At 42.8% G+C, this 60948-nt stretch overlaps 1 pseudogene; it reads left to right on the top strand.

The window, feature by feature from the left end:
- Window positions 1-33445: 33445 nt before the first annotated feature.
- On the top strand, window positions 33446-45526 carry LOC144326220 (uncharacterized; annotated as a pseudogene).
- Window positions 45527-60948: the final 15422 nt, after the last annotated feature.

The following is a 60948-nucleotide window of genomic DNA, read 5'->3' on the forward strand; positions in this document are numbered from 1 at the left end:
TTCTTTAAAAAAATGGTGGACTTCTGTGCAAAGCCAACAATGGGTGAAAAAATAGAAAAATGTCACTCAACTCAAATAAATATCCTTGGAATACGATAGCAAATATGGTCACAGAGCACATTTCCTTAATTGAAAATTCAAATGATGGGTCAAGACTAGTTTTCAATGAAACATTCAGCAATGCTGAGTGAAAAATCAATAGCTGTTTTATTATAGATTTCTTCCTCCAAGCCCCAGGCAAACACTCATTTTCCCCATCATAAGGTTTTTATATCCTTAACTCTAATGGTGAATCAGCTCTTCCGTCTTTATGCCATTCTGCACAATAGGGGTAAGATGAATGGTGTGAGACTGTGCCCTATTTAGAAAGGCTGCTGATTATATCTCTGAAAATTGTAGCTCAAAATTAAGGTTGTGCCTCAGGCCATCACACATTGAAAGGCATCCTCGCCTAGGGATGTAAGAAGGCAGTGATTTCTGTTCAAACCTGTACTTGTCATAATTAGTGCTGTTTCCATTCTGCTGCAATTCATTTCCCACCAAATACTACAATACTTGTCTAGCCGTCTGCTATTTAACATAAACATGAGCTACATAACATGAGCTACATAAGTTACTTAACCATTTGCATAACTTAACAATCATTTCAAGATAAAGGAAATGTCAAAACCACTTTTTAAAAGTCATTCATTATGTATCATATGTGGGCTTCAAAAAGCACAATAGTGATATTAATGAATACTGGTTGTATTTGATCGACTGATTTCCATTCCTGACCACAGATGAGTATTTGAATTGCAACAATTTCTAGTTCCTTTTCCATTTTGTAGGAATTCTTTGACATTCTTCCCCTCTCCACAAAGCAACAACACTTATAAGGCCAAATTGCAAATGTGCAAAAGTAATATGTAATTGAAGTAGATCAGAATGATGGCAAACATTCATAGCACATTAACCATATGCTAATATAAAATGATGGCAAAAATCTGATATGACATTAACAAATCAAAGCAATGTCGTAGTCAGTATATAGAAAATAAGCATAAATGCGCATTTTTAAAAAACCACATAATTCTGCATGAACTCTTGGTACATATGGTAATTCACATGGCCTATTTCAATTATACACAACCTCTGCACAATTGCAATGTAGCCTTGTAAGTTTCCTTTTCATGTTTGTTCATAAGTGAACTCTCATTCTTTTCTGTCCTTACATTTTAGATTTCCCTCTAGCTTTCTGAAAGACAGAGGTGACCTGAACTGTCACTTTTTAAAGTGAAGGAGTATGCTGCATTTAACTGACAAGGCGTAGTGTAGTTGATTAGTTTCATGCATGCAAAAGAAGGGTAGACCCACACTCAGCAGGGCCTTCAAGTGTTTTTGCACTAAAAATGCCATCATCCCTGACCACTGGTCCTAGTAGCTAAAGATGATGGGAGTCGTAGTTGAACAATAGCTGCAGACCCAAGTGTGGGGAACCCCTACACTGACTTGCAGCAGCTATCCAGGGTTTCAGCCAAAGACCCTTTCCCAGCCTGATATGCTAGAGACTGAATCAGAGACCTACAAGAACACACTATAGAATAAACAATATGTTCTGCTGAGTTTATTTTAGGTTTTAAATCGGCAATTATGAAATGTATGAGCTCTCACACACTTTCTCAACGCCCCCCCCCCTTCAGATATTAAGATTATCAGTAAATTCTTATACATTGTGGGGAATATCCTACATTTTTTAAATATACACACACACATAATCTGGGTATTGTCGCTGTATGAAAAACAGTGGGGCCTAATTTGATCAGTAGAATGTTTGGTATCTGGTGGGCGGGGCTTGTGCGTTTTCCTCTGGAATCAGCCCCTCCCTCAAGTGTGTTTTCCTTTATGCTCAGTTAAGATTGCCAGTTATGAGGGACCAACTGCTTCGTATTGTTTCTTGCCTCAGACTTGTCTCATGTTGTTGTATTTAGTTTTTCTCATTATGTTGCTTTGTTACAGTGTTATTATTATGTGAGCCACTTAATCATCATAACCCCCGATAATAGAATCAGATTTTAAAAGTAAGCTAAACTAATTTTCTTCAAAATATAAGTAAAAACAGCAGGTTGTTTTTTTAATAGGCATTATAAAATAGAATTCAATGTTAAAAATAAAATTACATGTTAGCAATACATGTCGATATCTGGGTAGTAGGGTTGCCTAAACATTTGTAGCATGCACCAAAAAATGATATTGCAAAGTTAAAGGTAAAGGACCCCTGGCAGTTAAGTCCAGTCGCGAACGATTTTGGGGTAGCGAGTTCATCTCGCTTTACTGGCTGCGGGAGCCGACGTTTGTCCGCAGACAGTTTTTCCGGGTTATGTGGCCAGCACGACTATGCCGCTTCTGGCAAAACCAGAGCAGTGCACGGGAACACCGTTTACCTTCCCGCCAGAGCGGTACCTATTTATCTACTTGCACTTTGACGTGCTTTCGAACTGCTAGGTTGGCAGGAGCAAGGACCGAGCAACGGGAGCTCACTCCATCTCAGGGATTCGAACCGCCGACCTTCTGATCGGCAAGCCCTAGGCTCAGTGGTTTAGACCACAGAGCCACCTGCGTCCCTGATATTGCAAAAGCCCCTTCCTAATATCAATGGGCAGCAAGTTCCAGACCATACATGCTGCCACACTGAAGGACTGATTCCTTGATGGTGCCACTTATAAGTATCAGTTCCACAGATCAAAGCATTCAAACAACTGTATATGGGGTAGGCATGTATGATGAGCTGCATGCATAGAACAATAGAATCATAGAATTCTATAGTTGGAAAGGACCCCAAGTGTCATCTGGTTTAACCCCCTGAAATGCAGGAATATGCAGGTAGGACTGAACCCGTGACTTCAGCATTATCAGCACCATGCTCTAATCATCTGAGCTAAGATGGAGGTAGGTCCCGTGGGTGCTACCCAAACCAGCATCAAAAATCTAGATTCGAGAGGGTGGAAAACCACAGAAAAGAAGGATGTGTAACATTCGCCAATGTATGCATTCTTCACAAGCCTACAATCCCCCCCCCCAAAAAAAATACTGTGAAATATATCCTACTGAAATCAATGGGCCTTACTTCCAAGTAAACATGATTAGGAACAGACTGTTAGTCTATAATCCTGACATTCCACAGCAGTCAACGAGATTTAGGTGCCCATACCCAACTGTTGGCACAAGAATTAATCTGAACACATTTTTTCTCCTGCTGGTCTGGCTGCTGTCTGGCTCAAAAAGCTTCAGGTTGATAATGTATATATTAAAAGTAAAGAGACTGTCACACACATTCAGGCATGCAGCCACAATGAGTTTGTAATTATATCCAGGAAATCCCTCTGAAGGCAGCTGGATGGTGCACTTTTTTCTTTTTTTCTTTTTTTTAAAGGAAAGGAGAAATTGGCCCACTTGAAATTAAATCACTACATTCTGAATATGTCCAAGAAAATATAATACAACGTCCCTGTAAGCCTTCCTCTCATATTAAATTTGCTGCTACTGGTGCCAACTGGATCAAACAAAAATTTGGAAAGGTGTACTCTAAAAGTAGCCAAATCCCATTCTCTCTTAATTACGAGGCTTGCGTGTTGGGATGCTGTACTAAATCATTCTCGCCCAGATGTACTATAATTATACTGGTGAATTAGCCTTATGCTGAGTAACATCATGTACCATAGGTAATAATCAGTCCCCTGAGCTCATCCATTCTACTCATTTTGCTCCCTTATGTTCATGAGAAAGGGCTATCTTTGGATTGTTAATTATTTTTTTCTTTTTTTAGGAAACTCCTGGTTCTCTTACAGGAAAACACACAGAATTCTTTTCAGAGCTGAGAAAAAGGTAGCCAGGAGCTGTGAACATGGAGCTAGAAGTCACTGCCAATGAAGATTAGTATTTCTGGGGCAAGTTGCAACCTGAATAGGATACATCGAAACCCTTCTAGCTGAGGATAGCCAATGGTCTGTCTGGGTGGAGGAAGTCATTCTGTGATGCAGCAACCCATTACCACCAATGACTCACCACACATGGCACCTGCACAGAGAAACAGTTCCCTAGCAGCTCAAGACATTTCCCCATTTCCAACATTCTGTGAAACCTTCCCAAGATTACATCACACTCACATATGACCAAGAAATGGAGCTGGGGATGGAGCTATGCAGACAACAGAACATGAAAAATCAAGCACTATATTTGAGGATAGCATTGATACTGGGTGATGTGTCCTAACATCAAGCAAAATTCTACTGGGCACAGTGGGGCACCAAGATATGCGGGCCAGGTTTGTGGCACCTTGGAGTATTCCAAATGACCAACTTTCTCTGAAGAAACTGGAGGTTGACTGGCTGCCCACTTTTCATAACATGAACCGGGCACATTTTTAGAAGGATGGCTGCAGTAGATTTGCCACACAGACAGGGTGCACCCATTTCTCCCACCTACTCCATTCACTATTGAAAAATGGCAAAGTGGGTGAAATTTGCAGGCCTCTCCACAGTGGATAAAACCTGCTAAATGGCTAGCCTAGAGTTTTGTGGGTATTTGACCTGCAAACTGTAAACATAAGAGAAGTGCCTTTAAGTAAAACAAGAACAACTTTCAAACTGCAGACAAATAGGACCAGGGCCATATATCCTAGTCACATTTAAATATGTTTTTGGGTGGGAATAACCACAAAGGGATGAACTTCATGGGTTAAATAATTTCCTCTGATTACAAGCTAGACCTGTAACTTGTGAAATGGTGCCCCATTCTAGTATCTTCCCAAAGCACAGAGACATAAATTTCACTCTTGCAAATCTTTTATTCTCCTCCCCATCCGCCCACAAGTGCTGGGATTGGAAAATACTGGTAAATGATGTCCCTATGATTACAAGCTGGGACGCGGGTGGCGATGTGGGTAAAACCTCAGCGCCTAGGACTTGCCGATCGCATGGTCGGCGGTTCAAATCCCCGCGGCGGGGTGCGCTCCCGTTGCTCGGTCCCAGCGCCTGCCAACCTAGCAGTTCGAAAGCACCCCTGGGTGCAAGTAGATAAATAGGGACCGCTTACTAGTGGGAAGGTAAACGCCGTTTCCGTGTGCTGCTCTGGCTCGCCAGAGCAGCTTCGTCATGTTGGCCACGTGACCCGGAAGTGTCTGCGGACAGCGCTGGCTCCCGGCCTATAGAGTGAGATGAGCGTACAACCCTAGAGTCTGTCAAGACTGGCCCGTACGGGCAGGGGTACCTTTACCTTTACCTTTTACAAGCTAGACCTGTTAGTCACAAAGGAGTCTCTCCCCTCACCCCGCAATCCTTGCATTTACCTTTAGAGGGAGACTTGAGTTTCAAACTTAAATTATCTGAATCTAACTAATACCCTTACTATTTTTATCTAGTATACAGGGGGAAACCAATTGGTTTCATTCTGAAAAAGTGTAACAAAACTGTAGCACACAGACACACCTCAAATTGGGCAGAATGTGACAGTCCTCAGACCAACTCCCCCCCCCCCCCTAAGTCTTTAGGGCTCATTGGCACAAATTCCAATTACAGTATTTTGAATAGAACTGTAAACACACATGAATGATAAACAGATATGCTTACCCTATGGAAATATATGGAGCAGCCCACACATGGTATAGTGCTACTGCATGGCTGAGAAAAACACCTGTGGCATCTCTGAACTAGGTCATTTATATGTGTGTGGGTGCACCCCTAATTTCACGTCTTTGTGTATGTTTTTTATAAAGAAAATATATATTGCTCCTAGCAAAAGAGATATAGACATATATTAAAACAGTCTGACATTCATCTTCTAAGCCTTTAGAATATCTCAGGGTTTCTGACACAGCACCTGTCAGAATATAAATATCAAAACTAGTGATCAAAAATTGCTTCTTCTTTTTTCAACAGAGCATTAACAATATATCATAATGGGAGGAACCTGTTCCCACACACTTTTATAATCAAGCATCATATTCAATTCAGGTGCTTTTTCTGCTACAGTGTCAGGAGCTGGAGTCAGGTGTAGGTCAGCAATAAAACACCCGAAGCCAGTGAAGTTAATGCTTTATTCAACGAAACAAAACAGCTCAGTCCTAGTGGTCACAGCAACCCTTCTCAGTAGGTTTTGCCCCAATGAAGCAGCTGCGAGGACTGAAGTTCCCTGCCTTCCCACCACTTTCTAAGGCTCCTCCCCAGGTTCCTTCCCCAGCAGCCTAAAGCTCATTCTCGTTGCTCTGCCACCTTCATTTCTTTGCATGTTCTGGAAGACTGGGGGGAGGGAGCTGGTCACAGCTGGAGGGGGAGACTCCCTGAATTCTTCAGCAGCCTGCCTCCACTCTGTCTCCTGGCCCCACTCCTCTCCTGTCTCTGAGTCTGCACTGCTCTCTGCCACAGCCTCTTCCTGCTCACTAAACCCTGTTACCGCTTCAGTTTCTGACACCTCCTCCTGCCAGTCTTTTGCCTCTTCTCCATCTGACACCCCTCCCCATTGTTGTCCCACCACCAATCCCCTGGCTCTGAACCTTCTTCCCCTGTGGGTTCCCCAGCTGGTGCCTCTCACCTCTCCTCTGTATCCTTACCTCTCTATCTCTATCTCTATCTCTATCTCTATCTCTATCTCTATCTCTCTCTCTCTCTCTCTCTCTCTCTCTCTCTCTCTCTCTATCTCTATCTCTATCTCTATCTCTATCATCTCTATCTCTATCTATATCTATATATCTATATCTATATCTATATATCTATAACTATAACTATAACTATAACTATCTCTATCTCTATATCTCTATCTCTATCTCTATCATCTCTATCTCTATCTCTATCTCTATCTCTATCTCTATCTCTATACAGATACAGATACAGATACAGATACAGATACAGATACAGATACAGATACATTATTCTTTGGAGTTCATATTTAATTAAATAAGAGGCAATGAGTTTCTGACTTGTTACAGCTTTACTAAATATAATGTCCCCGTGAAGTTTTATTTTATTTTTGCTTTAGCAATGAACAACCCTCAGAAAGGATGATGATAACCTTCCCCTCCATATTCCATGAAGTTCAATATTTGATCAGATGTCCTCAAGTGGCCCCAACTAATCACTTGGCTACGTTCTCCACTTGAGCTTTTATTCTCATTTCCCGCTAGTCTGCATTATTGAAAGAATTTGAACATAACCAAGAAATTACAACTCTCACTACTTCAGTTGTCCCCAACTATCATCTAAGTTGTATAAATATTCCATGACAAAATGATATGATAAACTCACTATGAGAAAACTCAAGATTCTTCCAAAATTCTCATTCATATTGGTTCCCAAAGTTTGGCATTAATCATTTGCTGACCTTCATGCTGCACTGCAACCAGTATAGTGGATATGGTCTATTGTTCCATATTATCTTCCAAATTTTGTCCAGAGCTCTGTGCTAGAGTAGTTTGCAACTACTACCAGTTATTTTAGTTTATTGTTGTCTTTTCACCACCAACACCACAAACTGACCTTCTGATGTTCCAAGGGCACTGATAAAGCACTGCAAAGAAAGCAGTGTTTTTCAAGAGGAGCAAAGATACAGAGACTAATATGAGCTATAATTGACCACAACCCTTATTAATTTTAGCTTACCAGAGTTTGGGGACCATGGGACAGAAATCCAATCATTAGACTGTCTGCTGGCCAATACTGCCCCCAGCCCTTATGCTGTGCAACCTTTAGGGAGTTGCCCGATTCTTAGGTCCACCATGAAATGGCAGACCCTCCAAGTGTCCCTATTTTCCAGGGACATCTCTGATTTAGAGAAGTCATCTCGGTTTCTGATTTGATCCCGGAATGCCCCACATTTCCTTGGGATGTCCCTGTTTTCACTAGAGAAATTTTTGAGGGTATGGAATGGCTACTCCTGTGGGCCTTGCAAGCAACCTGGGTGTGTGGTGGCTGATACCAGCCTTTTACACTGGGGCTGAGGACATACTGTGGCACTCCCAAGAGCCCCCAGTGGGGTTCCTCCAATGAAGTATGGCTTCTGCCCAACACCTGCAGCATCATACCTGGAAGAACTTTGTCAGGGATGCTAGTTTCCAAGGCAATGGCTTTTCCCCTTAAAGGCTTCCATTTTACAACAAAGAGGAGGAACGTTTGCATGGCCCTAAAAGCACAAAAGCCTTCAGCTACTTCTCAGATTTTAGTTCCTTACTTGGATCTTTTCTGCCTTGCTCTATCCTGCCATGGGCAGGGTAGAATGTAGCAGTCTTTTGACCAGAATGCTCAAATAAATTGAAGATCACAGCAAAATGTGCATGTTCCAATTCAAGAATGAATTTTAGAAATCTTCCTTGTTAAACGAGAATTCAAGAGGAGTGAATACAAGGCACAGGGAGCCCAGGGAACAAAGAAGAATAGCAAGGAGAAAATCCATTCATCCCCACACAAAACACATTAAATGTGAAATTTAGTTTATCAAACTGAACAAAGGCAAACTTGCCACAAATCTGTCAGCTATGAGCATGCCATCTGGGTTACTGCTGTGGCATTGATCCCAGCACTGTCCTGCATGTGGAGGTGATGACTTAACTTCAATATTCAGCCTTTGCTTTCAAGAGGAGATAGATTCAGATTTATCCTCAGTTAACAAGAAATCTACCCAATAAGCCTGTAAAGTCTGCATCAGCCCTTTCAGCCAGCACTGACAATCGTAAATCCATATAGATAATCTCTACTATCAATCAATCAAATGTGAACTAATGTTAGATATGACAGAACTGGATTTTCAGTGAGCCTGTTGGCTTTGAGCAAGATTCAGTGGAGTAACTTAACTGGCATTGATACAATTTTGTCCTGAAGGTCAAGGCTGGTGGCCAATCTTTGCTATTTGTCCATGTCCTCAGTTGGAAACAGGTAGTAAAGACTGATTGACAGGTACAAAATCTTACCAAAAGCACGCTCATAAGCCTGTAAACCTTACATCAGCTCTTTTAGCTAGCAATTGTGACACAGGACCATGGTATCCTAGTCCCACCATTTTTCTAAGCCAGACTGACCAACTGACTCATTGGTAACATAGAGGCAGAAGACTTGCCATCCAGCAACAGGAGGCAAAAAGGGCTGAGCTGTCCTCGCAGCTTTGTTTCATGCTAGGGATCCAGGCATAGTCTTCCAAACCACCAAGACTCTGATTCTCCTCATGGCCTACTTGCCTACTCAGCCTATGTGTAAACTGATCCAGAACACTGCGGTCTATTATGCATTCTGTTAGACCCATTGCCTTCTTTCCCCTGATATTTTATTTGTAATAAAAGTTTCACAACTAGTCGAGTCAATGTGTGATTGCCACCCTCAGAATTCAGGAATCCCAACATGCCCAGATCACATTGGGATCCATGCTATTGGAAATCTAAGACCATTGTCAGTCTTAGTCAGAAATTTGCCCTGTTTTTGGGGAGAAGCAAGGGACTGGAGAGTTGGCTAAAGCTCTGTGTAAACGGCAAGGGGTTAGCTGGTGACCTGAAGCACTCTGGTCCACGATCCCAGGATTAAAAAAATTATTTGGATATCCCCAGTTTCCCTCCCCCTTGTTTCTAGGTGGCTAAAAGTGGGGTGGGGTGGCAGCAACTATTGTTGGTTTAATTTGTATTTGGTTAAAAGGAAAAATACATATAGCAAAATAAAAAGGAGAATTCCCTGGATGCCTAGAATCAGGTTTCAGGCAACTACTCTTTAGTGAGTGAGCCCCAGCAGAGATGTAAAATTGCAAAGCATGAAGCAAAGTAAAGCATGGGAATATAGGCTGTTAGACCTTTAAAATACAGTGGTACCTCGGGTTACAGACTCTTCAGGTTACAGACGCTTCAGGTTACAGAATCCGCTAACCCAGAAATAGTACTTTGGGTTAAGAACTTTGCTTCAGGATGAGAACAGAAATCGCGCAGCGGGGGCGGCACAGTGGCAGCAGGAGGCCCCATTAATTAAAGTGGTACCTCAGGTTAAGAACAGATTCAGGTTAAGAACGGACCTCTGGAACGAATTAAGTTCTTAACCCAAGATACCACTGTATATCCTTCTAAGCTGCTTCCAAAGTTTCCCACTTCACACCCCCTCTGAGTGGGTTTCCTAAACACCCTTAGCAAACTAAAGTTCCCAGGATTCTTTGATAGGGGAGGCCACTGTGTCAGTTGCTACTAGCCATGACACCTCTTCTCTTCTTCCAATGTTGGAGGCAGCAATGCTTCTTAATATTAGTTGCTGGAAACTGCAGAGGGATGAGTGCTCTTGTATGGGTTACTCACAGGCATTTGGTTGGCCACTGTGAGAACAGGATGCTTGATTGGATGGGCTATTGGCCTGATCCAGGATCTTATTATGTTCTTATGACTGTGTACAGTGGTATGAGAGTGCTTTCAAATGTATGGTGTGGATGTGAACGAAGGAACTCCCTTACACTATGTTGTTGTTGTTGTTGTTTAGTCGTTTAGTCGTGTCCGACTCTTTGTGACCGCATGGACCAGAGCACACCAGGCACTCTTGTCTTCCACTGCCTCCCGCAGTTTGGTCAAACGCATGCTGGTAGCTTCGAGAAGACTGTCCAACCATCTCGTCCTCTGCCGTCCCCTTCTCCTTGTGCCCTCCATCTTTCCCAACATCAGGGTCTTTTCCAGGGAGTCTTCTCTTCTCATGAGGTGGCCAAAGTATTGGAGCCTCAGCTTCAGGATCTGTCCTTCCAGTGAGCACTCAGGGCTGATTTCCTTAAGAATGGAGAGGTTTGATCTTCTTGCAGTCCATGGGACTCTCAAGAGTCTCCTCCAGTACCATAATTCAAAAGCATCAATTCTTCAGTGATCAGCCTTCTTTATGGTCCACCTCTCACTTCCATACATCACTACTGGGAAAATCATAGCTTTAACTATACGGACCTTTGTTGGCAAGGTGATGTCTCTGCTTTTTAAGATGTTGTCTAGGTTTGTCATTGCTTTTCTTCCAAAAAGCAGGTGTCTTTCAATTTCGTGACTGCTGTCACCATCTGCAGTGATCATGGAGCCCAAGAAAGTAAAATCTCTCACTGCCTTCATTTCTTCCCCTTCTATTTGCCAGGAGGTCCTGGGACCAGTGGCCATGATCTTCATTTTTTTGATGTTGAGCTTCAGACCATATTTTGCGCTCCCCTCTTTCACCCTCATTAAAAGGTTCTTTAATTCCTCCTCACTTTCGGCCATCAAGGTTGTGTCATCTGCATATCTGAGGTTGTTGATATTTCTTCCGGCAATCTTAATTCCGGCTTGGGATTCATCCAGCCCAACCTTTCGCATGATGAATTCTGCATATAAGTTAAATAAGCTATACACTATAGTTTCAAATAATCAGCTGTTCTAGCCAGCCTCTGGCATAAGTTCTGTCTATCTTAGCTAGCTGATATATTTTAACTCAAGACTGAAATTTGAAATGTGCTTTCCCTCACAGATTGAGAAACTCCTGTAAGGAGTGATGGAGATTGACCCCTTCCTTAACTGTCTTTGACCAAACATCTTTACCTAGGATGCTTTACTATTATTATTGTGTTAATTTTCTATGCTAAAGGTAAAGGTAAAGGTACCCCTGCCCATACGGGCCAGTCTTGACAGACTCTGGGGTTGTGCGCTCATCTCACTCTAGAGGCCAGGAGCCAGCGCTGTCCGCAGACACTTCCGGGTCACGTGGCCAGCGTGACAAAGCTGCTCTGGCGAGCCAGAGCCGCACACGGAAACGCCGTTTACGTTTTTAATTTTACGTTTACGTTTACATTTTTTTAATTTTCTATGCTAAAGGGCCTTATATTAGAGGGTAAACACCTAAATATGGGGTTACTACTATAAACATAGAATCATAGAATTGTAGAGTTGGAGCAGGCACCAGGGGTCATCTAATCCAACCCCCTTGAATGCAGGAATTACAACTAAAGTATTCATGACAAATGTGTAGAGATCTGATAACAGAATATGTATTGTCACTCCAAGTCAACAACAAATTATCTCAAGTATGCACGTTAGTTTGGCTAACTGTGAAAATGTTATACAATTGGTCTATAGACCATCAACATATTAAAAAGTGGGACTGTAAACACACACAAACGCACACTTATTTTTCTCTGTCTTTAAAGCTGAGTTGGTGGCCTTAATTTTAGTTTTCCATTTCACTGCTAGTTTTAATGTTTGCACGAGTTATCCTCTGGGGGCCATTTGAGTCAAAGGTTGGGGGTAAAAATATTGAGATAAATAAGTAAACCAACAGGGGAGCTGACACACGTGCAAACCATGCGAACCGTTATTAAACTATGGGTCCCACTTTTTTGTTCAGCAGTTTCTGGTTCAAGTCCTATAACCCCTGGCAAATGGTGCATAGGTTGCATTGGGAAATATGGGTGGGTTTTTGCTTGTTTGTTTAAATAAAGTCATTGTACTTTGGCCCAGAAAGCAAGTTCTGCGGGATTAAAGGAGAAAGCCTTCCGATGCTTTGTCTACAAAGAGCACTGTCTAAAAACCTCTGATCTGCTGACATAATAGCATCCTTTGGCTATAACTCATTATATCAAACCCCTTGAACCAGCAGGGTGTAAGCCACTTGACTGAGACATCAGGCCAATGATATCACCAGCTGACTTTCCTTGTGGGTATTACAAAAAGAGACAGGACTCACAAGGGACCTGTTAAAGGTACAACCCACTCTATGTAAGAAGCATATCTAAGACTGTAAAATTGATCTATGATTCACTCATGCATACACACACACACACACACACACACACGGACACACACTTTTTTCTTTTTTTAAAGAGCACTTTGAGTAATATTTCTGCAAAGGCCAAAATGAACTCCCACAGGAATCAGTGATGGCCACTAACTTTGATGGCTTTAAAAGAGGAATAGACAAATACACAGAAGAAGGGGCTATCAGCAGCTACTAGCCATGATGGCTATGCTCTACCTCCACAGCATTCCTCTGAATACCAGTTACTGGGAAACAAATGTGGGCAGAGTGCTATAGTGCTCATGTCCTGCTTCCCACAGGAATCTGGTGACACCTGAGAGAATAGGATTGGTCTTTGGCTAGATCCAGCAGGCTCTTCTTTTGTTGTTATGCAAATGTGAACTGTGAATCAAGTCAGTTTGCCTGAAAAGGTGGACTGAACAAAATCCTCAAGCATCCCTACTCTCTGCTAGAGTCAATGCTAGTACTTGGGGATCAGCCATTGAAACTGATTAGCAGTAGATTCAGGACTCACAAAAGAGATTCCTTGTTTCATTAAACAGCACACAATTCATTCACATAATTTACTGCCACATGGTGCACCAGTAGGGGAAGCACCTCAGAGCTTCGTTTCACTGTTCATGAAGCTCAGAAGCATAGCTAGGCTTGCTCACCACTCCCTAAAACCTCAACAAAAAATCCTTTGGATTGAAGAACTTTGAAAGAGACCTGCTGGATCAGACCCAAAGCCCCATCTAATCCAGAATTTGGTCTTCACCATCGCCACCACATGCCTATGGGAAGTCAATAAGCAGGGTCAATGTTCAGGCTCTCAGCCCCTGTGCATACGTAAGTGTGTATAGCAATTAAGGGCAACAAAGTCAGTGTGAACAGTAACATGCTCTGTGACTTTGGGACCTTCTGCATGCAGATACAGTGCTCTACCACTGAGCAATTCCCTTTAGTGGAAAACTTTCTTAATCCAAAGGGAGCATAGATAACATCTGGAAACCCACAGCACAGTGAATGGGGAGACCAGAGGCAAAAGCAGAAGAAGGCTGCAGAGGAAAAATGTGGTCAGAGCCAGAGGGAATAAATGGGCAGAACAATGGTTGTGACTCTTACCTCTGTAAAGTAGGCTACATTCCAGCCACACAAGCCAAATACTATAGGGGACACACACACACGCGCGCGCACACAATCTTCCCATCCAGGCAAGCAAGATTCATTGTCACAATTCAAGGATACATCCCAGCAAGGTAAAAGCACTCAAGAAAACTACAGAACAACCCATGAAGGTCTAGGGAGAGTTGGAGAGAGACACCAGTGAGCTATATTTGGTCCCTAGTCCTGAGGTTCCCCAGCCCTGATCTACAGTGTCAGTGGACCAGAAAGTACCTATTAAACTCTCAGCTTTGGTAGCTGAAATGCCTTTAACAAGCTTTTTCACTATGCCTGCCATAGTCAGCTGTTACTAATTAGGGCACTGCCATGTTGCAAGGCTCTGTGGTGTTCACAGCAAAAAGTCAGCTTGGAACTTTTCTTCCCTGGAGCCTCTCTGTCTATTCTTTCAATCATATCTAAATCGAGACGTTCAAGTCTGAAATCATAGTTGGTGTGATTTATTATTTACCATTGTGACACTGGAAAAAAATGTGCTTGAAAAATGCCCATGGCAAATTGCAATCGATTTGCACAATATCACAAATAAAAAGGTTTAGTGAGTTGCCGTTCCAAGTGAGGTGATGCATATTAACATCTCCAAGATGTTTGCTTCTTTATAACTGTCAACAATTCATTAATCACCTCCTTACAAAATGGCAGAAGAAGAATTTGGGGGCTCTAAGAAAGTGCTGATTGCAGGTTCCAACATGTTTCTTACTCAGTGCTAGCTGCTTACATTAGATGTACAGATGGAACCTAAATTCCACATTCTTTTGTGGCACTACAAACATGACTGGGAACATGAGGTTTGTGTAGTTCCAGTTCAGTTCATTGTCTAGAAAGCCACACTGTTGACAGATGCTCTGGGGATAGTGGAGAAGTACATGATAGCAAATACACACACACACACACATATATATACAGATACATTTCTTTCTCGCACCTCCATTCTAAAGAGATGCAGAGTTGTGAGAGAGCATAGTGTCATCTTGTGACACTTCAGCTATTAATAAATAAATAATAAGGTACCTAGGCACAGGCCTGGATTTAGTATTTGCATTACAGTTATAATATTGTAGTTCTGTAGTTTTGTAGTTTAGGTTCTGAAGGAGTTAAAACCTTTTCCCGTCTAGTCAGCACTATTGTAGTGAACATTCAGCACCTGTGATTGACAACTGATTATCTCTAAGAGATCGTCTCTTTGATCCTTCCTTTTATCAAGGAGTACTCCCTATGACTTGTGACCCACATGGGCATGAGTAATACACCATGCAGTTTATTCAGCAAGATACAGCCTGCAAATATGAGAGCTGGGAACACTGTCAGAGAGAACCCAACATAGAGCAGAAGTTTCTGGTGTGGTGCTGTGCATCAGTGAGCACCAGCTATGGAGGCATACTTCTGCTATCATTTGTAAGGGTTCACTGACAGCAGAAGGAACATAAGACAAATCAGTCTGGAAAGGGTTTTATTCTACTTGTGCTTAAATGCTCAGTAGTGTGCTTTACTTAGTACAATGAGGTTCTGTGTAAGTTTATGGTTCATTATTACAACCAATACTTGCTGTGCAACTAATAAAGCTGGTAGCCTTCACCCATTGGTGTGCATATTGTCTCTGAATCCACCAAGAACTGTTGCCCTTGGCAGAACTGGATGACCACCAACAGTGGCTACCATGAGGATCATGGTGATCAGGTGGGGATATAAAAGTTTATTGGTCCTTGAGGTATCCAGGACCCAAGTTGTTAAGGGTCTTGTAAATTAATGCAATAGGGATGCGGGTGGTGCTGTTGTCTAAACCACAGAGCCTAGGGCTTGCCGATCAGAAGGTCGGCGGTTCGAATCCCCGCAACGGGATGAGCTCCCGATGCTCGGTCCCTGCTCCTGCCAACCTAGCAGTTCGAAAGCATGTCAAAGTGCAAGTAGATAAATAGGAACTGTTCCAGCAGGAAGGTAAACGGTGTTTCCATGCGCTGCTCTGGTTCGCCAGAAGCGGCTTTGTCATGCTGGCCACATGACCCGGAAGCTGTACACCGGCTCCCTCAGTCTATAAAGCGAGATGAGCGCGCAACCCCAGAGTCGTCCACAACTTTTCAAAAAAAGAAACATTACAAGAACATATGCTATGGGACCAATTCAGTGCTATGCAAAAAAAAACCCAAAAAAACCAAAAAAAAAACCCAGTGTGGTAAACAGAAAGCCAAAATAATAAAGCTGTTCTTAACTGCCATGCTCTTTGAGGGCTCCAACAGATTGTTAACAAAGCTACTTGTGAGGTCACAGAACTCCAAAGATCAGTAAGAAATTATTTCTTCTAAAACTACATTCCAGGTTTCCTCATTCATTTGCATGTGCATCATGAGTGCAACTCTGCCAGCAATGTTAATTGATTCTGCAGCTTGACCACAGATACTGTAAATCAAGGAAATAGGAAGACATATGTACTCACGAGATTGTCATAATTTTTTTGTGTGCTCAATGGATGTCATCTCCCTCTGTGCCAGATGGAGAGCTAGCATCGATTTTAGATGCTGTGTTAGCTTCCAGATACTTCCTATGGCTAAAAACAAAACAAAACAAACAAAAAACTCCACACACAACAACAACTTTGCTGAAGTTTCAGCTAAAGTTTTGCCAGTTTGAAATGTTGCTGCTGAATTATGGTGTTTTGAAAGAATAGAAGCGTCCATCAGAATCCTCCTCCTTTTCTTCTCTCCAGAGCAAATGACAAATCTGGATAGGTGCCATGTTTGAGTTTTACTGCAGACATTTGTTTTATATCCCTTCACAAGTTTGTTAATCTCAGTAGGCATGTTTAATATAGCAATTTTCTTGCTGTGTGGTTTTTTTTTACTACCAGAAATACGAATTTTATCCATGAAATCTCATATCTGAGTATCAATCTGACAAACTGCCTGGCCTGGCTCCACACAGCGACAGGTCTCAGCTGAAGAAAATGTTTCTTCTGTCATAAGAACTGAGGATGAGAGGGTCAGACTGAGGGCCAAGATTCAGAGAAACTGAAGAGGAATTCGGAAGAGCCAAAGTTAGGATAGGGACAGCATTACAGACCCTCCAAGTGTCTCTATTTTCCAGAGACAGCCCCAGATTTACAGAAGCCATTCCAGTTGCTGATTTGATCTCAGAATGTCCCAATTTCCCTTAGGATGCCACTATTTTTATTGGAGAAATGTTCATGAGTATGGTAGGCTGTCCCTATTTTCATTGGGGCAATGTTCTGAGGGCCATGTGGCAGTAGAAGACACGGCTAGAGCCAAAAGTGAGAAAAGGAAGAAATGCAAATGTTAGCATTGTACTGTAGGCTAGTTTCTACACAAACTGTGTCATTGAACTCTGGCAATGCCTTTTGCTTGCCTGGATATCGGATAAGATAGGGTGGGTATGGAAAAAGCATACTGTACAAAGATAAAATTTACATACATTGCTCTGTCCACTTTTGCCTCTGGTCTGGCCCAGCACTTGCATGTGGCCCCCAGAATGTTGCTCAGATGGGAACATGGACCTTAGGCTGTAAAGGTTTCCCCACCTCGGCATTATGATTAAGCAGTGTATGGGTCCTGACATGAGTCTTTGGCAGACTCCCATGAATTTTTGTGCCATAAAACTATTTAGCTAGACACCAGCAAATTTGTGAGATTATTGTGAAGTGCCACCCCACTTGGAATGTCAGCAGTCAAATTTATCATGCCCATTACAGCCTTGATATTGCATGGAAAATAATCCTCTACCTAAAGTGGAGTTCTCCCTTCAAAACATTGTTTCTGTCTAATATCCACGGCCACACAATTTGAACTATTTAAAATTACTGATATTGATTAAACCTAAACCTTGTACAGTTGAGCAGTGGTGCATGTTTCGCAAACTGTAATGAACACTACCAAATAAGCGGTGCCTTGTGGGAAACACCTTGAGATGATCAACTTTAATTTCCCTGAGGAAGGTTTACAGCTATCCAGGCAAACATAATTTTTTTTGATGCACTAAGATTTAATCTGCAATTTCATAGCTCTCCATCAATTCCTACCACACAGTTTAGATTTGTCTACACATCTTTCCTCTCCACAGTGAAAGATGCATTTATATTATCTGGATATTTAACCTGTCATTTCCTGAGCTTCAGATCAGAAAGCAACATTTAATATCCCCACCCCCACCCACACACACAATCCAGAGCACCATAAGAAAACACTGGCCAAACGGTGACTTTAAGGTTGGGTGCATCTCTAAGTCCAATTTCATGTGGGTGGCAGGGAAGAAGGAGGAGTGGAGAGTGAGAGAAAATAAGGTGGCAGAAAGGAGATGACTGAAAGAGGGAGAAGGGGTGGATTCACCCATTGTTGACTCTGGCTCTACACATCACTGTTAAGTGAGAGCAAAATACGCATGTGGGAATGTGGTCCTCTATATTGAAATAATGCAGCCCTCCCTTGCCATACATCCAGTGGAGACAAGAAAGAAGACAGAACAGGCTAATGCAGCCTAGTTGTGAGTTCCATGGTGGTGTCATGGAGGGGGTGGTTGGATCCTGAAGAGGAGTGGGAGGAACTCAGAGAATTAGAACTGGATGGCCGTGAGGAGAGCCCTCAGGGATGGAGGAGGTAAGATCAGAACCCCAAGAAGTGTCTGAGTCCATAGAGTAGGTCAGTAGTTTAGACAGTGAAGAGCTGGTTCCAAGTGAGGGACCAAGTGGATTAACACAGGAGTGTTCTGATCATGAGTCATTGGGCAACCCTAGTCAGGTAGCTCCTGTTTGTTTACCCATGCCCATGACCTTGTGGTCACACAGATATGTATGTTTTCACTTGTAGTACACTCAGTGCTAACATTCCGCTGCATCCTGAAAGCATACCTGTCAGACAATGACTGTTCCCCACATCAAATGGGGGGCGCCTTTTGCACGGTGATGCGCAGCCCCCCTGATCCAATGCGGCTCCCGCCAGTACAGCCTAGATTCCCCCCCCCCAAGGTTGGATACCTGGAGGTAGCTAGTTACCCAATCCCAGCTGGGGAGGCATTGCCAGGAGAGAGTTGGCCAGGTAAGGGGAAGGATCGCCCTGCCCACACAATAGTGCGTGGAACTTACCTAGGAGTTCTCAGTCAGCTTCAGAACTTCTCCCACCCTGCCCTCCCTCAGTTAAGCCTTCTTTTGCAAGTTAACCTCTTCTTCACAGGTACGCGGGCGCTGCTATGTTATGGTCACTGTTGAAGGGCCGGAAAGGAATTTCCCTGCATTGGCAGGTTTTGCCTTCCCCATAGCAAAATGTTACACCTTTGGTGGTTTCAGGCCTTGGGTGGAATCCTTTAGTCTATCTTCCTAAATAGGGGCAGGGCATGAAGTGGTGACCCATGCCCACCCCTGCGGCGGCAATCCCAGGGTTCCCCGTTAAAGGGGTTGTCTTGAGGGGAGGCATTGGCCATATGCCGTTAGGTTGCCATTGCTCTCCCCTGCGATGGCGGCGAAATGGGGGGAGGGCTCTGTGCTTGAACAGACATTCTCCAGAGCCAGCCCAATCCCCACACATTCTGGATAACCCTGATGTTCCCCAGATCCCTGGCCGGGGACCGGGAGGGATAAATGCCCAATGCCTAAGCCAAGGTCTCCCTACATCTGAAGCTTTAATAAAGTTGTGGCCAATTTTAATCCCATAACACATTGTCTTGAGTCATTATTCCACTCAGGTGTTGCCTGGGGTTGCGGGGTCTCCGCCTGTCCACACAAACATTTCCCTGAATTGAACTTGTGGTTTTATTGCTTTAACTTTAAAAAAAAGCTTTAATCCTCATGCTTCTTAATTTTATTCTATAATGTTATTGTGTATTTTATTTATGAATTGATTTTATGGTTAGAAACGACTTGTTGTCAGTGGCAGCTTGCCTCTGAATACCAGTTGCTGGTGATTGCAAATCGGGGCAGTGATGTTGCACTCAGGTTTTGATATGCAGGCTTAAGCACACAAAAACATAAGGACATAAGAAGAATTTGCCGGAGCAGGCCGGTAGGCCACCTGGTCCAGCATTCTCTTCTCACAGCGCTCAGCCAGATGCCTTTGTGAAATCCGCAAACTGTATTTGAGCACAAGAGCACTCTCCCCTCCTGTGGTTTCTAGCAACTGGTGCTCAGAAGCATTACAGCATCCAGTTGTGGAGGCAGAGCATAGCCCTCTTCTCCATGAACTTGCCTAATCCACTTTTAAAGCCATCTAGGCTGGTGTCCATCACTGTCTCCTCTGGGAGCGAATTCCATTGTTTAACTACAGTGGTACCTCGGGTTAAGTACTTAATTCGTTCCGGAGGTCCATGCTTAACCTGAAACTGTTCTTAACCTGAGGTACCACTTTAGCTAATGGGGCCTTCTGCTGCCGCCACACGATTTCTGTTCTCATCCTGAAACAAAGTTCTTAACCCGAGGTACTATTTCTGGGTTAACGGAGTCTGTAACCTGAAGCGTATTTAACCTGAAGTGTATGTAACCCGGGGTACCACTGTATAGGCCTTTTATTCTGTCCTGAATCTTCCAACATTCAGCTTCCTTTGGATGTCCACAAGTTCTAGCATTGTGTGTGTGAGAAGAAGAAAAAAGCTTTTCTCTGCCCACTCTCTCCATGCCATGCATAATTTTGTAAACTTCTATCATATTACCTGTGGCCTTTTCTCTAAACTAAAAAGTCCCCAATGCTGCAATCACTTTGGTTGCCCTTTTCTTAACCCTCTCCCCACCACCACCACAACTCTCTTCCCTTTTGAGGCTTCCCAAAGGCATTTGATAGGCCAGCATGTGAACGAGATGTTGGACTGAATGGACCTTCAGCCTAATCCACATCTTCCAAGGGCCCATGCCAGGAGACCCACTGACAAGACCCCATTGCACTTAAATCTCCCCTTTTCCCTTGCAAACTGCTGGTTCACCTTCCTCTCACTCTTGCAAAAATAAAAATAAAAATCAGCAGTAGTTAGAAGAATGGGCAGCCATTGCATGCTTGGTCATTGCCTCTGTCTCCCAAGCAAGCAAACAGGATGAAGCACTTATGAAGCAGAGCAGAAAACAATGGCAGTGGCGGAGGTAGATTGCTAAGAGATGAGTGACTCTTTGACAGGGCTGTGTCTACGGTCCCAAAGTAAACCTGGAGCTGGCTCTTAATCCATAGAACAATAAATGGATGGAACAGGAAAGGTCCACTCATCCCTAGTTATGTCAATCAAGTAAGCACCCTGTGATCTTCAGATGAAGGGCAGTATATAAATTTAAGAAATAAAATAAACCAAAAAACAAAAACTCAGCAAGTCTCCTGGGAGGTCTTTTTAAAAACAACAACACTCTGGAATGCACAGTTGCAACAAGAAGCTGATGCTGACTAGTATTTATGTAGATCTAACAATTTAAGTCCTTCCTGTAATAATGGATGACCTTTAATCCAGACTATATTGAGCTGCCTAATCTCTCAGATTGTAATTGAGTGACGAAGATGTAAGGATTTTCAAAAGAAAGGCAGATCACAAGAAGATAATGATTTTTTGTGTAAATCATGATTTTCCAATTACTCCTCTCAGCTGGGACAAAAAGCCATCTAATTGGCAGTGTGTTCTGATCCAAAATTTAATCCTTTCACAAATGTTGCTTATTTTGATGAAAGCATTGCAATTTCCCTTTTGTTCTTTTTTCACTCGGCAAAATGTTCTGAGGCCGTAGTTGTCCTCCACTTGGATTTTTTTGTGTGTATGATGATTATTTCATCTTTGTTCTACAGTCCTGTAGAACAGCAGTAATCTGTGTTTTGATAAAAGTCATTGTTAGTTAAAGCCTCAGGGAAGGCTATTAAAATAATAGCCTAAATTATTTGAAGTCTACAACCCTATGCACACTTCCTCTTGGCATATGCCCTACTGAACTCAACAGGACTTACTTCTGAGGCGGCATGTATAGGATTGTGCTGTGAGCGATTTTGCTTTGTATTATTGGGTAAGGTTATGGGGAATGAGTTTTATTTTTTAATGTCATTCCTTGAAGTAAGCAAGGGTTGGATTCAAACTAAGTTAGCTGCACTTATGTCCCATTGAAATCAATGTGAATTATGTTCCATTGAATTTATTTCAGTGGAACATAAATGCAATTAACTGGGGCAGAATCCAATGTATTTTTTTATATAAAAAAAGGTTTTGCTCGCGTACCCAGAAAAAGCCTCGAGAGACAGAAAGCTTGGAGCTGAAGCTTTATTTATTAATAAAACATGAAGATGTGCAGCCGATCATTCTATATACAAAGTGCAGGTGAGTGGACTAATGTCAGTCAAGAAGAAGAGCTTCATTTATTTCACCCTGGGCAAAACCACCCCAGGTGAACTTCATAATCACTAGCAAGTTATGGGAGGCAAAATTCCTTCTACCAGCATGGTGTATTGGTTAAGAGCGGTGGACTTGTAATCTGGTGAACCGGGTTCGCTTCCCCGCTCCTCCACATGCAGCTGCTGGGTGACCTTGGGCCAGCCACACTTCTCTGAAGTCTCTCAGCCTCACTCACCTCACAGAGTGTTTGTTGTGGGGAAGGAAGGGAAAGGAGATTGTATACCGCTTTGAGACTCCTTAAGGGGAGTGAAAGGTGTTAGATATGGGATGGGTGGGGTCCCAGTCAATGTTTATTAATTAATAAATATTATGTGGATGATGAAGGTAAAGAATGAGTAGTAGTACTTTGCAAGGGTAAACATCTTTCCAATCTAATGAGTAGCTTTCTTTGCATTTCTGTACAGAAAATGAAAACTGATATTGTCTTGAAAATTGTAATTTCAATAATTTATGAGTTAGGGCAATTTTTACACACACTGAGTGGTTTGATTTCTATTTTCTGTTTGTTTGAAACATTGGGATGGACAAGTCAGAGCAGAGGCCTGCTGCTGTAAAGGGGTAACAGTGCAACTGAATTACAGAAGGACTGCCTGCTCCTATACTAATAACTGCCAGGTGCTAAAACTGATTAGAGGTCTCCCGTCAGGTGCCTAAGCTTTTTAATGAACAGCTGAATCGTAAGATAGGCTGCCCCATCTGCAGTTATATACTGTGCTATTGGTTATTTTATCTGCTATTTAAATGGCTGTTTTATTGTTTTAAGCTGTTTTTGTTTTCTTTGCTTTTTAAAAAAGCTGGCTGCAGCTGTTTCATGTTTAGTTATTGTTGTACTTTAAATATTGTGGCTTTGACATAATCTTATACGCCACTTTGAACACTTTTTGAACTAAAAAGGCATTTCATAGTTTTAAGATTGTATTCATGACAACAGTGATAATAAATGTTTAGAATAAATTAAAGCATTGTGAGTGCTGTACGCTTTGTTAATTTTATAATATAACTTTTTGTGGTTGTGCTCTTTGGCCTATTTTTAAACCTGTTTTGTTAATAGCATTTTATAGAAGGTGGCTGTTTTACTGGTGATTTGTTGATTATGTAATATGATTTATGTTGTGGTTGTGTTGTTCCACTATGTTATTATTTATGGTATGCAAGCTGCTTAGTGATTCACATGAGTGAAAAGCAGCATAGAAATTGAACAAACAAACAAACAAGCATGTTGCAAATTTAATACTGAGCATTTTTCTGTCTTTTTTTGTATTTAGGAAGATTCAGTCCAGGGCTGCAAGGGACAAAATGGTACCCCTGCCCATTTTGCAGAAGTCAGGGTTGGCAACTGAATTGTGAGATATTGTCCTCCCCCAAACCTGGGGCAACAGGCTATTTATGGGGCTGCTGAACACGGCATGTGGTACACACAGCCCTGCCCTCCATCAGAAGCATAGTTAGGAAACTAAAAAAAGCACAGCAACCAGGTAACCTCCCTGTCCCGCAGCATCTACTGCCTGAGGCAGTTGTCTCACTCTGCCTAACAGTAGGGCTCCCCCTGTTTCCTCATGTGTGCTCCTTAGTAATTGTTTATAGCCAAAATTCCTATTAATGCTATTTAATGTTTCCTATGAGAGCTGGAACTGGACTGGTTCCAGAGGTGTGGTGAACCGGTTACCCAAACCTTTATTACCTTCAACCAGATTGTCAGTCCCTGACGAACTAGCATCGACCCAAATATTTAATGGATTGACTCCCTTTGCAGAATGAGCAAGATGAGCCATCTGGATGTGCCCGTGTAAGAGCAGCTGGCAGGGAAAGTGCAGTTCACAAATATTAAGCAAGGGCATGAATTTTCAATGTCACTTAAATGAATATATATATATATATATGTACGCCCGTTCAAGGATTTGGGTCTCTAAGCACTTGAGGTATGTTTAAGCTTCTAAAGTGGTGCTCAGCACAGTTATATTAGCAAATTAATCCCTTGAGTAGGTGGTTGTTCAACAGACCCAGTGTGGCACCAAACATGAGTTGTCCTGTTGTTGTCATCAGGCTGCTTTAACCTCCTGTCAATGCCTAAAGGTCCATCACTATTGCCCTTTCGTTACATGTACGATAAGCCGAACATCCCAAGGTATTCAATTGGTTAATTAAATATCAAGTAATTGCTAAAGCTACTAAGTGACATTTAATTAGTATGTTAATTGATATCAAATTTGCTCACGCTATCTTGTTTTATGTTAATAAAATCCCTAAACATTTATCCCAAGTAGATTAGGAAACAATATGCTCCGAACGCATTAACACTGAGTTGCCTTAAGCAGAGATTGCTGCCTCCAGCACAGGCTTAGGGCTTACATTAATCCTTTTCCTCAACTCTTCATAATTTTCAGACTTGCTATCTTGGTGAGGGGGGCATAAATAGCAGCTTTCCAGAGAGCACCAGTATATTTCAGTCAATGTCAGATTGTTTATTAGTCATACCCATAATAGTTGGGTGCTTTTAAAATTGTTTATACCCAGTTTCTTCCATTTCTTTTCATTTGTCCTGTGTTATTTTTGTCATCAGTATGAGCATTACAGACTCTCATCACTGACCACCTGCCAAAGTCTATGCACCACTAGACTACCACCAATCTTGTGAATATGATGCTGCTCCTCATCCTATTGTTTTCCATTTCCACGTCCTCTTTTTCCAGGACACACCCTCTTTTACATGATGAGAGTCGCCATAGTTAAAAGCAGAAGATGGCAAATGTGTCCTCTCTTTTTTTGCTCTTCAAAATATGACAACCCTTCCTGCATCAGGCCAGTAGCCAATGAGATGCCTATGGGCATGGAAGCCAACTCTTAGGGGCCAAAGTCCCGCCAGTCCCCCCAATAAAACATTTGAGGGGGCTGCCCCCAAAAAAGTTGATGGGCATTGCCATTCAGATTGGGGGGTGTGTGTGTGCCATGACTTGTGATCAATCATGCAGCTCCCTAGGGTTTCAGCCTTTCCCAGTCCTAACTGGAGATGGCAAGGATTGAAACGGAGACATTCCGCATGCAAAGCATAGACTCTACCAGTGAGCTGCAGCCCTTCCTCAAGATAATAGTCAGTGCCTCAGATAGGAATATTGGAAGTTGCCTTATACTGAATGAGGGCTTTGGTCCATCCAGCTCAGTAGAATCTACACTGACCAGGAGCAACTCCCCATGGTTTCAGAAAGGGGTCTCTCCTAGCCTGATCTGGAGAAACGGGGGATTGAACTAAGGACGTTTTTTTGTGGGCAAGGCAAATGCTGTACTGCTGAGCTGCAACCCCAGTGACATATACTTTCCAGTGTGTTAAGCCTAAGAACCATAGAGCATTTTATTCACACTAAAGGTGGAATGTAAACAAACAATATTCACTGAAGCATGTGGAAAGCCACGTTTCAGTACATGAATTCAGGGATGTCCCATTTGTTTCAGCTCCAGGAATTCAATTTATGAAGGCAGAGGAGTTGTTAAATAACTTTGCATAGAGAATAGATTAAAGAAAATTGCAATCTATTTATTCTTGGATCCGTCAAAGAGTGAGGAAATTAATTGAATCAATTATTTAGTAAGTATGAATTACTCAGCTCTTGAGATCTGTCATCCACACATGGCCGGGGGGGAGGGGAGCCCTGAGATATTTTCTTCACATGCTAATAGAGGTCTATGGTATCTCCCCATATGTTTTATGGAGTAAAAACTACCGCCATCCCATTCTGCATATATGTAAATATTTGGGTGGTACACCAGATCCAGCTGAATCCCAGATAATGAATAGAAATGGGCTGGTTCACGTTGTCCTGGGATTTGACTGGATCAGGTTGAGAGAGCCCTGGAGTATTCTAGGTTGGATTGGTTCATTCAGGGCTGCCAAAAAGTAGGATTGTCTGCAGACAGAGGGAGGGGAATGAGGCATGGCAGGGAAACTTTGGAAGATTTACTTTGCCAGTGTGTTCCCTGAAGGAAATAACAACAACAACATTTTCTATACCATGTCCATCTGATTGGGTTACCCCAGCCACTCTGGGCAGCTTCCAACAAAATAGAAAGGAACAAAACAAGACATCAAACATTAAAAGTTTCCTGAAACATTGAAAGCTTCCTTGAAATCTCTGCTCAACAGCTGGTGAGTGTAGGGATCTGCTTCACCCACACATTCCCCACAGGGAATGTTCTTGATGAAGCAGCACCCAACAAGACTGAGCACAATGTCTCCTCCCTCTCCCCCTTGGCTGCATGCTTAATTATTGTTTAGACCTCCAATTAACTGTCTCCCAAATTGCTTCAAAACACAGATTCGGTTGGGGTCATCTGCAGATCGTCCAAGGTTGGGTCTGTTGATTCGAAGTGTCAGATCCTGTGTGTGAGTGGACACCGATTTCGGGGGGGGCGCCAAATGTATACCTACTGTACACCATTCCCTGTCAATCGGCGGCAGTGAAAAGCAATGGACCCCCCTCTTCTGTCACTCTGTTACTCTGTAGCGTCAAATATTCCCGACAAGTCAGGAAACAAAAGCATTTTTTCCCCCACTGCTTCGTTGTTACAGGTTTTTAACCTTGCGTTTTTTCCTTTTCCTTTCCTCATTGCTAATCTGAACAAGACCGTAGTTTAATCTCATTTCCTCTGAAGTGTTGTGACCGACACCATTTATTTGCAGGCGGCCTTGTGTTGTGTGATTTGTATATTGTATTAAAAAGTGGGGGGACTGAAGTGCCGAGGAAAAGAGGAGGACCGCTCACGCCGGGCAACGAGACCACCAACACCACTTTAATCCCTGGGCCTGGGTGAGCAAGAGGCAGTTCCTCCTTCACTGCTCCCGAAGGGGCCGCAGGGTTGGGTGGGTTAATAACTACCAGGACCTGGTGGCACTTGGGCACAGGAGAGAGGCCAGCTGAGCCGTTTCTGTGAGGCAAAAGTGGGTGCCAGGGCTGCCTCCTCCCTGCCCTGTTCCCGCTGCGCAAGGAAGGTGGCTGCGAGGCCCATCAGTCTCTGGCTGCCATGGCTGTGCCTGCTGAGCCCAACAACTTGGGATGGAACTTCAGCACCCAGCAGGTACCCGTGGCAAAAAAGGATGCGGTGGCGGAGCCAGAGGCTTCAGCCGCGGAGCAGGGGCAGAGTCCCCCCTCCCCCGCTTCATGTCCCTGCCCACATGGCTGCTCACATTGTTGTTACAGGTGAGCGATCCCCCCCCCCCAAGTAAAGCTCAACAACTTTGAGCTCACCCCTCCTAAAAAAAGGTCAATAACTTTGGCTTCCTCCTCTCAAAAACTGCTCAATTAAAGTTAATTTTGGGGCAGCTAAACTAAATTTGGGGACGCTGCACTCCAGCGCCACATATGCTAAAGACGGCCCTGAGCCCCACTGTATTTAAACATCCCCAGTCACTCAACCAAGGTGGGCATCTCCACTAGTGGGGCATTTAGGTAATATTAGACTCTGGATGAAATGTCCTATTGGTAAATCTTCTCAATAGATGACAATGTGCAATACTTAACTTATATCAACATGTTCTAAGTCAGCCCTTCTGAATTGGGGAGATCCCGTGGAAACCTTGGATGTCTGCCCTGAATTCCTGCCCTGACATCATCATTGATCTCAGTACCCAAAGCTGAAAAATGTATTTCAGCAAAGCAGAGTTTATGCCTGTAGATGGTAGTAAAGCAATATTTCAGTGGCGCACCAGCCAATGCTCCACACAATATGATGATCTGCCCAACTTGTTGAGCACAGAATACCATGGAAGCTTTAGTAGCACAAGCTAGACTGTGTGTTATTTTAGCTGTGCATAAATATAACACCAAGCTATTTAAATCAGATTGTGACCTAGGGTCACAGGATGTGGTTGACTGTGCATATTAAGTTGCTGAACTCAGAGCTACTGCAGAGAGTGGGAGATCATGCTTTAGTGATCAAGTGTATGCTTTGCATGCAAAAGATCCCAGCTTCAGACCCTGGAATCTCCAGCTGTAAAGATCTAGCCTTTGTCTGAACCCTGTTCTGAAAAGCCCCTTCTTCCCTCAAGAACCCCACAGAGCTAGATGGAATTGTGGAGGTTGTGGCTCAGCATAAGGCATCTTTGAATTCATACAATCCCATTAAAGAAGGTGACTGGGAACACCACTTTCGGTTATTGTCATCTGTGTTTTCAAAAAGCGTGAGAAAAACAACAACTCAGACCTGCCAGGGCTCAGTGCTTGCTTGCCAGAACGCCAACCATAGTAAAAGGGTCATTTTTCACATGTTCCATTACTAGCCTTAGTAGCATAAGTGCCAGAGCTACACTTACGTGCCCATGATTTATGTGGAAAATTGCAGCATCAGTTGCACAGCTATTGATCAACATGATGTAATTGCCACAGCAAGGCAACAGCTGCACCACACACAGGATTTGAGCTTCCAGGCACTCACCCTACGACTCAGCAACTGATCATGTACTGTTTCAAATGAGAAGAAAACGGAAGGTAGAATTTTACAAATGAGTGTCATTTCTGAGACAATGTTGTTGCAAGGTGGAAAATGTTCCAATGGTAAATGCAATCTCTGGTTAGTATCCTTCTGAGAAAAGATTACTGTACATGTACATATGGGGTGGGAAACTACAGGGCAGATGTGGTGCTCCTGGCCTCTCTATTTGAATGCTCCTTGATGTCTGAAAGACCACATTGACATTATTTTTCATATTATCACAAATTAGAAAGCCCTGCTCCAGTGCTCTGCATTTCGAAGAGCAGCTGCAGTTTCAGGCTGTGAGCTTCTTCACTGAAACCAATTCTGAGAAGCCTGAGAACAACTACAGTGTGTGTCGAGAACATTATTGGTAAGGTCAGATCAAGAGGCCACGTCCAAGATAAATCACTCTTTGTGGTAGCTGGCTACGTTTGCATGCTGGTGTTTTTAATGGCTTCTAAAAGGTCAGAATCTATGTGGGACAAATGTAATGAACTGCTCCCCGTAAGTATTATATTTAATTTGTGGGTTAACACATGAGAATGAGGGGGGAAATGGAATTTCATTATGCTGAAATGCCATACCGCCTTGGAGACAGTTTGTCTCCTAATTGCAAGGGGTGTCCTACTTCAGACTGGATCACTGATTGGTTAACTTGTGGCCCCTTTGAAACAACCCCACCCACCTATGAACACAGTTTCACCTTTCAAAGGCAGGCATTGGAATCTGTGAAAGCTGCGAGGACTACCTTGTTCCATTTTTCAAACTGAGTTTGCAAATTAATGTATCGTAAACTAGAAAAGGCATTTAAGAGTCTGCTTGGGACTTTGAAAGCACTGGGCTACTCTTCAGAAACTGTAGCTAGTCATTTCTATATGAAGCAGAAAATTGACCATCATCAGAAAATCTATTAGGCCATGCAGACATTGGAAGGTTCCTACATTGTGGCAAGCTGAATTCTTAAGTGAGCTTTACTTGCCTTCAAGTCTTTCATGCTTGTTTCATGTATTGCATTTTGTTACATGGGTACACATGAGAAAAAAGCTTGCACCTCTGGGTAAATGCACACTACTTGAGCCACTTTGACATGGAATTAATGCATCCTGGAGTGGTGGAATAAAGATCCCAGGTTTGCAACATGTGTATAATGTGTATGGTACACAGGCTGGAAAGATTATACATGCAGCTGATCCTATGGCATGTCCCAAAAAGATACATGTTGCTCAAATGCTCTCTAACAGGATCAAGGAGCACAGAATAACTTCAATCCTACAAGTACCCAATGCTACCTTTGCTACTGCTTTTGCTGCCCCAGTTATCTACCCGGGTCAGGGGAAGGCAAGTAGGAACTCCAGTGATAGGACAGGAACCAGCACTCCCATCATCTCTGGTGGGAAAATGAAGATAGCAATTCTTGTTCCAGAGAGGAGGACCCCAAGCACTCTGAAAACCTTGACAATTTGGGGTATCCCATTTTTTTTTTTTCATTCTAAGGTGGAAAACATATTTATGCTATTATTCATTATCCATAGATTAAGAACTCTGTACTTTCTTTTTGTACCATGATTGATTTCTGTGTTGGGAAAAACGTTGTACAAAATAGATACAAATGAATTTCTCAAGGAAGACGTCTCAGTTTAGAGAACAGAAACGTTGCGGTTTGTCACCTACAGCTATTTGAGGGCAGGTTCATGCACAGGCATGCTTATCCCCCTTCACATGAGTAATGCTTGAAGTGAGCTTAAGTGGTAAGCAATATGTGTGGTCTACTACCAATCAAGGCAGGACAGCAACCAAATACAGGGAAACCAAGGGATATTCCTATGTGTGTAGATCAGCCCTCCAAGAAACCCTTTATCACATGTGTGGATCATGGAAGGGATGCAATCAATTGTAACCGGCCTTTTTGCAACCTTGGGAAGGCTGATATTATGAAGTCTAGCACCAGACCTCGGTGAGTTGCTTAAGCATGCAGTACAGGTTGGGATAAAACATAAACACTTAATTAAAGCATAGTTTAGTAGTGCTCTGTGTGTTTGGAGTGGACAATGACAGACAACCCAGTTTAATACACCTATCTAATTACACACTGCTCTTTTCGATGTAGGACAAATGGTTACAAGATGGCTGTGCCAAAGCAGGGAACGCTGAGGCGATGAAATATTAATGAATTCCCCATTGCACTTTCCTCTCAATGACATCTAAATGGGATTCAGATTTCAGACCTTGAGTGCTAGAAGCACATTTCTGCTATGATTATATATATATATATATATATATATATATATATATATATATATATATATGCGCCCAGTGAACTTTAAAAATGTCAGCCAGCAGGGCTTTCAAATACATAATTTACTATTTTGTTGGCTGCTTATAAATGGATAATAATAAACTTCGCTCTGAATGCATGCTCATAAATGCTGGATCAAGAATGTGGAAAAACACTACAAATTGATAAACACTGGGGCATTATGGCACTAATTTTTGTCTAAGTAAGTGCAGCATGAACAGAAATTGCAGCCATAGCATTAAAAAGGGCACATGGAAGGTTAGGGCTGAATTGCCACTGCTAAATGTTGGAGCACAAAATTTGCCACACAGTGTTAGGGCAAAAGTTCATCTAACGTAGTGTTCTGTTTCTGAATGTGGCCAGCAATATGTCACTGGGAGCTTATAAGCAAGGCATAGCATGAAAGTGATGGTTATCCCCATCACCCAGTATCTATACTTCAGAAACATACTTCTATTGAGGATGGTAGATTAGCAATTCTTAATAGACATACAAGGAGATGGGGGGGTGGGGATTCAAGTCAATTCACATTTATTGGTGAAATACTCCTATTCCAAACCAATACGTGAAGTGAAATTCTTCCTTCAAAATTTGCAATTTCCTTCAAATTTACAATTTCCTTCAAATTTGCAATTTCCTTCAAAATGTTATAATGCCATTCTCCACAATGAGGAAGGGCCTGTAGTTCAGTAACTGGTCTTCTGCCTTGCAGCAGGAGGATCCAGGTTCAATCCAAGTAGAGCTAGGAAGTACAGCATCTCCAAGTAGAGCTAGGAATGATTCCCTGCCTGAAACTCTAGAGAGCTTCTGTCAGTCAGTTTAGGCAAAACTGAGCTTGTCTGATTGGTGCTGTGCAAGGCAGCTTCCTATGTTCCTACAAAAAATGCATACACTAGTGCAATTTTAAAAAATGCATATGTAAGTGAAAATATCATTCGAAAAAGCATAACATGATATGAAAGTGTCATGCAAAAATGTGTGTATTAGGAGTAATTAGCATTAAAGGGCTGAGTAATTTTCATAAGACTTTTTTCAATGCAAACTGATGTGCAAATATGGATAACTGAATTTAAGCTTGGAAAAAAGAAAAACAAACAGAAATTGGAATTCACAGATTTGTCCACCTGCAGTACAATTCCATGCATGTCTACTGAGAAGCAAGTCTTATTTCCAGGCTTTATTTCTCCTCCATGAATTCGTCTAATCCAGTTTCAAAGCCATTTGAGGTAATGGCTATTATTACATACTGCTGGCAATACTTGTAAATTGTGCTAACAAACTGTGCTGGCTTTTAAGCAGTGCTCCTTTATTTATTTTTTAATTGAACTATTTGTGCACATTACCAGCTTGTAATGGTTTGTGCTTTCTGCATTATTTGCACACTTGTTATTTTCTTTTTCTTTGGTTAAGCAATACAACTGGGGGGGGGGGGGGATTGGATTTAAATCCCATGCAACTGACCAGCTATTAACCAGCCAATCTAAATCAATCAAGCTGCTTACATTACAATAAGTAAGAATTCTCTTCTTCTTCTTTGGCAATCATTCATAGCCAAGTAAGATTGTCTTCCACGGTTTTAAAAGTAAGTCCATAAGTGACTGTGGAGGCCAATTCTGGATTCACACGTCCTTCCGCAGTGGGGACATAGGTTTCTGTGTGGGAGTTGATCATGGTGGAGGTCGTCCTGAGTTCTAGTGTCTCTTACAATAAGTAAGAATTCTAAAGTATATCTGTCTATAGGCATATTGCCCCTGCAGCAACAAAGAAGACTCGTGAAAGATTGTGATAATGGTTGTATTCAGGGCTGGTCCACCCATGAGGCAAGGTGGGGCAACCACCTCAGGAGGCAGGACCCACAGGAGCAGCAAATCTGGCCTCAAAGGAATGCATCATCTGCTGCCGCCACTACTGCCACAGTGGGAGCATGGGCTATGGCATGCTCCTTGGAGGCTGGATATTCTGCCTCCTTGACAACACTCCCCACCCCCACCCCCAGCTGGTCTCTTCCCACACTTCTTCCCAATGTAGATTTTCACTTACCCTTTCTACCTTTGCTGGTGGTTTGCCTCAGATGCCAATATGTCTTGGGCCAGACCTGGTTGTATTTATTAATGCAAGAACTTGAAGACCAAGTTAGCCAACTCAACCGAATTCAGTAAGTATGGGCAGCTGAGGATTTTCACTAATTCTGGTAGGAATTATTGTGGGTCCCCAGTAAAGGAAGAGGAAGATGTTACTTCCTCCTTGCTAGAGAAACCTAACGTTAGCACCCAGACCCCACTATCCAGAGTTAACCCAAAAGTTTCAGGTCAGGCCTAAAGGAAACCCCTCATGTTCCACCAGGCATACTGCACTGGAAGATCCTTAGAGGGTCCCTTGAACGCAATAATGCCTCAGGATGCCTAATGTTTGCCTCTGCAACTTCCTCACTTTCTTGGACTCAATGCCCAAAGATCAGCTAAACCACACTACTCCCAAGTCCCAATCTAATTCATCCCAACAGTGTGAAGAAGGTAAAGAAGGTCCTAAGGCCACCCACATAATCCCTCCCCCAAAAAAAAAAATCCATCACAGCCCCTTCCAGCAGGTGATTATTAAAAGTTCACATTGCATGTATAGAGGGTAGGTTGCCACAGCAAGAATGCAAGGAGGAAGAGTTTGGGGTGGAACAAGTTTATACCAGTAGAGCCACACTCCATCGCCTTTTCCATTGGGAATCAGGCTACTACATGGTCTTCCCCCTCCCTTCAAGAGTCAATTTCATGAGAATTCTCTGAGGAAGAAGCTGGGGGCAAATGCATCCCACTGCAAAAGCAGGAATGGTATTGCCACAAATCCCATAACTGAATGATGCATTGTTCAAATAAGGAAGTGTGAAACTGCTCTCAGGAGTTCATATGCCCCAATCATCAAACACATTTTGACCATCTTCAACTCTACGTTCTTACATATCAGGGGCTTTCCATATCTCTTCCTAACTGGTATTCAGTATGTGGGGAGCGGGGGAGCATTATTTCCCACAATTAAGTGGTATATAAATTGTTTAAATAAATAAGACAGATTTGGGGACAGATGCCAATCTCTTCCTAATTGGGCTGAAGGCCCCCTTGAGTCTGACTGCAACCTACCCAAGAGAACCCACTTGAAGATTTTCAGGTAAAGAGTGGGGGGGGGGGGGATTCTGCTCCTATCTTGCCAACTTAAGTTCTCGCTCTCGCTCTCTCACACACACCTGGGGAAAACTACCCTCCTCTCTGGATCTCCCTTCTGCCACCAAGGATCACCCACATTCATTCCCTCTCCTCCCACCCTCCAATACCCATGGAAACAAATGCAGCAAGAAAATGAGGTAGCTTCAATCACCTCGTGGTGTCGTTTTGGCACATCAGAAATGATTGTGAGAAAGGACTGTATTGTCAGAGGGGTTTTTTAGGGTTCTGTGTCTTTGGGACAAGGTCAAATCCTGCTGTTCTATGCTGAGTTCTGCAGTGGAGTTGCAAGCTATAATTTAGAGCAAATCAGTGGCATTCACTCTGTAGCTGGCAGACAATTTTTCTGTAATCTATGGGCTGTGTAATGAATAGCCATGGCCTAAATAATTATAATACTACAATTATACCGAAATGTAATACACCTTATTTGAGAATGTTCATTTTTTTTAAAAAAAAATGTAATTAGTAACTCAAAGTTGGGTTCTTTCGTTCTTTCTTTCTTTTTTACATAAACACTAAAAATATGGCTTAAAGCAGGAGTACTGTGAGCTTTTGTATAATTTGTATTGGGCAAATTGCTTTTCTCTCTTTGTTTAAATAAATGGTGCTTTACGGCACTCCTGTGGCTGGATGGGTGTGCAAAGTTTAAGTTAAAGTTTAGTATCCCTTAGAAAATGCTGTCAAGCAAGGATTCTGATAGAAATGCTAATTGGCTCTGAAGTATAGCACTGTATCCAGCTGCACTTACTCAACAGTAATAATATTTCAATGTACTCTAGGTTTTCGGGAGCTATAATTCACCAAGTTTTAAATTATAGATCAGCCCAATCTTTGGGAGAGGGGTGGGAGAAAGAAGGTGCATTAGAGAGAAGCATAAAATACAAAAGCACTGACTTACAATGTGTTGTGGAGGGCACAGAGAACTCTGAAGATGCCTGTTCTGGCAGGAATCCAAAGGGTCATTCAACCCTTTGGGGATTCTCACCTCTCTGTCTCTCTCTCTCTCTCTCTTATTGCCCAGCCATTAATTTCTCAAGCTGCAGTGGATTATTAAGACGATGAGGCAAGTTTGGAATGTTGAGTGGTATGCCCTCTTGACCAACTGAAGCACATTTTATTTGCATGTAAGTGTGAAGCTACCGTCCTCTAGCTCCTTTTTCCTGCTTCTGCAGAAACAGATTGCAAGGGAAATATAGCTAAAGAAATGCAAAAATATAGATCTCATCAGCTGTCCCTAGTTCAAAGAAGGCTCTTCTTTGAAAGGTTGTTGAAAAGGCATTTGCAATGGCATTCAACCGCCCCACCTCCACCCCCTATTGATGAACATAGCAGTCCCTTCCTTTCTCAGAGGCTTGGTTCATTCCTGTTCCACTGTATCTCTGAAATGTCATAGGAGGTCAGTGATGACCATCTTCAAGTTCATTGCTCAGAAGGTTGTTTGGGGGCACTCTGAGCATAAGCAAAATGCAGAAATCCCCATACTCCTCCTTAGGTTGACATTAGGAGGATGGATCATTCCAACAATTCCTCCTAAATATAGCACAGCACTTCCTATTGAGATGTGGTGGGGGCAGGGAAACATTCCTCACTGGTTGCTACACTCCAGAAGACCTAAGAAGGCAATTCTCATTGATTTCTCTTCTGAAGTTCAGCACTACTTGGCCCAAAACAGTGGGTATATCCCTACTTCCCTTCATTGCTTGGAGATGGGAATTGGGAGAAGGAAATGTTACTGTCACTCGGATCCCATCTCCACTATATGTTTAAAGCAGTATCATTCCACTTTAAACCTGTCATGGTTCTCCCCCTCCCCCACAATCCTGAAAACTGTAGTTTGTTAAGGGTGATGAGAATTGTGAGGAGGTCCCTCTTATCACCATAGAGCTACAAGTCCAGAGTGGTTTAATAGTCAGTTCCTCTTCCCATGAAACTCTGGGAACACTCAGCACCCTTAACAAACTACAGGATTCTTTGGGGGGAAGCCCTGATGATTTGCAGTGGTATGATACTACTTTAACTTCATTGTGCAGATGGAGCCTTAGAACCATCTGCAGAGGAATGAAATGGCCCTTTAAAACCATCTGTGGAGAAACTGATAGTAGTATATAGGGCCAAAAAAGCAGGGGGGATGAATATTCTCATAATTAAAGCATTTTTATTTCACAGAAACCCAAATAGATATTATTGGACCCAAAACCCAAAGAGGAGAATGTTTGGCACATCACTAATTTAGTGCACATGAATTTTCTCAGAAAGAAATCTGTATTTCCATGGGCCTCATTTTGTTTCATTTCAATGCAGAGTGTAAATTATGACGATCATCTTAATAGCACAAATCTTTGGGGCTTCATAATAATTTAGTTCCCATTTCACGGCAGCTTTGCCAATGTGTTGGCCCTCTTAACGAAAGGAAGATAAATGAATACAACTTTGCAGGCTCTGTTCTTTGCTCTCTAAGCAACATTTTTAAACCAAAGCTCCCTTGCTTGAACATACCCTGGTGACAAATCACAGCCAATATGTTAACGTTCAGTGAAAAAGAAGCACAAGAATGGAAGAGGATTTATTTTGAAGAGTGCCTTGTGGCACATGTAATTGGCTGGTATTTTTAGTGCCCTGTGAGTTGATACCCGCTCCAGTGGTGCACAATTATCTCCTTTGTCCTTGAGTATTTCAAGAGGGTTTCTGAAGCCAAGAGAAGCTAGCGATATTTACATCTTGTTGAAACATGCCAAATCTTTGTAAACAGAGAGGCTTGGAAATAGATTGCCAACTGACAAGGAAAGGAAGGGCTTGCCCAGGAATATTTTTGTTTTGAGCCAGTAGACAAAAAAGCAAGTGTCCAAACAGTTCTGTCTGCCTTGCATCCAAAGCCAGTAGTGAGATGGCAAGAGTGGCTTGGCTCTCCCAGCTTCCTAATACAGTAGGTTGGTGGTGACCACTGAGAGGGAGAAAGGTACAGATAAACCATTGGGAGCTTGGCATGGTGTAGTGTGTAGTGGCGGGAGTGTCAGATTGGCTCTGACACACTGCACCATAGAAAAGACTCATTCATCCAGCTGGGGAAAAGTGCTGGAACAAAAATGTATTCAGTTGTTTCTGGAATGTGCCAATAGTGGCACCTGTTGCATCTCAGCAGGAATGCTACTCCACAAAATGGGGCAGCCACACTGAAATTTGGAAGTGGGGTTAAACTTATGGAGGCAGGGGGGAGGGGAGGAGAGGCACTGGGTTCCTTCCCCCTACCAAGAGCAGGAGGACTCATGTTGCTGCCTCACGAAGGAGCAACAACATGTACTATACTGCACACAATCAAGTCTTCTACTTACCCATTGGTAAGTGGAAGATTCCACCCTGCACACAGTGGTCCGTCTCATCCACACTTCCATTTGCCTGTTAAAAGTGTTTATATCACAGCTCTTGGCATTGCAGGAATTGACAGTTTTCTGTAGATACTATTCTCAAAAATATGAAGAAGATTCTCAGATAATACTAATCTTCCTGGTACAGCAGAACACCTGTAAGTGTGGTTATGACACAACACAGTGACTGTCTAATAAACCATGGTTTACTGGAGCATTGTGTCCACATACTTCCTTCTTTCATATGCCATAATGCAAAACTTCCAGGCTTTGTTAAACACAACCTTCACTTACATTAAAACCAGAAAACAATGGTTTTAGTTCCAATTACCAACCAGGATTCAATCTACAATGTAGTGTAGTTGATATCCTGTCATGAGATTAAACAATATCCTGATTCAGGTGGAACATGAAAAGTGTGATTTTAACAAACCCCCAAAGCTTTGTGTTATAGCACATACAAAAAGGGATACAGGAAAGAGTGGTAGAAGCATATGGGCACAATACTTGTTCTCAATCCAGTAAACCATTGTGCATTGGACTAAGATTATTATGAGTAAGTCAGGCCTTGTGACCCTCCAATGTGATAGGGTTGTTTATAGTGTATTCATAGCTTGGGAGTTTCATTGGCTGGTCTATTTGCTTCCATGCCCAAGTCAAGACACATGTTCTAACCTTTAAGGCCCTAAATGGATTGAGATCCCAAATGCTTTTGAAAGAATGCACCCTCCCACACCACCCTGTCCATAAATTAAACTCTTCAGATCAGAAGAGTACCATCAGTCACTGAGTACCATCAGTCACTGAAGTGTGTTACACATGTATAAAGGAGATGGACTTTTCTGTGGGAATACCTTAACTTTGGACTAGCTTCCAAAGATGTGTGATTAGTGCTAACACTGCAATCAGTCTGGTACCAAGTTAAGCCATTTTATTTTCTCAGGCATTTTAAACTGACTTTATGCCTGTCTTCTTCATAGCATAATCATTTGACGCTTCTAAAATTTATTTCTGTCTGGATGATGATTTACTATATTCTTTATTATTGTACACCATCCTGAAATCCATTAGAATGGAGATTTTAATTTTAAAATAAACAAAAACAAAACCGTTGCCCTCATTTAAACACCAAAGGGTTTTATCAATTGCAGAGCTAAATTAAACATCATTGTGCAAGGCAAAATACAAACACATTACTGAAGATGATTGTGCAACAGATTGCACAAGAAACATCTCGCTGTTGTGCAAGAAGCACCAGCTACGGCAGCTGTTCTTTGCTGCACGAACTTTAAACCTTGCCATCAGCTAGGGCCCTTGCATTAGCTGACAGAAAACGTTGGATACTACCCTCTATAATTACAGGACTACAATTAAAGTTTGACATCAGCAGTTAAACATACTGCTGTAAATATGCAATCAATAGCTTGACTGGAAAGGTTTTTAAATATATCTTAAGGGCAGCAGGGGAACACAGATGGAGTGAGTTTGCCCACATTTTCTTTAATGGTAAAATTGTGATTCTGAACAAACCTTAATTGGTGCTGTCTTCGGTTTTCCAGAATATGTGTTTGTCCAAAAGGGCAGCAAAAAGCATCATCAATGTCAAGTATTCATTACAAATGAGGGGGCAAGATAATAAGGTTGTTTTGAAGAAATATAATGAGTAGAGTTTGTCACCATTACTCTGAAAAGAAAAAATTGCTGTATAGGATAATAGGCCATAATGACCATCAAGTATGTTTGCTGTTCTCCAAATATGTATTTAACTAAAATAAGGTGATATTTCTGGATACTCATCTTACATGGCCTGATCAAAATGCACTTGTATCACACTCTTTTGACTCTGTGACTGGTAAAGTTAATGACTGACCTGGCCATATTTTCTCAGATTAATAGCAGAGATGACTCTCTTTTTTTGTCCAAATAGATGGATTTTAAAGTTCCTTGGTAGGAGAATCACCCAAAGAATTTTAAGGAAGCAACAAAAGTTTGATAAGATTAAGGTTAAGGTTAAGCTTTCTGTTCTACCTTCCAGTGAAATTTCCACTTGAAAGTAGCCCACTGGGACATACCAAGAAATGCACAAGGAGAGGACCAAATCAGCCTGGGTTCCACTGAGTCTTGAGCTGACTCTACAGTTGTCAGTTAACCTAGGGCCCAGTTGCAAAGCCACCTCCAGGCTGGTGTAGTGCAGAGCAGGGGTTTGCCAGTACCTTGGTTTCTGTCCTAGCCAGTGTGAGCAGCAGGACTGCAGAGTGGTGGCTGCACCACTCTGCTCAAGCCCTGCTGATGCATGGCTGGGTTATGATTTCTGTGTTAGCCTTTAAAGTGCAATAAGACCTTTTCTCCAGTTCCCGCTAACTGGTGTTGAGACCCAGCTGCTACATGTTTCCGCTTCCAAATTGTAAATGGGAATCATCGCAAGACAATCATACATACAATCACAGTTGTATGTGAGTTTTATAACAGTGTGCAAAAATAGAATTAACAAGGTCCTCCCATCTTCCGGAAGGAACTATTGTTTCACAGAACTTAGCTCGTGAATCCCCTGTTATCAGAACCTCTCTTTAATATTTCTACAAGATAACAAATCTAGGGAAACCATTTAGAAAGCACATGGAATGAATTGTACATAAGTAGAAGCTAATTCTGTGGCAAAGAGAGATTAGGAAGATGCAGATACTGAGCAAGGTAATTAAAATGAATATCAGCTGATGAGGCTTGATCTGATACAAACTATATTTGAGGCAACAAGTATCTTCCAACCCTGACAGGCTCTTGCATGAGATAAGGAAGATTGTGAAGGTTTTTGGGTTGGTTTTTTTGCTGACTAAAGTTACAATTAAGTATTTATATAATCTTTTATGGTAGTTTTGTCCTAGATAGTTCCATGTCTAAATATGTAACCTGTGACTTTGCTTTTTTTAAAGAAAGAGGAAAAACAAGAAGTGTGGTGTAGTGGTGATTAGGACGTGGGAGACCAGTGCTCAAATTCCACTCAGCTACAAGGTTCATTTTTGTGACCTTGATCCAGTCACTCTCTTTCAACTTAGCCTATTCACAGGGTTGTTGTGAGGATAACATGTTCAGAGGGAGAATCATTTGTGCCCCTTGACCTTCACTGGGGAAAAGCAGAATATAAATGTAATAAATAAAAATGAGAGGAATAAAAAGCAACCAGGAGAGAGCCAATCTAGCTTTTCTAGGAAGAGAGATCCGAAGACTGAGAGTAGCCACCAAGAAGGTTAGCATAACGATTTGCAGCTCTCCTTCAAGATTTGTACTTCTCTGAGTTTTGTGGTACAGTTCTCCAGCAAAGGCATGCATACAAAAATGCTTAAATTAAATCAAAAGCATACACACCTTAGTTAAAGTCACATACCCCACCCCCAGCACAAAAGAAAAGAAAAACATTAGTGGGCAAATGTATCTGCTGAGCAAAACTACACACAAAAATGTGCTTGTTGGAAGAAATGTGCAAGAAAATGCATTTAGATTTTAATGTGTTGCTTTTTAAATCACAAACATGCTCAGAAATGGAGCAGACTGAATTTAAGACTGGAAAAGCAGGCAATGGAGAGAAACTGAAATTGAATGAATCCCCATATGCACTATACATTTACAGCAGATTCATATCATTTTAGATAGTCATGGCTTCCCCCACAGAATCATGGGAACTGTAGTTTGTTAAGAGTTAAGTTGTTACAAGACTCGTGAGCTACTGGGAAGTCCACAGAGTTACCTGGGAAGAGAGTTTGCTTGCATGCTAAAGCATTCTTTTTAGTGCAGTGCGGCCTGAATATAACAAATACTTCTAAGGTCTCAGAAGAATGCTCAAGAGATGGTGCAAGCTTGGGCCCTTTCTTCTTCTATAGATTTGGCTTGCTTCCTCAATTGAAGATTTCCAGCTCTCCTCAGCCATTGATCCAACTGATTACAGCTGAAGATGTTGAGTAAACAAAACTGCACAGCATGCCACACTGACAAGAGACTCAGCTAGCTTGTAATCAAGACTATAATGAGGAATTTATTTGTTCCTTTCTCCCTAGGCTTGCCCATCATTACATGTTCATTAAGGAATAATTGTCATTGATCGACAGCTCTACATATGGATGATGGTAAGAGAAATAGGGCTATTAGACCTTCACCAACTCAAACAAGTGCATGCCACAACCAATAAGGTAGATTAATGAGAAGAATTAAGCTGAAGGAGAGTTACATTATGGACCATTTTCCTGTCTTATTTTATTTATGATTACTGTCAACTTTGTAACGTTGCAGAGACCTTCAGAAGGCAAAGGATAACCAAGTGAAACGTATCCAAAACCTCCGGCTATGTTGTTTGAATGTTCCAACTCTCAGCTGCTGATGGTCATAATTTTTAATGTGGCAGACATAATTGGGCTAGGAGATTTGAGATTACAATGATGCAATTAGTTTTATGACCTTTCCATTTCTTACGTGTCCTTAAATGCTACTTCCTTATCCTATAATCCTGCCCAAGATTTAATTATTTATCTATCTATCTAGCATGACACACATGGCTTCCCAATCACACTACCACTTAGAACCTAATGGTTGGCATATTGCATAGTCCCATTTATTTACATAACGACTGTAACGTTACCACAAATGGGCCACAGAGCTACTTAGAAAGTTTTCATTTTCCATTGGGTGGACCATTTGCTTCTTATGAAACTCTATGCAATAGAGACCTATAAGACCAAGACTATTTAACCCACTTGTTCGAAGCAGAGTGCATAGCTACAGGATAGCCTGAAATTTCTTCATGACCACTTTCCAGGGAATCCAGTAAGTCAGAGATCAATAATGGAAGAGCTAAGCTTGCATTTCCAGGTACATTATGTGCATGGCCAGGTGAGAAACCAACCAGAAATAAGACACAGGACATTGCTGTTCGGTTGAAATAGGCCACAACTTTTATTGATTACATATGTAAGCAGGTTTTGGGTGTGCATTGTGACCCCAAAGGTCATTTCTAGAACCAAACTCAGTGAGCTCTTTAGTTGTAGGAATACAGTAGGAATACACTGTAGGAATAAGGTAAAGGTAAAGGTACCCCTGCCCATACGGGCCAGTCTTGCCAGACTCTAGGGTTGTGTGCTCATCTCACTCTATAGGCCGGGAGCCAGCGCTGTCCGGAGACACTTCCAGGTCACGTGGCCAGCGTGACAAAGCTGCATCTGGAGAGCCAGCGCAGCACACGGAACGCCGTTTACCTTCCCGCTAGTTAGCGGTCCCTATTTATCTACTTGCACCCGGGGGTGCTTTCGAACTGCTAGGTTGGCAGGCGCTGGGACCGAACAACAGGAGCGCACCCCGCCACGGGGATTCGAACCACCGACCATGCGATCGGCAAGTCCTAGGCACTGAGGTTTTACCCACAGCGCCACCCGCGTCCCTAGGAATACAGTGATGCAAATGATCATGGTTCCACAATCTAAGAGATCTCAGGGCAGTTTGACTGTCTGTATGAACCCTCAGTGATAAAAATATCAACAAATGGGAGAATGCACATGGGAGAATGCAAATAATATAGGATTTTATGTAGGGATTTTCACTGGAATAGGAGTTGCCTTGTCTTCCAATCCTGATTCATATACAGTGGTACCTCGGGTTACAGGCGCTTCAGGTTGCAGACTATTTCTAACCCAGAAATAGTACCTCGGGTTAAGACCTTTGCTCCAGGATGAGAACAGAAATCGCACGGCGGCAGCACAGCAGCAGCAGGAGGCCCCATTAGCTAAAGTGGTACCTCAGGTTAAGAACAGTTTCAGGTTAAGAAAGGACCTCCGGAACAAATTAAGTTCTTAACCTGAGGTACCACTGTACACAAACAGGCAGCTCCATCTTGATGATTATTGCTTCATTTCTTATAAACAATCAGATCTGGTTATGTAATGATATGTGAAGTAGAATCATAGGAAGGACATTGGTGTACTCTAGTGGCCTGTGAGTAAAAGCTAGAGCCGTGCATAGTCCCCACAATTCAATTTTGGAGCCGAACCAGTGTTTTGAAGCAGCCCTGATCTAACCTGTGATGATATTGGCATGACCCCTTGAAGAGGCAGCCCCTGAGCCTTGCACAGTCATGCAGTTGGAAGGGTGTGACAAGGAGCTGCACTTTTCCTTCTCTCTCTCCCCTCCCCCATTAACATACGGATGGGAAGTTGGGGAAGAAGGAGGCACACACAGGCTACCTGCAAGTCTCCTCCTTCCCACTCTCCTCTCCACCAGACCACCCTGCTTTTGTTATTCCTGGAGCAGTCCAGATGGACATGATTTGAACCAGATGATCCAGGGCTGCCTTAACTCAATCCAGCTCAATCTCAGGACATCATAAATTGGTCCAATTTGGTCCCCTGGATCTAGTGCGGAATCCCAGTAAAAAGGGGGGTGTCACTCAGAAACAGCTGACAGTGTGGTTCCACCACCAAGATGACCAATACATGTAGAGAGCTTCCTTTCCCCTTCCAAATGCACAGCTTGGATATAGGGTGATAAAAAAACTTATACACGTGGAGGGAAGGGGAAGAGGATTTGGGATCAATACGAATAGAAACCTCCTCACATGCTCCTAAATTTAGTGCAAAAGACTAAGCCCCATCCTTGTGTGGTATGACTGCCATTGCCCAGCCTGAGCAGAGCTTAGAAGTATCAACAAACTATGTTTGTATCAACACAACTCAAACACAACTTCTAAATTAACTTGGGGGGGGGGGGTTGTCATGGGTTGTTTACTGTACTTTTACCTGGCAGCCAAGCAGGAGGTTAAATCCCCTCTTTGTTTTAATTTTCATTGAAGAGATTAAAATAATTAAGTGCTTATTAGCCCTGGGGCTGGCCTTTTTCTAAAGAGCCTTCTTATATAATTGGCAAGCTGCCACTTACCCTTTCCTCACTGCCACTCAGTTTATACGCTCTAAAGGAGAATAAAAGGCCATTGCTTTAATCATACAGGGAACAAGTCTTGTTGACCCAACCATCAACGCTGGGAAGGCTAAACACTCTCTCATGACTAATCCTTCATCATAAACAACAGCTAATAAATTAACTTATGATAGAAATACCAAGAAATGCACAGCCAAATGTAGGGCAGTGTCCTGCTTCCCCTTGGATTTGACCTTGCCTGTTAATAACATAATTCATTACATGAAATGTCTTTCCTGATCATGTTCTTTCAAGGCTGCAGAAGTTTTCCATGGAAACTACTATCCACTTTAATTCTCTCCCTCTCTCTCTCTCTCTCTCTCTCTCTCTCTCTCTCTCTCCCCCCTCTCAAACTCCAGAAATTCAGTTAAAGCTAGTGCAGTGACTGTTCCTTGAGGTGTCTGATTTGGCCACAGTGGCACACGCCTTAGTTGCATCCCGTTTCGATTACTGTAATGCATTCTATGTGGGGCTGCCTTTGAAAGGTGTTTAGAAACTCCAACTGGCTAAAGGGCTGCAGCCAGATTTTTGCCAGAGGCTGGTTATAGGGAACAGATGACCCCCTTGTTACAACTGCTTCACTGGCTGTCAGTCTGTTTCCAGGCACAATTCAAACTGCTGCTTATGAGCTATGAAGCCCTAAATGACTTAGGTCCAAGCTATCTGAAAGCCCATATTCCCTCATATGAACCTGCCTTTGTTTGGGGATGTTTGGGGGAGGTCCTTCTCTTGGTCCTGCCACCCTCATAGGCATGCTTGCTGGGGTAAAGGGAGAGGGCCTTCTCAGTGGCTGCTCCCAAACTCTGGAACTCCCTCCCTAGAGAAGCTGGACTGGCTCTCTCTTCGTTGTCCTTCTGCCAGCAGGTGAAGACTTCTTTGTTCCAACAAGCTTTTGTGAAATCTGCCCACCTTTCTCAGTGGGCAGTGTTGCGGCCAAGCATCCCAGTCCCCGCTGTGATCCAGCTTGGGGGCAGGGGAGTTGATGCCCCCTCGTGCTGACCCCAGCCACTGGCCCAGCATGGCCCAATTGGCCAATCAGCGCCAGCAGAGGGCGTGACCGTGGAAAATTTAACCATGGTGCAGCTGGGACGCTCTCCTCTCACTCTTTTCATCAGACCTGAGTGCTTTTTATGAAGGGGCTGGTGCCATGCTGTTTTTACTGTAATTATTTGTAATATTTTAATAAACATTATATATCTACAATCATACCTTGGGTAACAGATGCTTCGGGTTGTGCGATTTCAGGTTGTGCACCGCACCAAACCCAGAAGTACCTGAACAGGTTACTTCAGGAACAGGTTACTTTGGCGCTTGCACATGCGCAGAAGTGCTAAATCGCTCTTTGCGCATGCGCAGAAGCGCCGAATCATGACCTGCGTGTGCGCAGATGTGGTGCTGCAGGTTGCGAACGCTGCGGGTTGCGAACGTGCCTCCTGCATGGATCATATTCACAACCCAAGCATCCACTGTATATAGTTTACTTCTGTCAATTTTTAATTGTTGTTGTTTTAAAATGCTCTTTTTTCTATTTTCTTAGCAGTTCTCATTTTTTAATGTAAGCCACCTTGGGTCCCTTCAGGGAAAAAAGCGTGGATAAATAAATAAATAAATAAATAAATGATTTATACAGCACTAACCCATCAGCCCACCTGTCTACTTCCACTGGTATCAGCTTCAAGCAATTCAGGCACGAATCTTTTCTAGCCCTCCCACTTGCATCCTTCTGAGTAGAGGTGGTAGGAATCAAGACTGGGACCTTCTGTATGAAAACAGGGGTGTCAACAGGATGCTATGAGCCTTATACACTATATGCAGATTGGGCCCTCCAACCCACTCACAAAAAGAGGATATGTTTGCTTTGTGGCACATTCAAATTTGTATCCTCTTCTGCAGATTGGAATGAAGGGACCAAAAATAAAAGGTTAAGTACCTGCACATTTTGCTTCATAACTTTCTAGATGGACTAGTCTTAAAAAGAAAAAGAAAAAACCAAGAAAGAAAGTTCAGAGACTAGTACCTTTGCTGGTTGTAGGTCCAATGCAACAGCAGCGCCTGAACCCACATCTTGGTCACTCTGCATGCAAAGCATGCATCCTACCTTTGAGCAGTAGTCCCCATTCCATCAGTTTGCACTCTTCAGACTCTTGCTTCTGAGAAAGGGTGTAGGCCTCTGGGATCCATGGGTAAAGCCTTCCTTCAAGTGTTTAGCCTGAACATGCAAGGGCATAAAGTGTGGAGGGTGCTGAAGGGTGCCTTGCTTCTTGGCTAGAAGTCCCCTTCAGACATTCCTGTTCAAAACAGGAAAGTCAGGGATGGAGCTAGCACACTCAGTTTGCATGAGGATGTTGGGTATGGGGCCAGTATGCATACTTCCGGGGACACAGGTGGTGCTGTGGTCTAAACCACTAAGCCTAGGGCTTGCTGATCAGAAGGTTGGCAGTTCGAATCCCCATGACGGGGTGAGCTCCCGTTGTTCAGTTCCTGCTCCTGCCAACCTAGCAGTTCGAAAGCACATCAAAGTGCAAGTAGATAAATAGGTACCACTCTGGTGGGAAGGTAAACAGCATTTCCGTGTGCTGCTCTTGTTTCACCAGAAGTGGCTTAGTCATGCTGGCCACATGACCTGGAAAAACGGTCTGCGGACAAACGTCGGCTCCCTCGACCAGTAAAGCCAGATGAGTGGCGCAACCCCAGAGTCGTTCATGACTGGACTTAACTTTACCTTTAATACATACTTCCAGTCCTCTGCCCACTTTGTCTCCCTCCTGTGGGCTGCAGAATTAGAATAATAACATTATGTGAACCATAAGAGATTCCTTGTGTTGCTTTGGAAGGAGATATCCCCAGCATTCTGACCCAAGTACACTATAGAGTATAGGAATCATCTCGTACCTCCAGTATCTAAACTCTGTAGCTCAGTGCTTTGCTGATGACAAGGCTGTCCCTTCTATGGGATGATACACCCACACATGTGTGCCGTATGTACATGACTGCATCTGTGAATAGAAACCAGAAGGAGCATCATGTGTAAATAAATCATCACAGCCCCAGTCTATGTTTCTGTCACCACAAAGAAGAATTTAGTATCTTTAATGGGGTTAGTTCTCACATTCCACTGCTAATCTTAAATGACACATAGGTAATGAAGTGTACGGAAATTAAATGAGAGACTTGCATATGTTAATCAGCCCTTGATATTTAATACCTGCATGCCACCTGCAAAACTCAGATATAAGTTAACAATATAGATTTGCACAAGTTTAATATTATTATTATTATTATTATTATTATTATTATTTTAAAAAAAAAGTTTTCCAGGGCACCCACTATAAAGTCGTCCTTTTAGAAAGACTAACAAGTGCCCTCATTTGCTCTCAGTGGCATCATAATCATGTAGTCAAATCTCACTGGATGTTCGAAATGTGGCCACTTATCTCCCTGTGCAATCCTTGAGTGGGTGAGTTCACCTGTGCAACTAATATATATATAGACACACACACACATATACACAAAAATAAGACTCAAGAGGCGGCCACAGTATATAGTAGTATGGAACAAGGATGGGAAATATTCCACACCATTCCGATTTCTGGGTTCCATAAAATACAGTGCAATGTATTATATAAAGGATAGCACAATTCTGCAAATTCATTGAGAGTGCTAGAGTAAAGCCTGACAGGTGTGCAGCCAAAATAGAAGTTAAGCCTCAACACTTCTGCTGTCTAAAGGCAATATTTCTGTTTCATGTCCTGTTTGTTTGACTAGACCCTTCCTTTGATAAATTATTTTAATTCAGAGCATACGCTGCTTGAGCACTGGGTCGTTGCACAGGTGTGTGTCACCTGCTGATGAGATGCCAAACCTCTGTAGTATGAAGATATTTCATGATAGCTTTGAGGGTAGGGCGGGGTGGGGGAGGGGGAGGGATGATGTTTTGACAGTTTTATTTCTTGTCCCTTGCACTCACTTTGTCAAGTAGCACATAGTTAATGACGCCAACTGGCTAATCACAACCATTTTGTTTAAAGGTGAAAATACATTAAAGCACAAGAGCAATAATCGCAACGGATGTGGGCAATGCTTCATCTTTAGCACACCATCAGTGTCTAAACTAGAGACAGTACTGAACTTTGGAACTTGGGAGTTTGGAAACAAACAGCCCCACTTTTAATGAGCATTTTAATGATGAGCAATTGTGAACAAGCCCTCCTCCCTCTCCTGATTTTTGGCTCAGCTTCCAGCTGCCCACTACGACACTTCTAGCAGCCTTTCACAATACCTGCCCACCCCATTTCCAACCAAATCTTATCCTGAGAGAGGAGAGGGAGGGCACTGGCAAGGGTGGGTGGCAGGCATGTAGAAGCATCAAGGCTCATTTATAATCCCTAGATGCTGTTGTTTTATTCTGAACAAGAAGGCTGATCTCCAGGACAGCTTTGGGGCTCAGACACAATGGCAGTGAGTTCACCTTGCAACACCACTGCTCTGTAGAGCCACCCCTACTTGAATAAAACTTGGCACTTGAAGAAAACCACAAAGCCTTCCATCCAGGAAACATGTGTGAGTGAGGAAGATCACAGGAACAAGGGGTGGGGATAAAGATCTACATTGAGAACAAAGGTGGCAGGAGACCAGCAGTGCCTCCTGTTCTCCAAGAAGTTGCTGTAGAGGCAGCATGGGGGGTGCTGCCAAGAATACAGTAGACTAAGCTTCCCAGGAATGAGCCACAGCTGTCGCTGCCACCTTGGCAGCAGCAGTGGTTGATGCATTGTTTGGAAGCTGGATCTGCTGCCCCTGCTGCCCCTCACCTTGCCTCATGGGTGGGCCAGTCCTGCTGCTCTGCCCCATTCTGGTATGTAGTAGTGATCCTTGTGCTGGGAGGATGTGTCAGCACTGTCCACTTCTGTGCCATTTCCCACAAACCCGATGAAAATGTGTGTACAGACCCTTTCCCCAGCATTCCCTGTTCTCATAGCACCAATGGCCTGCAAGGCAGTTCACTAAGTAGAACCAGCAGCTCCTGCTGCTTTAGCAAAAGAAATGGAAGGACCTTTCTACACACCCTTTTGAAACCATGGAGGCAGCAGTAGAGATGAAGAAGGTTAGGCCAGCCACTGGCAGAAGAATGTGGGGGCGGGGGAGAGGGCCGCCCTGGGTGCCATCCAGGGGGGGTGCCATCGTGGCAGCCCTCCTCCCCTCCCCTGGGACGCTCAGCGCTCTGCGCACCCCCAGGACACTTGGTGCTCGCTGCGCATGCCCTGGGATGTGCGCCATATCACCCGCGGGTGGCCCGCCATGCCCCCTGGGATACATGTGCCATGCCCCCGGATGTGCGCCGCTCCCAGTGCTGGAACACGCAGCTCCACCACTCTGTCTAGCTCAAATCCCACCTCATCAACACAGTTCAGATTCAACATTCCCCATCGTTTAGCCCAGACACTGAGATCCAGCGCCAAGGGCCTTCTGGCGGTTCCCTCATTGCGAGAAGTGAGGTTACAGGGAACCAGGCAGAGGGCCTTCTCGGTAGTGGCGCCCGCCTTGTGGAATGCCCTCCCTTCAGATGTGAAGAAAATAAGCAGCTATCCTATCTTTAAAAGACATCTGAAGGCAGCCCTATTCAGGGAAGTTTTTACTATTTAATGCTGTATCGTGTTTAACACTCAATTGGGAGCCGCCCAGAGTGGCTGGCTGGGGAAACTCAGCCAGATGGGCAGGGTATAAATAATAAATTATTATTATTACTATTACTATTATTATTATTATTATTATTATTATTATTATTATTATTATTATTATTACTTTAATCTAGCAATATTCTGTTAGTTCAGCCTCAGGCCCCTTTTGAAAATGACAGCATAAATAAGAAGACTGGCCTACCTTACAGACAGAGGTGTTGTAGAGAAAGACCATAACTCTGGGACTTCTGTCAGAGCATGAACAATGACATCATCTGCTGGAGCCCCAAGATAACTTACAGACCCCCAGTGCTTTGGCAAGAGATTGATGTGATAAAAGGCTTTTATGTTTGTGTCAGATTAGCACAGAGGAAGTCAAAGAATAGGAGCAACGATCACACAGAGGCTGGATACTTGTTTCCTTTGATGGGGTTCCTACTTCATGTTAGTAGTTGAAGTGATAACATCCCTTTGCAATATATTCTGCATTTTAATTATAAGTGAAAATTTGCATTACAGGTGAGTAAATATCCTTTTCTTTTTTATGTTAAAGCTCAAACTGACTTCAGGTTGTTGTGGTTGCTGAATCTATGCTGTTCAGTTTTGCTTGTAATTGTTTTATTTGTTTTTCTAAGCAGAAGTGTTTTAGATGTGGAGAGCAGGTAAGAAATTGACATGCCCAAAATGGATGCCTTCAGGGGCTAGGGTCCCAGTTACAGGAGATATAAGCCTTCATCAACGTACAGGTGCTCCAAGTGTCCCCATTTTCCAAGGACATGCCTGGAGTTACAGAAGCCATCCCAGTTTCTGATTTGATCCCAGAATGTCCCATTTTCCTTTTTCCTCCACGTCTTGGAGAACAATTGAAAGTGGTGTGTGTAGGTGCAAAAAGAGAGTTCTGTTTATCCTGAAAATAAAATACCTGCACCAGGTGAAAGAAACGGTGAAACTGGCATACAAAGTACAAAGCCCTTCATATAATTTTGAAGGGAAAGTTCACCGATTCTTTTATTCCAGTGTTTCAGCAGCCGAGCATTTCTTAGGAAACATGTGGAGCATTTATTCCTTTATTGTAAATGGAGGCCATCCCTGCTTACTTCTCTTGTCAACACTCCCTACCCCCTTGCCCTTCCCCCATATCTGGCCAACGTCCTCCCTTTAAACCTTCACCATCCCCTCTATTCCTCTAAAGTTCATACTCTGCCATGCCTGTGCTTCAAAATCTACTGCTGCATCACTGCTTGCAGACATGATGTAATGATATCACTGATGTTGGCAGGATCTGAGACAGAGCAATGGGAGCTCACTCCATCACACAGATTCGAACCGGAGACCTCCCAATCGACAAGCCCAAGAAACCCAGTGTTTTAGACCACAGCACCACCTGCGTCCCTGTAGCAGTGGTCTAAACCACTGAGCCTCTTGGGCTTGTTGACTGGAAGGTCGGCAGTTCAAATCTGCATGATGGGGTGAGCTCCTGTTGCTCTTTCCCAGCTCCTGCCAACCTAGCAGTTCGAAAGCACACCAGTGCAAGTAGATAAATAGGTACCGCTGTGGAGGGAAGGTAAATGGCATTTCCGTGCACTCTGGCACTCATCACGGTCCCCTGTGCACCAGTAGCGATTTAGTCATACTGGCCACATGACCTGGAAAGCTGTCTGTGGACAAATGCCAGCTCCCACGGCCTGAAGCGAGATGAGTGCTTTAAGCCGATAGTCGCTTTTGACTGGACTTAACCATCCAGGGGGGTCCTTTGCCTTTGCCTCTTTCACTGGTGTAATGAAAACGACGCTCATAAATTATTACTTTATTATCATTTATTGCATTTATATCCCCCCTTTGTTTTCACCAAGGAGCAGTGCCCCTGCTCATTTAGTCCACAACACCACACTGAGAGGTAGTGACTGGCCCAAGGTCACCCAGGTCCTAGTCCAACACTCTAACCACTACACTAAACTATACCAGCTGTCTAAACGCTGTGATTGATGTATAAATATATAGAAACATACTTGAAGAGTTGTTTCCATGCCTACCTCCCCATTTGCTGCATCTCTGACATCACTGCCACATGGGTTATAAATAATCAGGGAGGCTCAAGAGGGGGGGAAAGGAGGTGGAAGAGAAATTAGTCATGAATGCCAGATAGAATTTTCCATCTGAAATCTTGATTCATACAGCAGTTCTGGATAAATCTGACAATGCCGCCTCTGAAAAGGGCAAGGACTGAATCAGTGATGAGATAAAATGTCTATCACATGGAGCTCAGGTGGCTATTTAAGATTACAGGAGGCGATGCAGCCACATGACAGCAGGAGGAAGTCTCGTGTGGCGCGTTGTGCCTGTACAGCAATGATTGAAGCGACGGGGTGCCGAAAGCGATTCATGCACACATGCATTAAGACACATTGGCTCAATCGAAACCCATATGCATTGGCACTGTGAAAACAAAGGCTGTCTGTTCTGGGCACGATTTTGCTAATCCTCCTTAGCCATCAGCGCGACTGGCCTCCACAATTAAGACACGAGGAAAATCTTCCCTGTCATTTCGGCTAACCGCTGGGTTTCAAGTTCACCTCAGTTAATGACATAACTGAAACAAAATGGTTTCTTGCAAAATAAATAAATAAAATGAGTGTGGTGTGATTTGTCTGTAATGCAGCTGACCATTTTCCGGCTGGCCTGGGCTGTGACAATACTGAGAGGGAGGGAGGGAGGGAGAGAAAAACCTTTTCAGTTTTGTTAAGCATTAAAGTTTCTTGATTATATAATTTGAATGAAGTAACTATCAACTTGCCAGTGTGCCAAATAATAGATTCCATGTTAATGTATCTTAATGACCTGCTCTTCTTTGAAAAAAGACTAATAGCACATAGCAAGACACTGTGATCTGGTGAGGAATGTGGAAGGAAATGCAGTACTGGGGCAGAGGTGCAGAATTATTTGGTCCAATCAACTGTCCCCAGGCTGCATTCCCTCTCTCTAGGTCACATTCCACATTGGCCATGCTTCACAGCTCAAGTGCTTTTGCCTGCCTTGATTGTGTTGCTTAATTGTGATTGGGTTTCTTTCCTGTCTGGATGGAGGCTAGAAACAGGTTGCATGAATGTGGGACATAAAATGAAACTCAGTACTCCCCAGAAGACACTTTGCAAACCACAGTTCTTGTTTGGGATTTAAGGTCGAGCATGGTTTGCTGCACAACTCTCTTATCCAGGAGATTCTTTAATCTATGCCAGTCCACACAGTTGACACATATATTTTTCAATAAGTTGCTTTAAACGGTGGTTCTGGTGACACAGGGAAAAATTAATTCTGACTATAAAACAAATGCAGAAAGACTTTTAAAAGGCAGGGGAAAGAAAGAAAGTTACTTCCCAATGCTGGTTTCCCCTATCTCTTACAGCAATTTTATTAGCTTGCAGCACATTGCTGCCGCAGTAGCACCAGATGGGTCTGAAGAAATGATAGCTTTTTAACAATATTATGTCATCTCTGACTGCTCCTCTAAGTGTTCTTCCCTTCATTCAAAAGTTAAATGGACTTTCAAAGCATGAACAAGAATAAATATGTAACATTTGTTACAAGGACATTAACAAGAAAGAACATGATAACAGTCAAATATATTCCAATATATAGAAAGTGTATGAAACGTCTCCTTAAGTCCTCTCAGGTGGGAGCTGGGATGCTGAAAATATACCCACCTTTCTTGATGCATTAGAGAGACATTAGACATTTTCTTCTTGCAAATGACAGATCTTTTTCCCCGGTATGTTTCTGTCACTCATAATATGTTAACTGGTATGGGGTGAGAAAATGTATAATCACAGTAGCAGTTTAAGTTTGCCTTCAAACCAGACCAGAGAGACACCAAACTGAACAAAGCCCACAAGCCATACATGAGATGCTTTGCAAGATTTCATATTTCAAGAATGAATGAAAAAGAAACAGCCCCTGGTGGGCTGTGATGCATAGCTGATGGGGCTGGGTTTGGATAAGTGAATCACAAATTGCATACATCAGAAAATCACAGGAACATACTTCAGCTTGGAGTAACATCTGGGCCAGGGAAGAATTCTGAGGTTGTAATGCTTAATTTGCATTATGGTCCCCCTGAAACATATATTTTCATGTATGGAAATCTTGGGTTCAGCTATACAGGTAAAGGTACCCCTGACAGTTAGGTCCAGTCACGGACGACTCTGGGGTTGCGGTGCTCATCTCACTTTACTGGCTGAGGGAGCCGGCGTTTGTCCACAGACAGCTTCCAGGTCATGTGGCCAGCATGACTAAACTGCTTCTGGCAAACCAGAGCAGCACATGGAAACGCCGTTTACCTTCCCGCCAGAGTGATACCTATTTATCTACTTGCACTTTGGTGTGCTTTCGAACTGCTAGGTAGGCAGGAGCTGGGACCGAACAACGGGAGCTCACCCCGTCATGGGGATTTGAACTGCCAACCTTCTGATTGGCAAGCCCTAGGCTCAGTGGTTTAGACCACAGCGCCATCCGCGTCCGTAGGTTCAGCTATATCACTAGCCAAAAATTATGTTTGTGTAGTGGTTACGGATCAGTGGAATGGCTCACTTTTGGTCTGTAATTGTACCAGAACTGGTTCTTCTCTGCCAGTGTACTTGGCAGGTTTTTGCAGGTGTGATGTTTGTGTGTGATTTTAAAATATATATATACAATGGTTAAATTGTGTAAAAACTAGTCTCTCTGTTGTTTGGCTCATCATTTTCACATCATTCTTTCCTGCGATGGGTGGGTGAGGCTTAGCTGATGATCTTAGCTTTTGGTGAAATCTGATATAAGGAGAATTTTGAAATAATGGCCTATTTTTATTTCCCACCATGTTTTGTTTTGTTTTTAATTGCAAGAAATTCTGACATTTCATAATTTTACTATTGCACCATGCAATAACAAGAATCCCAAACGCTCCTGCAGAATCCAATGACAATCTGCCCCATCAAGTTACCACCCAAAAGCTATTCCAGAAGTCCAGGGCTGCAAAATTGCAAAATTGTTTTTATTTTGAATTGCACATTGGGAATGGGCAGCAACATAATCTTTCCAATGCTTGGGTTCTCTAAAGCTCTTAATCCAGCCCTGCCCATAATCCTATCTTTAATGCACTTAAACACTACCTGTTCCTCTCTATGCACAAATGAGGATGTTTGCTTTCTCTTGCTAAAGAGTGGTTGCTAACACAGTGCCTTTCTCCTCCATTAGTCTTTAAATTCTTGCTGCTTTCGCTCAACCACAATGATTCGTCACCTTTTATTTTCTCATTTTAAGGACATTTGCAGGGCTCTCTTTCAAATCTTCTCTTTCATCTGCCAAAGAACTTTGTTAAACCGATTTTGAAGCTTCTTGGCTGACAGGGCCTGAGCTTGGCTACCAAACTGGTCTGTTATCACCGCAGGTGATACCTACATTGCTATTTTAATTATTTGTGCCTTTTTCTTTATTGTACAGTTTCCTTTCATCTTCTCCTGGGCTGCTGCATTTGGAGATACGCCTCTTATGAATAAAGGCTTTGTCAGAGTGTCAATTGCATACCCTTTGCACAGCTGCAGTATAAAATAATTTGAAATCTTTCTGCTGAATACGCTGCCACTACACAATCCTGTGCATCTTGCCCTTTCCTCAAGGTTCAGGACAAGGTATAGATATAGTATAATATAGTGAATACCAAAGAACCTGCTTCTCATCTCCAAGGCCAGACCTCAAAATATATTTGGAATATATGTAATGGTAGATGATAGACATTATGCTTTACCTGTGACCATTTCCTCTTGCTCTTTTTCAGTTCAAAGGTCACATTCCCACCTAGGCAACTTTTGGAAAACAGCATTCCTGGCAGGCAGTGTTGTAGGTGATGCAGTAGATATGACTCCTACCTTTAGAGAGGAGACTACATTCCAGGTGATGTCAAATTTCTGTCATATGATTGGCAGGTGGGTAGAATTTGCTAGAAATGGCCTGGTGGTCCAAATTAGACTCACAGGGGCAGAGTTTTCAGGGCTATCACACTCTTTAGATTTGTCTGTTCTTATCTATCTGCTTTCTATATGTGTAAGTAGGAATTCGAATTCCTCATATTAATATATGGCTTTTCTCCAGCCGAATCAGCATATTAAAGTCGTTTCTTATAGCTCCCTGAGGGCCGATCTGACATTGAGTTTCATTTCCTGCATGGACAACTAGTGACAGCTTGATTGCTAAATGGGTATTTTGCTTGAAAATCAAATCTCTCAAACCCATTTATGCAATCAATGAAAACTGCGAAAAGTCGGTTCGGGGTCAACTTGTATTTGCTATTGTGTTTACCCTAATAAATTTGCCACTTTGACACCTCTACAAAAGCCATGTTTGGGTGGAACAACCAAGTTATAGAAACAGGTGTGCCCCTCCCCCCCAAAAAAAGCTTTCTTTCCCTCTACTCTTTGCAACTCCATTTAGAATTAAACAATTCATCTCCTTGAGGTGATACTTTAAGAAAGATGTCCCCTCACTGTATAATAAAAGCAAACAGAAGAAAGACTCCAGATTCAAAAAGTAATCATAAAATCTTCACACTCATCTTCTAGTTTTTACTTCATTACCAACAAAACAACCACACAGAAGTGAGAGATACATAAGATACATAATGGTTGCTGATTCTCTTGATAGACACACAACTTTGTTTACCCTGTTCACCACTTCAATGGCTTTATGCTGTGAAATGGTTTATAATTTGTTTAATAAAATAAGCAAGTAAACTATGTGATTCTTGCTATTTTCCCTGGTGTAAAATGGATTGGTGACAAGTCATGCAAATAGTTTTGAGATGCAGGTGTAGGAGGGATTGGTGTATAGTAGCTGCTAACATCACAAATACTTGTTCAGTCCATTATGATGCACATATTTTTCAGAAGTAAATCCCACTGAGTTCTGCATAACTGTGCAAAGGTTTGCAGCCTAAATGTTGGGTCCCCTCACCGAGGGGAAATCCATGGTACTACCTGTGCTGCTTCCAGGGAATAACGGACATTTGGGGGGGAGGGCTGTTTCATAGGTGCAACCTTTCAAATTCCTTAGCACAATATGTCTATCAGCTTTCCTATAGTGCCTCTTGTGCTCACCATTCTAAAGTAGATGAGGAGGAGAAGGTGAAAAGTTAAACATACAATCACAATCTATAGTTGTTTCTGTAATTCCATAGATAGTGGACTTCTTCATTAACAGTTTCCCTTTCATTCCCATTTTCATAAAACTCCATTATTGTCATCAATGTTCATGATTTCTGTCACCGCCTTTAACTTACAAGGTCCTTGGCCATTATAACTTTTCATGCGATTGTGGGTTTTTCCAGAAGAAAGAGAACTCAGAAGTGGCATATAAATGAAAACAACAACACAGAAACTTTATTTTAATAAGCCTGCCAAGGAGATGTGGAACTGACTAGGGATGAGGGAGACATTTGTGTGGTTCATATTTTAATGGAGACTTATACAGATTTGCACTAAGTAAATCAACTGGCAAACCGAAGCATAGCCTCTTTCACAATTCACATCTCTGAATTCTGCAATGCAGTCTCCAACCAAAGAATGCACACCAAAATGTGTATATTAATGGAAAGTGTATACAGAAACTTGCAGATTAGTTACATAACTCATGCTACAATGCAATGTTTTCATGGAAATTTCTTGCAAATATTAATTTTCTAAGCAAAATTGCATACATTTTCATAACTCCATTGTATCACCACTATTTCAATTGCTTCATAAGACAATCACATAGCCAGAATGCCAATATCCTTCATACATCCCCCACCAAGACTGCAGGAAATTTCTTCACTGCTATTTTTAAAAATAAACTTCAAGTCTCAAGGGATTTCTGCACAACCAAATCTTGAATGAACTTCAGCATGGTGTACAGCCTGTATCCAATTCCTCATCCTATAGATAGTAGGTAGTATCCCACTTCAGAGAAATGTAGTAGTAGTAGTAGCTCTGTATCTCATTCTAGTAGAAGCTTTGTATCTCATGGCACCTGAACCCTCAGTAGCTGACCCTCATGAGCAGTGTCAGTAGGTCATTTCATAAAGGGAGAGGACTCAAGGTTGACCAAAGAAGTGTACAGAAAAGAGATCAGCCAAATCCTGTCCTGAGCACACCCAGCCCAATGAGGACAGGCCTTTGGAAGTTTATTTCTTTATTGGCAAAGCATTTGGTTATATCAGCTCCTAAGGTGCAAGGTTTATACGTACCACCCCTGCTGACTAAATGCAAAGGCAATCTGTCTCTACAGCTCTGTGCTCCAACCCAGACAGTTGGAGCAGCAGCATGAACACTCCCTTTTCAGCTTTCTCAAACTGCCTCTTCTGACACAGCATGCACAAGCAACCAGCAACTTCTCCTGTGCGGCAGCTCCCGTTGCTCCCATCTGTTTAAGTCCCTCCTTGTGCATGGAGACTGGAGAGGGGCGGGGTGGGGATATTCCCTGCAATTCTTATCGCACCTTCTCCCCTCCCGCCCCCCAATCTCTGACTGCCTGGTCTCTTCCTTGTGACTCCCTTGTACCACCAGTTTCAGCACCTGCCTCACAGGTGGCACAGAAACCCACAAATCTCTGGCCCCTTCCTTTTGACCATCCTCCTACCCCCCGCTCCCTCTGCCCACGCATCCCCCTCCTCCCCAGACTCCTGCCTGTCCCTGACATCCCAGCTGGGAAGGCTCTGAATTGCAATAATCTTGAGCAGGTCACATGGTTTTCTCTGGGCCTTGCAGATTGCTCCAGGTGAGGCTTCCTCAATGGGCTGAGCAACTGGAAGACCGGCTCCTGCTGCGCTATTCACAGCTCACTCTATCTTTGTCCCATTCTGCGAGTTGGCTCTCACAATCCCTTTTTCACTCTAGGAAGGGACATTGACCTCTGGAGGGAAATCTATTAGGGAACCAGCTGAACAGGGATCCAAAAGTAAGTAGGACTAGAGCCATATTGGAAATTGGTTGAGCACTACTGTGCCCAAGCAAGGAACATGGTAGGAGGCCAGGATTCAGCTCACCCTTCAGCCATGAAGTTCACTGGGTGACTTCTATCATAGGCTACATAGGCTTGCGGTGAAGACTCAGATGAGAAGGGAGACAACAAGGTATATCACATTGAGCTCCCTGGAGGGAAGATGGGCTGTAAATGAAATAACAATAGCCCTGACCAACAATGGGCAAATCTGTCAATTTCAATTTTTCTCAGTTTCTCATTTTTCCAGTTCCCCACATTTCCATATCAATCTGCATCTAAAAGAATACATAAATGTCATCATGAAAATTCATCAATATTTTCTGCAAATTTCTCCAATTGTACAAATTCTTATAGAAAAATTTCCTCAATATGTACACGTTTGCAAAATCATTACCCCAACATAATGCATTCATGTACATTATTTTCACTAATATATGCATTTATATGTGCACTTTACTCTTGTATGTGCATTTTTACACATTACTCGGCTGGAAAACTGCATTGCAAAATTCAGAGAACTTCATATTTTGAAGGATGGGTGTGTTTTGGTTTGCATTTCATTTAGGAAATGGGTAAATTAAATATATCAGTATTTAAATGCAAACTGAATCAAATTTCTTGCCCATCCAAATTCCTGACCCACATAATTTTGCACTGCCCCACTACTATATATGTGCCTACTAAAGTTTTGCCATGGAGTCTGTTGCCACGGCTCATCAATATACAGGTGTCCTCTGCTAAACTCAAAACTGGCAGTCAATCAACCTGAAGATTCCACAAATTAATCCCACAGACTCAATCCATCTCAGCAGTTGTTTACATCATCAGGTTTCTTTCTTTTTCCCTCCTCCACCTCCCGTAGTCAATAAATTATCTCAACTGCACCCGTGGTATTTCCTCTGTGCCGCCTTCAGGTATTTGGCCATATATTTCCTTCTGCTTTATTGTTTTCGTGTTTTGACATTGATCAAAGCTACCTATAGCTGGCACGTAAACAAGAACTTGAAGAGTAAAAGGGATTTGGCAAAGCCCACTGGACTTTGCTGCAAGTTTGTTGATTATTGTACAGCGTCCACAATTCAGCAACGGGAAGTCCCCATCAAATGAAAACAAATTCTCATTCCTGCCTGTTGTCATTTTTCACTGACGGGCTTTAAAAGGGGTGTGCGCACAAGGGGGTGGCGAGAGCTTTCCTGTCAGGAAAAGAAAAAAAATCAGATAGCTGCTATGAAGGAGCCAAGTTTGCTGCTTATTACAGTAACAATTTTTAAGTGTGCTTTTGAAAAAAAAAGCATGAAGAAAGGGAGAATTCTTCCCCCGCCCCACTTCATATTATGAAATGTCAGCCTGAACTAAAAATTAATCGGTATGAGATAATGCTGATAATTGAATCCTAGTATAATGAGGAGCTTAGTCATAGTCAATACTGGAAGAGGAAACAGAGAAAATCCTAGGCAAGGAGACACAGACAACTTTTGTGCAGTCATCTCCTCCATATGGACAAGGGACAAGACAGTTTGAGCATATTACACCTATCCTGGTCCTACTACACTGGCTATCAGCTAGTTTCCAGGCCCAACTCAAAGTGCTGGTTTTTACTTATAGAGCCTTAAAACAGCTCAGGACCACAATATTTCATGGGTCACCTCTTTCCAGAGGAAGCTACCCACAGCCTGAGATCATTTTTTCTGAGGCACTTTATCATGTGCTTCTTCCATGAGAGGTCTGGAGTGTGGCAAC

Source organism: Podarcis muralis, chromosome Z (genome assembly GCF_964188315.1).
Source record: "Podarcis muralis chromosome Z, rPodMur119.hap1.1, whole genome shotgun sequence".
Taxonomy (NCBI): domain Eukaryota; kingdom Metazoa; phylum Chordata; class Lepidosauria; order Squamata; family Lacertidae; genus Podarcis; species Podarcis muralis.